Source organism: Phyllobates terribilis, unplaced genomic scaffold, assembly GCF_046119375.1.
Source record: "Phyllobates terribilis strain yellow unplaced genomic scaffold, ASM4611937v1 Scaffold_5__5_contigs__length_657084704, whole genome shotgun sequence".
Taxonomy (NCBI): domain Eukaryota; kingdom Metazoa; phylum Chordata; class Amphibia; order Anura; family Dendrobatidae; genus Phyllobates; species Phyllobates terribilis.
The window spans coordinates 32877284-32949372 of record NW_027362765.1 but is presented as its reverse complement, the minus strand read 5'-3'; the positions used below and the strand labels follow the sequence as shown (position 1 = coordinate 32949372).

Below are 72089 nucleotides of genomic sequence, written 5' to 3'. Positions count from 1 at the left end.
CTTTTGCTGGCTCCTCTTCCTCTCCTCGTCCCCTTACTATCGGGGTTCCTCATGGTTCAGTCCTAGGTCCCCACCTCTTCTTACAATACATCAACCCTATTGGACAAACCATCATCAGATGTTTTTCAGTACCATCTCAATGCTGCAATTGTCTCTTTGCTGTCTCTAACATCATGTTCTCCCTCTATCTAAAAGTTAATCTGTCAAAAATTGAACTCCTTGTGTTTCCCCCTTCTACTAACCTTCCTAAACCAAATATTACCATTTCGGGGTCTGGTTCTACCATAACTCCCAAGCAGCACGTCCGCTGTCTTGGGGTTATATTTGATGCAGATATTTCCTTCACTCCCTACATTCGATCACTCGCTCGCTCATGTCAGCTCCACCTCAAAAACATCTCCAGAATCCGACCTTTTCTCACCATTGACTCTGCAAAATCTCTAACTGTTGCTCTTACTCATTCTCGTCTGGACAAATGCAACTCTCTATCGATCTCCCTCTTATTCTCCCCTCTCCAATCCATCCTGAATGTAGCATCCAGGATCATATTGCTGTCCATCCACTACACCGATGCCTCCACCCTGTGCCAGTCATTGCACTTGTTGCCCATCTGCTATAGAATACAATATAAACTTCTCTGCGGGTGGCGGCGCATATTCGGGAAGCTCACTTTATAGTGAGGCATGGTGGACGCGTCACTTGTGATGTAGTGGGAGGATGATCTATTGGATACAGCTGTGTATATCTAGGCAACGGCCCCTCACCCCAACACCCTCCCGGGAGAAGCGAGACGAAACTTGTGTCAGGGTGAGAGGGCTCTGTGGTCATTATCACGTACGATGTATTAACAGGTATCATCTATTTTACATCTTTTTCAAGCGGACATATCCGAGTAGTTAGACATTAGTCTCCCAATAATGCGGATAGCGACTTGGAACTTGTTTACATAGGGCTATGTGTAATACTATTGGTAGTGGTTGAATCATGTTTACATCAGGTTATGTGCAATATTATTAGAACTCTGTCACCACTGACACCAATTGACTATACATCTAGTTTGAAATTTATTACACAACAGTAGTTTTTGACAGTGGATGGCAGTGTTCTATTATAACAAATAAATATAAAAACAACACTCCCTTGGATCTTTATATGGGAATATTCTTGCCTGTATATAGTGTTGTTTGAATCAGAGATCTGTAACAATGTGATACCTTTTATATGCTTCCCAGCATTTCTAGTTGAGATTAATATCACTATATTATATGTGTCCGCAGTGCCCTCTAGAGCCATTTTCTGTTTTCTGGCTTTATCCTGACATAGGCGTATTATAATGAGGGCAATCCGGCTACTGCCCGAGGCCCGAGGCCCCAGGGGGCCCATGAATTGCTCCCATTATAATGCGCATTTTTTTCGGTCACAGGCACAGCCGCGCTAGCCGAAGGTTAGATGAACACGGTCACCGCTGTGGGCCCGCAGCTGTAGGCGGTTTGAATCATGCTGTGTCGCCCCGCCCTGCCAATGTCACATGATGCTCTCACCTGGCCGCCGCAGCTGTCTATTCACTAGCACGGGCATGCAGTTTAAATGCTGTTGGGACCGCCCTGCCTGATGTCATGTGGCAGGGCAGTCCCAACATCATTTAAATTGTCCTCCCGTGATAGTGAATATACAGCCCCGGCGGCCAGATGGGAGCGGCTGCGTGATGCTGGCGGCCAGCGTGTCTGTGAGTGGCTGGCTGCTGTTGGGACCGCCTTGCCTGACCTCATGTGGCAGGGCGGTCCCAACATCATTTAAATTTCCCGCCGGTGCGACTGCAATTACAGAGCTGCCTGATGCAGCCAGCGTGTCTGTGAGTGGCTGGCTGCTGTTGGGACCGCCCTGCCTGACGTAATGTGGCAGGGCGGTCCCAACATCATTTAAATTTCCCGCCGGCGCTAGTGCGCATACAGGGCTGCGCGATGCAGCCAGCGTGTCTGTGAGTGGCTGCTTTGAATTTTGGGACCGCTCTGCCACATGACATCAAGCAGGGCGGTACCAAAGTTCAAAGCAGCCACTCACAGACACGCTGCATCACGCAGCCGCTCCCATCAGGCCAGCTGCAGATCCACCGGGGCGGGCAGTTTGAATGATGCTGGGACCGCCCTGCCACATGACGTCAGGCAGGGCCCAGCATACACAGGGGCGCGGGTCTATTTAAAAGTTCATGAAATGGCTGACATGAGCCAGTGTCATTCTGCCCTGCAGCATCTGCTGAAGAGGAGCCGCCACCCACGCACAGTGACCCACAGTTTGTCTGCAGCCTGCCTGGTCTCCTGCTGAGCCCTGCTGCTTCAGTCTCAAAGTGTGTATTCTGTCTTAAAAGTGTGTTTTTTGTATATCAATGAATAATGGATGGTCCCCTGCAGTTTTATACAGAGTGCTTGCTGACTGCCACTTGCCACAGACAAACATTAGCTTATATCATCGTCTGTCTCAGACAGTGTCTGTGGACTGTGGCAGTGGAACGGGGTGGGCAGCCAGCAGCACTTTGTATGAAAGAGCAGAGGATCATTGTCATTTTTTAAATTTGTACATAATGTTGGGGATGGGAGAGGAGTGGACTGAACTTCATAAAGAAAAATGCCCCTGCACACTGTCTACTCCCTCCCCCATCATCTTAGAAATTTTGCTTGTGACTCGCCCCCTGGGCCGTGGAGCACCCGGAACCGGGCTTCAGTGCAATGTTGGGGGTAGTAGTGGCAACCCGATCCCGTGGCTCAGGGTGGTCAGACCAAATGCTGTGGCAGTCTATTTGTAGGGTTTTGAATGTCCGACTACGCCACCCGTGGATTGCGGTCAGGGATGACCGCCGCTGCAAAGCAGACCGCTGAGGCTGATGTTGGTATGCAGCACAGGGATAGGATAACTCCCCACGGGAAGAGTGTAGCCTCAGGGCAGTGTAATAGGATGCTGGGGGTGATGGTGCAGGCTGCAATAATAAGGGTTCAGAGTCTGCTTCAAACAGTCCAGGGTCTTTATTGTAGTTAGTACTAATGACCCAACAGGAGTACAGGGTAGGAATGGGCCTGGGGGTCTGAGAGCATTCGGGCGAGCCCCACTGGTCAGGGTGAGTGGGTAGGCCTACCGTTCTCTCTCTGCCCTTGCTGACTATCCCCCTTTTCGTGGTGTGATAGCCCACGTCCCTGAGCTGGCCGTGTACTACGCCTGTATGGCTTGCGACTCGGGCCTTAGGTACCTGTAGCTTCTCCGTGCTGTACCGGTCCTTCTGTGTGGCGGAGCCTCCAGGCAACTCAGGTCAAGGGACCTAAAATCCCTCGCAGGTCGGTTATCTGCTGCCGGGCTTGCAACCCTGACAGCCTCAGACCCCAGTGTCCGGTTGTGTAGTTCTCTCTCAGCCAGGACCAGCTCTCGTCACCTCTGTCCCTGGCTTGCTGTTCCTCCTCTGCCTCCCGGACTCCTCAGCTGCTGCTGACCTGTCCCTTTCCGCTGGGAACCCTTCTGGATGCTTCAGAAGTGGGTCCTGGTCTCCCTAACCCTGATCTCAGTTCCAGCTTTTATAGGGGCAGCCTGCTCCCCCTACTGGCCTGGGACAGGAGGTGCTGCATGCTAATGGTCCCTGACCAGGGAACCTCCCTCCTGCTCTCAGACACAGCCTTTAATATTTGTGGCATCCAGGCCTGGGGTGACACACTTGCATCATGTATTTCATTATTTGTATAAATATACAAGCAAAATTTCCAAGGTGGAGGGGTACATAGTGTGCAGGGGCATTTGCCCCATGTAGTTTCAGTCCACTCCCATCCCCCACATTTTTTACACAATGAAAGGATCCTTGGCAAAAGGATACTTGGTTAAAGTATTTTTTTTAACTGAAGGTAAATTTTAGATTAATGGCTGTTTTTTAGGTTAGTTTCACTCGGCAGCTATTTTTTTCAATAATAATGTTTCAGGTATATGCTGACCCCCGATCCGTCATGAGGTGGGGGGCCACGCAGTCTCAACTGCCCGGGGCCCTGGCCATCCTTAACCCACCCCTGATCATGTATTTGATCATTGTTAATAAATGAGTAGAATTTGAATAAAGGTTGAATATTCTTTTAGTTTACTATGTATGGAACTCTTCTTTTTTTCTGGGGTTTTATAATACCCCGAACAAGGTTAATCTATTGAATTGAGAAGTACCATTTTTTGCTAACTGCTGATGGACATCCAGATTTATAATGGTTAGTAACTAGTAGCACCCCCTTGTAAACACTTTTTGTAGCCAGACAAGAGTCTTTCAATTCTTGTTTGAGGGATTTTCATCCATTCTTCCTTGGAAAATTCTTTCAGTTCTGTGAGATTCCTGGGTCATCTTGCATGCACTGCTATTTTGAGGTCTAGCTACAGATTTTCAGTGATGTTCAGATTCGGGGATTGTGTGGGCCATTGTAAAACTTTTAGCTCGTGTCTTTTGAGGTAGTCTATTGTGGATTTTGATGAGTGTTTAGGATCATTATCAATTTGTAGAAGACATTCTCTTTTCAACTTCAGCTTTTTACAGATGGTGTTATGTTTGTATCAAGAATTTGCTGAAATTTCATTGAATCCATTCTTTCCTCTACCCGTGAAATGTTCTCCATGCCATTGGCGGAAACATAACCCCAAAGCCAGATTGATGTACCCCCATGCTTAATGGTTGGTGAGATGTTAATTTCCTGAAATTCTGTGCCCTTTCTTCTCCATACATACCTTTGATCATTGTGGCCAAAGAGTTCCATTTTATCTCATCAGTCCACAGGACTTGTTTCCGAAATGCATCAATCTTGTTTATATGTTCTTTTGCATACTTCTGACTCTGAATTGTATGGTGAGGACGCAGGAGAGGATTTGTTCTGATGACTCTTCCACGAAGGCCATATATGTGCAGGTGTCTCTGAACAGTAGAACAATGTACCAGAACTCCAGAGTCTGCTAAATCTTTCTTAAGATCTTTTGCAGTCAAGCGGGGGTTCTGATTTGTCTCTCTAGCAGTCCTATGAGCAGCTGTCACTGAAATTTTGCTTTGTTCTTTCAAACCTTATCTTGACCTCCACTGTTCCTGTTAACTGCCATTTTTTTATTACATTTTGAACTGAGGAAAGGGCAACTTGAACACGCTTTGCTATCTTCTTATATCCTTCTCTTGCTTTGTGGACCTTCACCATTTTCACTTTCCGAGTGATAGGCAGGTGGTTACAAGAACCCATTTCTGCAGTTTTTTGGCACAAGGTAAGGGGCTGGGTTTTTATAAAGCTGGGTAAATTTGCATCACTTGACCTTTCCTAACGATAATAGTGAACAAGCCATAATCCTAACAGGCTAATTAAGGTCTGAAACCTTGGTCAAAATTATCCGAGCACACAAATCTCCAAGGGTGCCAAAAGTTTTGCATTGGACCATTTTCCTTTTTATAGGTTTTAAAATGTAAAAGATGAAAATATATTTATTTATTTTTTTGCCTAAAATACAAAGGAAATGGGTCATCTTTAACTTTAGGCCTTTTAGAGATCATTTCATCTTCAACTTGCTTAATTGTTCACAATAACAGTAATTTTGACCAAGGGTGCCCAGACTTTTACATGCCACTATATCTGCAGATTTAAAGGGAATCTGTCACCCCCCTGGGCGATATCAGACCTCTACCATGGCCATACAGGGTATAGAAAAGTAAATCTATACTTACCTGTATGGCCCATAGCAGAGGTCTGATTGCAGAGAAATCTGGTTTTATAAAGTCTGTTTTCCATAGGCTTGGTGTCCGGGGGACGCCAAGCAAACCCCTCCTATCTGCTTACTATTCCCCTAAATCGCCACCTCTGTGCTAAATTACCATATTCCCCCCTCCCCTGCACGTCACAGTGCCCTGTGACAGGCCCTGTGACGTGCCCTGCTCTGACTCCCCTCCCGCGCATTACAGTGCAGTGCTTTACAATCACTTTTTCACACAGGGCCCTGTAGGTTTATATTTCTTTTTCCCTTAATAATAAAGACCTTTATTTAAAAACTGCATTTTGTGCTTACTTGTGTTATCTTTGTCTAATATTTACATTTGTTTTTTGATCTGAAACATTTAAGTGTGACAAACATGTAAAAAAATACGAAACCAGGAAGGGCGCAAACACTTTTTCACACCACTGTAGATGACTAGATGTTCTTCTCCGTGCACCTCCTGCAACAGAACCGCTCCTAGGCCTACTTCAGAAGCATTCGTTTAAACAATCAAACTGTTGGGGCTGGTGAGGACGGGCTCAACTTCATGGACTGGAATACTTCCTCCGCCTAAGGTTTCCACCGAACCATGCTCAATTTTCTCCTGGCAAAATTAGGTATAAATCGTCGGTAATACCTGATAATGACGAAGAATGCTCTTGCCTGTTTTGTAGTAAGAGGCCTGTTTTGAATGGCCTAGATTTTGTTTATTTAGAGTTTAATCACTTACCCAAGTAACGGACTTTCTCAAGACCTATTGCACTTTTTTGTGGGTTCACCGTCAAGCCAGTGAATCCACTACCGCTTGTAACTTGGACAAGTGGGTAGACCAGTTGTTACTATAGATGACGCCTACTTCTGATGGGTCTCTAAAACGTGGCCGGGGCCCCATGTAACCCAAAAGGCAAGGCAACATAGTGATAGAGACCCTCCAATGTAACGAATGTAGTCTTTACTATTGCCGACTCTGTCAGAGGCACCCGCCAGTAACCCTTCGTCAGATCGAGTGTTGTGAACAACTGGGCCTTTCCCAGTCTCTCGATCAGCTCATCCACCTAAGGCATTGGATAAAGGTCAAATTTTGACACTTCATTCAATTTCCGGAAATTGTTACAAAGCTGTAAAGATCAGTCTGGCTTTGGAATCAGTCCCATGGGACTACCCCACTCACTTCTGGACTCCTTAATGACTCCTAATTGGAGCATTTTTTTTACCTCCTCCGCGATGGCTTGCATCCAGCACATGGTATGGTCTCATTCGTACCCTTTAGTGATGAGCTAGCGCACTTGTTTAACCCTCTCACCGAGCACACTCGGGTGCTTCCTGAATATCTTCGGCGTGCTTGTATATTATGTTTGAGTCCCTGCGCCAGCATGATTTATGGCTGATACACAGCCTCAACACATTCCGGGATTGTCTGTTTGTTAGGGAATCCTCACATGTGTCAAGGCTGTGTAACAGCCATAAATTATGCAGATGCAGGGACTCAAACATAGTATACAGTACAGACCAAAGGTTTTTACACACCTTCTCATTTAAAGCTTTTTCTGTATTTTCATGATTTTCATTCTCTTGATGAGCTTCAAGAGGTAGTCACCGGAAATGGTTTTCACTTCACAGGTGCGCCCTGTCAGATTTAATAAGTGGGATTTCTTGCCTTATAAATGGGGTTGGGACCATCAGTTGTGTTGTGCAGAAGTCTGGTGGATACACAGCTGATAGTCCTACTGAATAGACTGTTAGAATTTGTATTATGGCAAGAAAAAAGCAGCTAAGTAAAGAAAAACGAGTGGCCATCATTACTTTAAGAAATGAAGTTCAGTCAGTCTGAAAAATTGGGCAAACTTTGAATGTGTCCCCAAGTGCAGTTGCAAAAACCATCAAGCGCTACAAAGAAACTGGCTCACATGAGAACCGCCCCAGGAAAGGAAGAACAAGAGTCACCTCTGCTTCTGAGGATAAGTTTATCTGAGTCACCAGCCTCAGAAATCGCAGGTTAACAGCAGCTCAGATTAGAGACCAGGTCAATGCCACACAGAGTTCAAGCAGCAGACACATCTCTACAACAACTGTTAAGAGGAGACTTTGTGCAGCAGGCCTTCATGGTAAAATAGCTGCTAGGAAACCACTGCTAAGGACAGGCAACAAGCAGAAGAGACTTGTTTGGGCTAAAGAAACCAAGCAATGGACATTAGACCAGTGAAAATCTGTGCTTTGGTCTGATGAGTCGAAATTTGAGATCTTTGGTTCCAACCACCGTGTCTTTGTGCGACGCAGAAAAGGTGAACGGATGGACTCTACATGCCTGGTTCCCACCATGAAGCATGGAGGAGGAGGTGTGATGGTATGGGGGTGCTTTGCTGGTGACACTGTTGGGGATTTATTCAAAATTGAAGGCATACTGAACCAGCATGGCTACCACAGCATCTTGCAGCGGCATGCTATTCCATCCGGTTTGCGTTTAGTTGGACCATCATTTATTTTTCAACAGGACAATGACCCCAAACACACCTCCAGGCTGTGTAAGGGCTATTTGACCAAGAAGGAGAGTGATGGGGTGCTACGCCAGATGACCTTGCCTCCATAGTCACCAGACCTGAACCTAATCGAGATGGTTTGGGGTGAGCTGGACCGCAGAGTGAAGGCAAAAGCGCCAACAAGTGCTAAGCATCTCTGGGAACTCCTTCAAGATTGTTGGAAGACCATTTCCGGTGACTACCTCTTGAAGCTCATCAAGAGAATGCCAAGAGTGTGCAAAGCAGTCATCAAAGCAAAAGGTGGCTACTTTGAAGAACCTAGAATATAAGACATATTTTCAGTTGTTTCACACTTTTTTTGTTAAGTATATAATTCCACATGTGTTAATTCATAGTTTTGATGCCTTCAGTGTGAATGTACAATTTTCAAAGTCATGAAAATACCGAAAATCTTTAAATGAGAAGGTGTGTCCAAACTTTTGGTCTGTACTGTACAAGCACGCCGAAGATACTTCGGAAGCACCCGAGCGTGCTCAGTGAAAGGGTTAAGCGAGCACGTTCACTCATCACTAGTAAACTTACACGAGACTCGGTGACAGTGACATGTCGGATTACAGATGTATGACCAGGCAGTTCAGCTAATACGTCCGTATTCTGCTGCACTAATTCCCAAGTCTCGCGTCTCTGCTGTTTCGAGAGAGTGTTGCTTATCTTTATCTCAGTCCCAGCCTCTTCTTGGGCTCGTGTGGAAGGGTTCAAAGTAGACACGACTGGTGTTGCATCTGTAACGATACATTCCCGGTCTTTCCACTACAAGATCACCTAATCTGTCTTAAAACATTACAGCCCCCCATGTACATCTCACACTTATATTTAACTAGACAAAACTGCCATCACTAAGGTTTGATTCAACAGCTAGCATTTTACTCCATCCTCCTCCATTTTATCGGTGTTTCTCTGATTCTCTGAAAGAGAGATATAGTCGCATCTATTTTATCAAAGGTATGTACACTTAGAGACAGAGAAACGCCGTTATTTTAACTGTACTTAGTACTGTGGGAACATTATACTGTGTGTGGAATGGACGGCAGTACTGTGGGGGCATTATACTGTGTGTGGAATGGACGGCAGTACTGTGGGGGCATTATATTGTGTGTGGAATGGACGGCAGTACTGTGGGGGCATTATACTGTGTGTGGAATGGACGGCAGTACTGTGGGGGCATTATACTGTGTGTGGAATGGACGGCAGTACTGTGGGGGCATTATACTGTGGGTGGAATGGACGGCAGTACTGTGGGAGCATTATACTGTGTATGGAATGGACGGCAGTACTGTGGGGGCATTATACTGTGTGTGGAATGGACGGCAGTACTGTGGGGGCATTATACTGTGTGTGGAATGGACGGCAGTACTGTGGGGGCATTATACTGTGTGTGGAATGGACGGCAGTACTGTGGGGGCATTATACTGTGTGTGGAATGGACGGCAGTACTGTGGGGGCATTATACTGTGGGTGGAATGGACGGCAGTACTGTGGGGGCATTATACTGTGGGTGGAATGGACGGCAGTACTGTGGGGGCATTATACTGTGTGTGGAATGGACGGCAGTACTGTGGGGGCATTATACTGTGTGTGGAATGGACGGCAGTACTGTGGGGGCATTATACTGTGGGTGGAATGGACGGCAGTACTGTGGGGGCATTATACTGTGTGTGGAATGGACGGCAGTACTGTGGGGGCATTATACTGTGGGTGGAATGGACGGCAGTACTGTGGGGGCATTATACTGTGGGTGGAATGGACGGCAGTACTGTGGGGGCATTATACTGTGGGTGGAATGGACGGCAGTACTGTGGGGGCATTATACTGTGTGTGGAATGGACGGCAGTACTGTGGGGGCATTATACTGTGGGTGGAATGGACGGCAGTACTGTGGGGGCATTATACTGTGTGTGGAATGGACGGCAGTACTGTGGGGGCATTATACTGTGGGTGGAATGGACGGCAGTACTGTGGGGGCATTATACTGTGTGTGGAATGGACGGCAGTACTGTGGGGGCATTATACTGTGGGTGGAATGGACGGCAGTACTGTGGGGGCATTATACTGTGTGTGGAATGGACGGCAGTACTGTGGGGGCATTATACTGTGGGTGGAATGGACGGCAGTACTGTTTAGTTACTTCCTGTTTTCATAGTTGGGTAGTATTTATCTATCAGAGGAAAAGGAGCAAAAATATTATGATTGTTCAAAAGAGGCAACACAAAAACACCAAAGAGTCTCAGCCCTGAAGTGGTCAATGTCGCCTGTTCCCTGTAACGGGGAATCTCCATATATGGTGGTCTACAGTTTTCACATACCCCCAGACCTGAGAGCAGACAACGTGGATGTGTTGGTCTGCGCCTTTCATCACAATGTGCTTTCCAGGTTATCCCTCTGGAACCCTCATTTATTTTTTCTTCACTTTGGCACATTGCTTTTACACTTCCTATCCTGTGATATACCCACTCTCACCATAGGGAACTTTAGCATCCCCATTGATAATCCACTGTGCCCATCTGCCTCTCATCTTCTTTCTCTAACCTCCTCTTTCCGCTGTCACAGGGCGGGGATACTGCAACAGACAGTGGTATCCTTAATTTAAGTTGTCAGAAGATCGCAGCGGTTGGCTAAACGCACGCCTACACTGGTCGGCTCTGCTTTGCTTTCCAGTTAGTTATGCAGTTTTACCTTGTTCGCTCATTGCAAGTGTTAACCCCTTAATGGCCCAAGGCGTATTAGTACGCCCCAGGCCATCACCCCCGGTTCAGTGAGGCTTCTGGTGCTGAGCCCGCACTGAACCGGGCACATGTCAGCTGATTATTACAGCTGACATGTGCCCGCAACAGCTGCGGTTGGAATCGCGATCCACCCGCGGCTGTTAACATGTTAAATGCCGCTGTCAATCTCTGACAGCGGCATTTAACATCGCCGCGCCGGAAGCGCGTTAATTACCCCGCCAACGGTGACCCCGTCACGTGATTGCGGGTCACCGATGGGTGGGCATGACAACCCTGGGTCTGCAGCAGACCCCAGTGGTTGTCATGTAAAGATCGCTATGAGCGCCACCTAGTGGTCGGCGCTCATAGCACAGGAGCATTTCTGCAACATAGAGGTAATCTGTTCATCACCTCTATGTAGCAGAGGCGATCAGACAGTTGCTGCTTTTAGTCTCCTATGGAGACTATGGAAGCATGCAAAAAGTTTTAAAAAAATGTTTTAAAAAAAAATGTAAAAAATATAAAAGTTTAAATCAACCCCCTTTTGCCCCATTCAAAATAAAATAATAAAATATAAACCCCACATACACATATTTGGTACCGCCGTATTCAGAATCGCCCGATCTATCAATATAAAAAAAGAATTAATCCAATCGGTAAATGGCGTAACAAGAAAAAAATTCCAAACGCCAGAATTATGTTTTTTTGGTCGCCACAACATTGCAATAAAATGCAATAACGGGTGATCATAACATCGTATCTACCCCAAAATGGTATCATTAAAAATGTCAGCCCGGTGTGCAAAAAATAAGCCTTCACCCGGCCCCAGATTCCGAAAAATGGAGACGCTACGGGTCTCGGAAATGGCACCATTTTTTTTTTTTTAGCAAACTTTGGATTTTTTTTTCATTACTTAAATAAAAAAGAACCTATACATGTTTGGTGTCTACGAACTCGTAATGCCCTGGAGAATAATAATGGCAGGTCAGTTTTAGCATCCAGTGAACGTGGAAAGAAAAAAAACAAAAAACAACTGTGGAATTGCATTTTTTTTGCAATTTCACCGCACTTGGAATTTTTTTCCCGTTTTCCAGTACATGATATGGTAAAACTATTAATGGCTTTTAAAAGTACAACTCGTCCCGCAAAAAATAAGCCCTCACATGGCCATATTGCCGAAAAAATAAAAATGCTATGGCTCTGGGAACAAGGGGAGCAAAAAACGGAAATGCAAAAATGGAAAATCCCAAGGCCGCGAAGGGGTTAAACACTCTTGCTTGTCTCCTAAAGCTTTCCGTCTTGAGTTATCTCGGCTGTATCATTTTCTCCACTCCACTCTGGTATAAGTACTCACCTCTTAGCTTGGGTAAGTGCCAGTGATAGCTTGCTATATCTTGGAATTGGTTTGGAGCTATGAGCCGTGGAAAGAGTAGTCGTTTAGGATTCGTCTCCGGAGATTGCTGTTTGGAAGTTTGTCTGGTGTCATCTTTCTTATCCCACTTTGGGTTTGTCTCTCCCTTTCTTTCTCTTTTATATACCATTCCATTGTCTGGGTGCACATGGAGTGTTTTCTGTTTTGTGTCACCCTTGTCTGTTTCCCTCTTTGTCTTTATTATAGAGCAGAGCTAGCACTCATGCTGCCCCTTGCACTAGCCAGGGCCGTGTTTAGGGCAAGACAGGGATAGGAACGCAATCACTGTACTGGGTGAAAGAACCAGTCTAGGGACATCGGGGAGCTTAGGTTGCGCACGGCAAGATTCAGGGGTTACCCGTCTAATCTTTCCATACTGGCAGTGCTTCCCTTCCCATCCGTCTCACCGTGCGCCGTCTGGCTCCTTGGTGGAGCATGACATTGGCCTTGTACTAACTCTCCTACACATGAGGGTGGGAATACTCTGGATCTGGACTTCTCCCAGCTCAGCTCATTGTATGACTTTACTAACTCCCCTCTCCCACTCTTTGACCAAATCATTCTTTCCTTCTCTGTCAAGAACTGTCTACCCGTTCTGGACACCCCCACAATCTGATTTCTTCTCTTTACATTCTACTGAAACTACCATTACTAAAGTCACTAACAATCAATTAACAGCAAAATAAAATAGCTACTACTCCCTAATGATTATTCTGAATGTCTCTTCTGCATTTGACATTGTGGATGCCAGCTCCTTGTCACTATGCTCCGCTCTATTGACCTCAAGGACACCGTTCTATCCTGTATCTCCTCCTACCTCTCTGAACAATCCTTCACTGTGCTTTTTGCCAGCTCTTAGTCCTCTAATCGTTCCCATACTATCAGTCCTAGGTCCACTCCTCTTCTCTTTATACACTGCTCCTATTGGACAAACCATCAGCAGATTTGGTTTAGGTATCATCTCTATGCTGATGACACCCAATTATACACCTCTTTTCCTGACATCACCCCACCTTAATACAAAATGCCAGAGATTTTCTGTCAGCTGTCTCTAACATCATGTCCTCCCTCCAACTGAATCTCTCCAAAACTACTCTACTAACCTACCTATACCTAAGACTGTGGGGACCGACAACCAAACCCAGACGCTCAGCCCCCCTACCGCCACCCTTCCTTAACAATACAATAATGTAACTCTTACAACTGGATGGATGAGGATCGGTCACAGCTTTATTAACTCTTTAACTCATTCCATTAGAAAGGCATTTTATTTCCAAAAATAATTCCGCTTGTTGCAGCGTGCCCTGTGTCTCCACATCGGCAAGTTGGCCAACAAGAGTAACTTTCCAACATGTCCTTTCTATTTCAGACCGCTGTGACTTGAAAAGTCTATGATTGTCCTTCTTGCAGTCTTCACATCAGAGAGGGTGGGTGGGACGTTCGACTCCGGGACCAGCAAAGAAAGGAAGTAACGTGGGCTGTCCCAGTGTTTATGTATCCATGGGATGGCTTGTAGCAGCCGTCCCTTTCACTTCATTGGACTCTTCCGGGGGCTTCAGGATCACTGGTCAGTAAGGGGCAGCAAAGGGGGGGTCACCAATCGCCACGGCCCGGGGAGGGGCCACCACAGTCAGTGACTCCTTCCTTATTTAGTATGGAGTCTACCAGACTGTGGGGACCCCCAACCAAACCCAGACGCTCAGCCCCCCTACTGCCACCCCTTCCTTAACAATACAATAATGTAACTCTTACAACTGGATGGGTGAGGATCGGTCACAGCTTTATTAACTCTTTAACTCATTCCATTAGAAAGGCATTTTATTTCCAAAAATAATTCCGCTTGTTGCAGCATGCCGTGTCTCCACACCGGCAAGTTGGCCAACAAGAGTAACTTTCCAACATGTCCTTTCTATTTCAGACCGCTGTGACTTGAAAAGTCTATGATTGTCCTTCTTGCAGTCTTCACATCAGGGAGGGTGGGTGGGACGTTCGACTCCGGGACCAGCAAAGAAAGGAAGTAACGTGGGCTGTGTGATGTTGTTACTACATCTGTGATTGGTTGGCTGTTATCCTTGTTTCAGTTTCTGCCTAGTAACGATGATGTAATGGGGAGGAGGGGACAAGGCGGAAGGAGGGTAGCGCGCGGGGTAACGGGGAGGGAAGGGAACGGAAGCAGGAGAATAAAAATATGGCTGTTTAAACCTACCATCCAGCATCTCTTTGTGGCCTTCTGGAGTTCCTTTCGTCTGCATAACACCACAACTGGCGACGAGGAAGCGTTCATCATCAACTAAAGGTATTTCAGCTCTACAACAATGGCCTGTTTACCTGCCTTCCCTGCTTTTGCGGTACATCAGTCCCCAGCTAACCTAGCAGCATGTTGGGAGAAATGGCTGAAGCGTTTTGATATATTCCTACAAGCCATGAACATATCAGATGATACCAGGAAGAAAGCCATGCTATTACATTATGCAGGGGAACAAGTCTATGATATCTTCACTACTCTGCCTAATACTGGAGAAAACAAAGACTATGAGCTCAGCAAGGCAGCATTAAGCAAATACTTCTCCCCACACAGAAATGCGGCATTTGAAATCTTCAAGTTTAGACAATTAAAGCAGTCAGCAACAGAAAATATTGATGAATATCATGTCCGACTACGGCACCTTGCAGCTTACTGTGAATTTGCAGATGTCGACAAAGAGATCCAAATGCAGATTTTACAAGGCTGCATCTCCTCTAAATTACGGAGACAAGCACTCAGAGATCCCACCATGACTTTAGCAAAATTGCTTGAAACAGCACGTGTAAATGATACCGCCGAAAAACAAGCTAAACTCATAGAGAACATTGAGTGCGAGGCGGAAGCATCATCTTGTATAGCAAAGCTAACACAGAGACCGCCTGTGCCTCGTACGCAGGGGGCAACTTACTACAACTGCGGAGGGTCGTATCCTCACCAGAATGTCTGTCCAGCAAAAGGGGGGACCTGCCATAATTGGGGAAAACAAAACCATTTTGCAAAAGTGTGTAGATCCAAACCACAATCCCCTCATCCCACAGTACAACCCAGGTCACAAAAAGTCCAAACGCTGCAGCTTACTGACGAGCCTCACAGTACTTATCTATTCTCAGTAACTGCAGAGGGATCTCAAACACTGCACGCACTTACCAGTCCAAGGCGACTTATCCTGATAAGTGGCAGTCCGGTGGAAGCCCTAGTAGACACGGGGGCGTCAGTAAACGTCATCAGCCGTGCAGTCTATAGCCGACTCCCGAACAGACCTGCTCTACAAAGCACTAGCCTAAAGATTTTTCCTTATGGTTCAGCATTGGCACTACCCCTGTGCGGCAAATTCCAGTCAGAACTTGCAGCTGACGGGAAGTCCATCACCGACACTGTATATGTAGTAGAGTGTTCCGCACACACGCTTCTCAGCTGCAGTACTTCTATATCTCTGGGTCTGGTCAACCTGGTCAATAGCGTCACGGGTCCTTCGGCCCAACACATCATGCAGAGGTACCCCAATCTCTTTAAAGGTCTCGGTAAGCTAAAAGACGTTCAGATAAAATTGCATATTGACCAGTCAATACAGCCGTCTGTTCAACCTCACAGGCGCATCCCATTTCATGTCCGCAAACTTGTGGAGCAAGAACTGCAAGATCTGGAAGCGTCTGATGTTGTTGAACGAGTTGAAGGCCCGACCCCTTGGGTATCGCCCATTGTTGTTGCACCAAAACCAAAGCAGCCTGGTAAAATCCGGCTATGTGTGGATATGCGGCATGCCAATCTGGCTATTCAAAGAGAAAGGCACATCACGCCCACTATTGATGACATTCTCGCAGACCTGAATGGTGCAAAAGTATTCTCTAAAATTGATTTAAAATCAGGTTATCATCAACTTGAGTTGCATCCAGATTCCAGATACATTACAACTTTTAGTACCCACGTGGGTTTACGACGATTCAAGAGGTTGAACTTTGGTATCTCATCTGCGGCAGAAATATTTCAGAACGTTATCAGTCAGGTTCTATCTGGAATAGCAGGAGTCCTAAATGCCAGTGATGACATTCTTATATATGGTACAACCCAAGAGGAGCATGACAGTCACTTAGAGCAAGTGTTTCAGAGACTGCAAGCCTGCAATCTAACTGTCAATCCGTCAAAATGTGAGTTTAACTAAAAGTCATTAAGCTTCTTTGGATATATCTTTTCTGAGCAAGGAGTTTCAGTAGATCCTCAGAAAATTTCTGCCATAAAGTCAGCTAGCCAACCTCAAAATGTGTCAGAGGTTCGCAGTTTTCTAGGACTAGTCCCGTACTGTGGACGATTTATACCTGATCTGGCCACGGTCTCCGAACCCCTGCGACTACTCACGGAAAAAGACACTCCTTGGACATGGACTACTGAACACCAAGCAGCATTCGGCTCCATGAAGTCCAGTCTAACTGGCGACACCGTCATGGCCTATTTTGACCCTCTAAAGTCCACCGACCTTATCGTGGACGCAAGTCTGGTGGGCCTGGGTGCAATACTCACACAAGTGTCCAAAGCAGGCAACGTGTCTACCATTTCGTATGCAAGCAAAGCCTTAACAGAGACAGAACAACGCTATTCACAAACTGAAAGGGAAGCTCTTGCGGTTGTATGGGGATGCCTTCATTTTCATCTGTACCTTATGGGACATAAATTCACAGTGATAAGTGACCACAAACCGCTCATTCCGCTTTTCAACAAACATTCTTCAAAGCCTCCCCCACTACTTGAACGCTGGTTGCTCCGCCTACAGAACTACCAGTTTCGGTTGAGATACGAGGCAGGAGCTGGTAATCCGGCAGACTACTTCTCGAGACACCCAACACCACAAACTACCAAGGACGACATCCCAGCAACTATCCTTGCAGAGGAACATATCAATTTTATCGTTGCACATTCTGTGCCAAAAGCCATGACTATGGAGGAAATACAACAAACGGTGGATTCCGATCACCAACTTCAGTTAGTTATAGAGACTGTTCGATCTAAAAATTGGAGCAATTTTCTTGCTGAAGCCCGCCTCCAAACACCAGATCAAACAACCTACTTGACAGCTTTCTTTAATGCACGACATGCTCTCTCCGTGTATGATTCAAATCTACTGTTGCGTAACAATCGGCTGGTGATACCCCAGAAGCTTCAAAGCAGAGTACTGGATCTGGCCCACGAGGCTCATCAAGGGGTGGTGAAAACAAAGCAATTACTGAGAGAGAAAGTCTGGTTTCCAGGACTAGACAAAAAAGTAGAGGCACTTATTGAAACTTGCATACCTTGCCAAGCAACTACAATTGACCATAGACGCGCACCCTTACAAATGACACCCCTGCCAGAGGGCCCGTGGACTGCTGTTAGTGTTGACTTCTGTGTTTTACCGGATCACTCCTATCTGCTGGTTGTCATGGATGACTATTCGAGGTTCCCAGTCATTGAACATGTTTCGACAACCTCTGCCAGGGCTGTTATACCAAAATTAGACAAGATCTTCTCGGCATATAGCATACCGGAAACAGTGAAATCCGACAATGGACCACCATTTAATAGCACAGACTTTCGATCATTCGCAACCTATCTGGGTTTCACTCACAGGAAAATAACTCCTTACTGGCCTCAGGCCAATGGTGAAGTGGAACGGTTCATGCAATCAATCAACAAAACTTTGAGGATCGCTACCATGGAGCACAAGGATTTACAGCAAGAGCTACACAGATTTCTTAGACAGTACAGAGCTACACCCCATTCTACTACCGGGGTACCACCCGCCACTGCGCAGTTCAACAGGCCTATGCGTGTCAAACTCCCGAGCGTTCCGCTGAGTCCTGTTCAAACACTAATTGCTACTAAGGATGCCATATCCAAACAGAAGATGAAGAGGTATGCAGATAAGAGCAGTCATCGTTGCAAGCCGCCGGAAGTTTTGGTGGGAGATTGGGTCCTTGTAAAAAGACTAAGACCTAGTGACAAGTTTGCATCACGATACTATCCTGAACCCTTTCAGGTCACACAAGTCAAAGGCACCATGGTCACTGCTCAAGATCACGGTCGCCAGGTCACAAGGAACGTGTCACATTTTAAAAAACTTTGTGACTATATCCCAGAAACAGACGAGGCAGATGGCGATGACGTCCTGCCTGGTCCCCAGAGCTCAGCAGTTCCAAGGGAGGATACCTCAGAGGACTCGGAAAGTTCATCTGGGACTGAGATGTCTCACCGCTATCCAGCGAGGGCAAATCGAAGACCGCCAGCCCACCTCTTGGACTATGCTCTGCAGTAAAAAGAAAAAAAAAGAAAAAAAAAAAAAAAAAAACCTTTTGTACTAATGTGAATTTTTGAACCGTTATCCAGTTCTATTGTTGTTTTGTTTTGTGAGAAGAGGAGAGATGTGATGTTGTTACTACATCTGTGATTGGTTGGCTGTTATCCTTGTTTCAGTTTCTGCCTAGTAACGATGATGTAATGGGGAGGAGGAGACAAGGCGGAAGGAGGGTAGCGCGCGGGGTAACGGGGAGGGAAGGGAACGGAAGCAGGAGAATAAAAGTATGGCTGTTTAAACCTACCATCCAGCATCTCTGTGTGGCCTTCTGGAGTTCCTTTCGTCTGCATAACAACACCACAGGCTGTCCCAGTGTTTATGTATCCATGGGACGGCTTGTAGCTGCCGTCCCTTTCGCTTCATTGGACTCTTCCGGGGGCTTCAGGATCACTGGTCAGTAAGGGGCAGCAAAGGGGGGGTCACCAATCGCCACAGCCCGGGGAGGGGCCACCACAGTCAGTGACTCCTTCCTTATTTAGTATGGAGTCTACCAGACTGTGGGGACCCCCAACCAAACCCAGACGCTCAGCCCCCCTACTGCCACCACTTCCTTAACAATACAATAATGTAACTCTTACAACTGGATGGGTAAGGATCGGTCACAGCTTTATTAACTCTTTAACTCATTGCATTAGAAAGGCATTTTATTTCCAAAAATAATTCCGCTTGTTGAAGCATGCCCTGTGTCTCCACACCGGCAAGTTGGCCAACAAGAGTAACTTTCCAACATGTCCTTTCTATTTCAGGCCACGGAGGATCCTGCATACTCGTAGGCAGGACTCCGACCCCCACCCATCATCATTAATGCTTGTTCCACTCCGTCCTGGAGTCCTGACAGGAATATGTCCAGTCCAATATCCGTTAAGTGAACCCCATCGGGCCGTATGAGGCCTGTTTTATCTCCTTCCAGTTCTCGGTGTCTTATCACTACACCACCTCTTTCCTTTACAAATTTTGCCATCCTAATATTTATTAGCCGCCTTCTCCATTCGATGGCCGCGCTGTCTTGCGCACCTCGCCATACTGCTCTCGGCACCATCTCCGACCATACTATAGTTAGTTTACTAAAAAATGCTCTGAAGCGCTCAGTGTCTAGCTTCATTATTGCCATTAGTTCTGCGCTTTTGTAATGACCGAGGTCGTTTTCCCGGCGTGTATCACTAATATGACCGGACCTGTTGCTTCTCTCCCTATCTCGATCACCTCCATTAGTACCTGTGGCCATCGCAGGCCTCTAATCCCTCTCCAGTTGAAATATGTGTTATGAAACCCGATATTCCTCCCGCCCGGGCGGACTGTCGCCCTTCTTTCTGCCCAGTATATGTACGAGTGACCTATCACCCATACTGTTGGCTTTGTGTCACCTGTAAAAGAAACAAACGACGTTAGAATAACAAGTCCGGTCTTATGTATCTCGCAAAACACGTGGATCGCCATCTCCCTATCCTCTGCACTTCAGTCTCTGACAGTCCTGCTCTTGCTGTTTCCGTGGCCGCGCCTATGCGGAATGAGTGTGTCCCATAATCTTTGGGGTGGTTCCCTGCTGATGTTAGGCATTTATTAAATATAGCTTGGAACTGGTATCTTGATAATGGCGTTCCATCAATGTGTGATAGGAAGAAATTACTTTGTGGCCTGATGGCTGTATATGTTTTTACTATTGTTACCGGACAGAGTGTACTGTTTGTGGGTTTTAGAAGCACCCAAGTGCCCTTGCCCGCTGGGTCTATTTTGGATTTGCGTATGCGTAGGCGTATTGCATTATTGGCTATGACTACGTGCTGGTGTAATAAGCCTCCACTGGTGGTGATTTTGGATCGAGGGACTAATTCGCTTATGCGTAGCGCCCCGAAAAAGGCGATCACAAATGCAGTAGACAGTAGTGTCGCTTCAATTTGTGAGTGGCATGTTACTGGTGTTAGGGATATGATTTTTGAGAGCAGATTTAGTGACAGGGGACGTCTGCACTCCTGACTTGGCTGACCTCTTTTCCACCCTTTTAAGGCTTGCCTGATGATGAATCTTTTTGTCAAATCTCCCCAATTCAGTAGTTGGAAATGAAATGCCACTCCGGTCAGCCACCGCTGCGCTGACGCCCCTGATATGCCCCTCATCATTAGCTGGTGGAGAAATTCTATGGTTACATCTAGTCTGGCTTGTTCACATTGGTCAACCCGTCTGCCTGCTACTAGTCGTGTCCACTCTTCCCATGCCTTACCGTATGCTTTCCACGTTGACGGGGCGACTGACACTCTGATTAATGGCATCAGCTGTTCGCCACTAGATCCCATATGGAGGGTGGGCAACTGGTGCCCGACGGGTGGGCGTTGGGGAGGAGCTGTCTGAAAACCTGCCAATTGAATTGTGATAAAGCGTTAGCAGCAGCGTTAGATCCCCCCTCCACATTGTGGCTAGCGCGGAGCCATATATTGTGTTTTAGGCACAGGAATGCTAGCCGGCATAGTAGGCCTAGCACTGGGAGAAACGATGATACCATCTTATTAATGCAGTGTGCTAGGCTGGTGTTATTTGTTATGAAGCGTATATTTTTGTTCGCTAGGTACGTGCCCCATAGTTCTATGGCTACCACTATTGGAAAGAGTTCCAGGAGTGTCTGTTTTTTTGTTAACCCTTGTTCAGACCAATACGGAGGCCATAAGCCTGTGCACCACTGGTTATCTAGTATCGCTGCATAACCGCCTGATTCTGCCGCCCCGGTGAATAATCTTAGTTCAATGCTGGACTGTTCTGCTGACATAAATAACGTGTGACCATTGAATGATTGTAAGAAGTTTTTCCACACCTCTAAGTCCGCCCGAAGCTGCCTTGTGATTCTGATTCTATGACTTGGTTTTAATGCACGTTTTGTTGCAAGGGATAAACGACGAGAAAAAACCCTTCCGACTGGCATCACGCGGCTCGCAAACACGAGTAGACCTAGTAACACTTGCATCTGTTGTAGTGTTACTTTCCGTACCGCGCAAAATCCCTCGATCAGGTGTAATCTTTTTTTTATTTTTTCCGTTGGAAGGTGGAATAACCTTGCTGTGGTGTCGATTTCGATGCCTAAGAATGATAGCTTTGTTGTGGGGCCTATGGTTTTTGTAGGGCATAATGGGACTCCGAACCGTCGAGAGATGTTTGTGAATTCGTTAAGTAATGATTGCCATTGATTTGAGTCTTTGGGTCCGACAAATAGGAAGTCATCTAGGTAATGTGTGACGGACCTACTGCCGGTTTCGTACCTCAACACCCATTCTAGGAAGGAACTGAATAGTTCGAAGTAATAACAAGATATTGAACAACCCATTGGGAGGCAAGTGTCGTAAAAGTATTCATTGTCCACTTGGCATCCCAGCAGGTGGTAGCAGTCTGGGTGCACCGGTAGTAGGCGAAAGGCGAATTCTATGTCGGATTTAGCGAGCAGCGCTCCGGGCCCCGCATCGCGTACTAACATTACTGTTCTGTCGAACGACGCGTAGGAGACCGAGGCGTCTTCAGACGAAATACCGTCATTTACAGACTCTCCTTTTGGGTAAAATAAATGATGGATAAGTCGGAATGAACTTGGCTCTTTTTTGTGGATTATTCCCAGAGGGGAAACTCTTAGGTTACTAAATGGTGGTGTTGGGAAAGGGCCCGCCACTCTGCCTAGAGCTACTTCTTTTTGTATTTTTTTCCTAAGTATTTCTGGGTGCTCTTTTGCAGATTTAAGGTTATTTGCAAAGGTGGGCGATTTTTTAAGTTTGAAAGGGATGAAAAAACCGTATGTGAAACCAAAACGAAACTGCCCCGCTGCGTCTTTCTTAGGATATTGGTCTAGCCAGGGGCCCATCGCGTTTACGCTCACCGGGGTCCTTGGATTCTGACTGTGGGAGTTTAATTGATAATTTGCTTGCGGAACGAGAACATCTTGCTGCGGGGTGGGCTCCCCCGCAGGCTGAACATTCATGTTTGTATCTGCATAAGGCGTAGAAACGACAGTGTCCCTCATTGTACTGCCAGCAGGCCCCTGGTCTACGTACGACCACTGAATTTTGGCCTGCTGTTGCCGGTTGTCCAGTAGCCGTTGTTGGAAAAGGATGGTGTTTCTGTGACAGCATTAATCGCAACCATACGTCTGTAGCTTTTACCCCCCAGCCTAGCTGTGGTTGCAGGGCCAACCGCCTCCGGAACTCTTCGTAGTAGCGCCACTATGCTGAACCGCCATGGGCTTTGTACGAGTTATACACCGTATCCTGGTATATGAATAGTTCCGAGCAGCGTTCCGGATGCTTTTGGCCCATGATGCAACCCAGCACAGAAAACGCCTGTAACCAGTAACTCATTGTCTTTGCGACCTTTTGTCTGTTTCTGTCGAATGGTCTGTCGGCTATCCTTCTCTCTTTGTCTATAGTATGTTGGTCAGCGGTTACTAGTGACCAAATGTCGATGTAGTCATTATTCCATATTTTAATTCTGGTTTCCTCGTCTATGTGTGAGCCCAATGGGCTTATCCCACAAAAGAATGCATCCTTGTGTACGCTGGCTAATGGTGGAGTTGTTTTCGTAGAATTATGTATAGCGCCTGGTGGCGCGGATAGTTGTTCAACCAGGGCCTTAAGGGCCGCTATTAAGTTGGTGTTACTATTTCCCATTTCAGTTATACTTATATTGCACTCACCCATTCCTGCGGCTGGAGGAGGGACTCCGATGTGTGGAGGGACTCCGACACCAGCCTCGCTCGGGGTGAGCGGTGTGCCTCTGCTCGTAGACCTGCGTCAAATCGATGCATCGTGCAGACTGTAAGCTCTGGAGGGTGCCATTGTATCATTTCTGTCCCCCGGAGGATGGGATCGGTGCAAGCTGCTGTTGGGGCTCGACGATGCGCTCGACATCTCTGATGCAGAGGATGGTGAGCGCCACCTTGAGGACCGCGACCTGTGACCCCTCCTGTGGGATGCCAATCTCCACTTTGCTTGTGACGACCGCTTCCTTCGCCGGTGACTCGTGTGCGATGATGTAGATCTGTTGTCGAAGGAACTACAGCGAGTTCGCCTGGAGCGAGAACGCCTGGAGTCTCTGTGTCCCTGAGGGTGTATGGGGGGTTCTGCGCAGTTTACATGTGTCCCGCCGGGACATGTCGGTGATATTTGGGGCCAGGGCGATGCTATAGCAGTGTCAGGCGCGTGCGTCGCTGCGCTATTATAGGGGTATATGGGGGAGGCGAGGATGGGCGCTGAAGTGTTTAAAATCCGCATCGTGTCCATCAGGGGGGTATTGATACTGTGAGTGGGCGCTGGATGGGCTGCAGTGATTACAGGGGCCGCAATGTCCCCTGGATGTGTAGTGTCACGTGTTCTGTTTTGGGAACTTTTTCTGTGGGGGATTGTTTGGGGGGGAGGCAGAGCACAGCCCACGGCAGAGGATTCCTGTAAGAAGCTCTGCTCTGCCAGAGGCCCTGCTGTGTGTTGAGGGGGCGGGGAATGGTTACTAAGTGGCCCGCAGCTTCTTCTGTGTGGCTGCGGGGTGCTGTGCCTAAAGCGCCTTGGAGGGCGGGAGTGCCTGCTGGACCTCCGCTCTCCAGGGCGCTCCTCGTCAGGATGCGTGACTGGAGTGTTAACGGGGGTGGGGAACAACAGGCTCTGTGCTGTCTTCAGCGCCGGCGGCAGGCAGGAGACCTGAATCCCCTCTGTGCCCGCCGCCGACACGGAAGACAGCCCGCACTCATTTACTTGTGCAGCGGAGGCTTGCGCCCGCTGTGAGTGAGGCGCAGGGTCCACCGCCGCACTAGCTTCAACTTCCTGCTCCGCCCCACAGCATTCTGGACTGGGGGGCGCGGCTTGTGGGGTCACGTGGGGCGGACACGTGCCCCGCACATGCACATCGAGCGCTTCCTGCCCTACAGCTCCGCCTCCCCCAACATGCCTCTCCGGCCTAGTGGAGTCGTGCGCCCGCTTCCCTGCTCCCACGCGCGACCGCAGAGAGGAATACCTCAACCCCATGCTGGCATGCGCCCGCCGCCCTGCTGTCGCTGCGCGCCCTTCCTTGCTGGCGTGCGGCCGCCGGCTTCCCCGAGTCAGCGCGCGCCCGCAGCACTACCGCAGCCGCCTGCCGCGCCGGGTTGAGTGGCCCGATGAGCACTGTAAAGTTGTGCGGATGCGGCGGTCGGGTGAGGACGGGGATCGGGACCAGGCTGCGGAAGTAATGCAGCCCCCCATTCCAGATGAGCCGACCGCAGTGTAGGGGACCGTTGAACCGTGGGCAATTGGAGTGGGTGAGTAGGCCCAAGTGGTGAGGAGACTGGGATTGGGGGATATGTTGTTCCCATAAGGGGTTGAGGGCCAGGGGCAGGGTGATCTGGGGATTTAGAGCTGGGGCCAGGGGGATGAGCGCTGAGCCCCGACATGAGGGCCTGTAACCAGCGCTCGCCCCCCTGTGCAAACCCATCCTGGAGGGCCTCAGCAATCTGACCTGATCCTGAATTCTCCATGACCTTCGACACCGGGACCAGCAAAGAAAGGAAGTAATGTGGACTGTCCCAGTGTTTATGTATCCATGGGACGGCTTGTAGCAGCCGTCCCTTTCGCTTCATTGGACTCTTCCCGGGGCTTCAGGATCACTGGTCAGTAAGGGGCAGCGAAGGGGGGTCACCAATCGCCACGGCCCGGGGAGGGGCCACCACAGTCAGTGACTCCTTCCTTATTTAGTATGGAGTCTACCATACTTGAATTGCCTTGGGGGGTTTATCCATAACTTCCAAGCAGCACACTCGCTGTCTTGGGGTCATATTTGACAAAGAACTTTCCTTTATTTCCTATATCCAATCGTTCACTTGCTCATGTTAACTGCATCAAAAAAATCTCCAAAATCCGACCATTTGTCACCTTGGAAACTGCAAAAACTCTTACTGTCGCTGGTATCCATTCTCGTCTGAACTATTACAACTCTCTACTGATCGGTCTTCCTCTTAACAAACTTTGTCCTGAATTCAGCAGCCAAGATCGTATTTCTGTCCAGCCACTACACTGATGCCTGCACCCTGTGCCAGTCATTGCACAGAATGCAATACAAGCTTATCTCTATCAACCACAAAGCTCTCAATAGTTATGCACCACCCTACATCACCCTCATCTCTGTCACCCTACCAGTGCTCTCAGTCCTGCAAATTATCTAAAACTAACATCCTCCATAATCCAAACCTCCTACCTCTTTCTCAAAGACTTCTCTCATGCTGCAACAGTTTTCTAGAATGCACTAGCCCAGGCAATCCGACTTATACCTAGCCTCCACATTTTTAACTGTGCTTAAAAAACATATCTCTTTATACAGGGTGTGAAGACCCAGGGTCTTCCATGGGCGTAATACCACTCAGACAACACAAGGTGAGAGTAAAACCGTGTGGCAATATTTTATTGAACCACTACACAGACAATAAACACATAGACCAGTCCCAGCAAATACCCAAGATGGTGCAAAATTACACAGTCTCACCCTTCCGCTGACCCGTCGGGAATATAACAGCTGCGACTTTGGGACTTCCAGGGCCAACTACCTCAACTAATGGCCCCCCCACTTTTGGCGGCCCCCCACAGAGAGGAGGTAGAGGCAAGATTAGGAAGCTGACAGTCCATTGAGGTTCAAGGCCAGGAAACCCTAGGGTCCCACACTGGCCTCTCTGAGAGTTTCCATGGAGCCAGATGACTGGCTGGTCCCACTCTGGCTTCTTCAAACATCTCCATGGGTTCCAGGCGATCGGAGGGTCCCACCTGGCAACCCCAAAGAACATATCCATGGGATCAGGTGACCTCATTGTCCCATCCTGGTTTCCCCAAATGTATCCATGAATTCTCTGATGGTCAATGGAGCAAATCTGTATCCTTCCAGTCAGGGCCATGTACCCATAGGCTGGAGTCCTTAAGAATCCAAATCTGTGTCTCAGTTAAATAAATACTTCTTTCTGTATTATTTTTCTCTATCGAGGACTTTGCAAAGTATCAATATCAAGATTTTCTTATAAAAAAATGTATCGATTATTCTTTGATTGTCCATTAAAAAGAATGAGATTGCAGCAGGTACATACAATAATTAGATAGTTACAGAGTGATTGTCCATTTGTCCATAATTAGCTTAATTGTTGAGATTCACCCATCTTTTCCTGGGATCCAGCACGTGTGTCCGGGTAAAGAACGTGTTTCCTGGGCCTACGTCAGGTGCTGGTTTACACACGGATCCTCATCCTGTATTCTGTGGAATGGCAAGCAACCCCCCCTTTCTCTAGCATGGGCTTTTATAGCACCTGTTATTTTATATATGGTAGTGAACTAAAAATACATACACAAATAGCACATGTCATCTAGACACCCTTAGCACGAGGCTGATGCAATCTTGTATAGAACTCAGAATGAAGAATAAAATGAATATCCATAATTAATATTTAACAATAATTAAGAATAAAATGAATATCTGTAATTAATATTTAACAGTCTCTCTACATGGAGCCATGCTACCAAACTACTGTCCTGAAGAGTCTTTCTGATTCTCTGATTCTCCTTGACTCATCTAGCAGCAGGATAAAAAACTCTTTTTATATTTACATATGTGGCTAAGGTCATCACTCACAGGTCAGAGGGAAAGATGCAGGGCTCAGGTCTCAACGTTTGAGCATTTAATCAATTTACATAGTTGATATCCCCCTATTCTTTAATTCAACAACTATCTGGCTTAGTATAATATGTAATTAGCATATTAACAAACAAACATTATTGTTTCCAGACCAAGTGAAATCAAAATTCAAGTTTATACAAATAGTAGTATGTCCTTCCTGACCAGCCAAAGAAAACACATAAGTTCAAAAGTCAACACAAACACAATAGTGTATTTTTACTGGCTTAACAAATCTAGACGTCTGGCTGATTAAGATTAGAAGCTGTGTCGTCACATTGCTCCCCCATCTTAATTAGCCAGACATGATAGGATCCCAATCATGTTTCTCCACATATTGGGGACAGTCCATCAGCATGTCTTTAAGCACAGACAAAAATGTAAGAGGTCTCACCTTCATTAGAACAAAATTTGTATCATCCAGTTTCCTCAGAGCATATCCCATGTCTTCCTTGCGAATAAACTCCACACGTAATTGACAAGAACGACTCACATCCATTGCGTCCACACATGCCGTACTCAGAATCCTGTGGTTCCTTAATTAAATCTGATGAGTGTCAGTGGCCTGGAATTCAATCCGTTGAAGCTGGCACAGCTCCTGTAGTTGTCATTTCTTGTTGCTGCTGCAAATCCTCTCCGGTCCTACTCCCAAGGCTGGGCTGGGGGGGCTGGACATGATATCGTCTGAAACCTGCTGTGTATGCCTCACCTGTGGTCTGCTGGGTCTGTCTATGCATCCCCCTGGTTGTGGAGCCCTTTGGACTGTGTGTACTAACACCAGTCCCCTTGCAGCTCCCCTGGATCCACTGGGCTGAGTAGCATCCCACTGCTGCCACCAATATGTGAAGACCCAGGGTCTTCCATGTGCGGAATACTACTCAGACAACACAGGGTGAGGGTAAAACAGTGTGGCAATATTTTATTGAACCACCAAACAGACAATAAACACATAAACCAGTCCCAGCAAATACCCAAGATGGTGCAAAATTACACAGTCTCACCCTTCCGCTGACCTGCCGGGAATAAAACAGCTGTGACTTTGGGACTTCCAGGGCCAACTGTTTCAACCAGTGGCCGCCTGCTTTTAGTGGGCCCCCACAGAGAGGAGGTAGCGTCAAGATTAGAAAGCTGACAGTTCATCGAGGTACAAGACCAGGAGACCCGGGGGTCCCATCCTGGCCTCTCTGAGAGTTTCCATGGAGCCAGATGACCGGCCGATCCCACTCTGGCTTCTCCGAACATCTCCATGGGTTCCAGGCAACTGGAGGGTCCCACCTGGCAACCTCAAACAACATATCCATGGGACCAGGTGACCTCATTGTCCCAACCTGGTTTCCCCAAATTTATCTATGAATTCTCTGATGGTCAATGGAGCAGATCTTTATCCTTCCAGTCAGGGCCGTGTACCCATAGGCTGGAATCCTGAAGAATCCAAATCTGTGTCTCTCTAGATGGAGCCATGCTACCAAACTACTGTCCTGAAGAGTCTTTCTGATTCTCTGACTGTCCTTGATTCTCCTTGCAGCCGGATTGAAAACCCTTTTTATCTAATATATATAATCGTCTTATCCCATCTGTCTGTCTGTCCTTCTGTCCAGGAAATCCCGCGTCGCTGATTGGTACGGCCGCGGCCAATCAGCGACGCGGGATTTCAGAAAAAGATGGGGGCCGTTAGCGGCTCATCTGCCGCACGGAGGTCAGCAGCAGAACTACCCCGACCGGCGGCTCCGCTGACCTCCATGCGGCTACCGTCGGGAGATCAGCGGCTAGGGCCACTGATCTCCCGATGGCAAGTGTGAAGGGAGGACCGGGGAGCGGCGCCGCCGGTCGGGATACTTCTGCTGCGAGCTGCCGCTTATCTCCTGGCTGCTCGCAGCGGAAGTACAAGCACAGGCAGCGCCGCTCCCCGGTCCTCACTAATACGACTCGCTGATTGGTCGCGGCCACGACCAATCAGCGATATTGGCGCCAAATTTAAACACGCTCTCCGGTCCTCACTAATACGGTTCGCTGATTGCTCGCGGCCGCGACCAATCAGTGATATTGGCGCCAAATTTAAACACTGCTTTGCTGATTGGTCGTGGTCGCCGGCCGCGACCAATCAGCGAATTTGGCGTCAAATTTAAACACGCTCTCCGGTCCTCACTAATACGGTTCGCTGATTGCTCGCGGCCACGACCAATCAGTGATATTGGAGCCAAATTTAAACACCCCTCTGCTGATTGGTCGCGGTCGCCGGCAGCGAACAATCAGCGATTTTGGCGGCAAATTTAAACACGCTCTCCGGTCCTCACTAATACGGTTCGCTAATTACTCGCGGCCGCTGGCCGCGACCAATCAGCGGTATGTTACGTCAAATTTAAACACGCTCTCCGATCCTCACTAATACTGTTCGCTGATTGTTCGCGGCCGCGACCAATCAGTGATATTGGCGCCAAATTTAAACACTGCTTTGCTGATTGCTCGAGGCCGCGACCAATCTGCGGTATTGGCGCAAAATTTAAACACCGCTTTGCTGATTGGACGCGGTCGCCGGCAGCGACCAATCAGCAATTTTGGTGCCAAATTTAAACACGCTATCCGGTCCTCACTAATACGGTTCGCTGATTGGTTGTGGCCGCCGGCCGCGACCAATCAACGATATTGGCACCAAATTTAAACACAGCTTTGCTGATTGGTCGCGGTCGCCGGCTGCGACCAATCAGCGATTTTGGTGTCAAATTTAAACACGCTCTCCGATCCTCACTAATACGGTTCGCTGATTGCTCGCGGCCGCAATCAATCAGTGATATTGGCGCCAAGTTTAAACACTGCTTTGCTGATTGGTCGCGGTCGCCGGCCGCGACCAATCAGTGATTTTGGCGCCAAATTTAAACACGCTATCCGGTCCTCACTAATACGGTTCGCTGATTGGTTGCGACCAATCAACGATATTGGCACCAAATTTAAACACCGCTTTGCTGATTGGTTGCGGTCGCCGGCCGCGACCAATCAGCGATTTTAGCGCCAAATTTAAACACGCTCTCTGTTCCTCACTAATACGGTTCACTGATTGGTCGCGGTCGCTGGCCGCGACCAATCAGCGATTTAGGCACCAAATTTAAACACCGCTCTGCTAATTCCGCCCGGTCGGCCGCATGCATATTCTAGAATACCCGATGCGTTAGAATCGGGCCAACATCTAGTATTTACATATGTGGCTAAAGTCATCACTCACAGGCCAGAGGGAAAGGTGCAGGGCTCAGGTCTCAATGTTTGAGCATTTAATCAATTTACATAGTTGATATCCCCCTACTCTTAGTTAATTCAATAACTATCTGATTTAGTACAATATGTCATTAGCATATTAACAAACATTATTGTTTCCAGACCCAGATAAGTCAAAATTCAGGTTTATACAAATACTAGAATGTCCTTCTTGACCAGCCAAAGAAAAACACATACATTCAAAAATCAACACAAACACAATAGTGTATTTCTCCTGGCTTAACAAGTCTAGACATCTGGCTGATTAAGATTAGAAGCTGTGTCGTCACACAGGCCTATCACCTCACTTCACTAATCTAATTCTTGCCTGTTCCCTCTTCCTAAATATTATTCAGAATCTGGTCCCTCCTTACAACCAGGGGGCGGAGGTCCAACTGGAGGAGGAGGTGGACATGGCAGTGTAGGTGGAATAGGCATAGGAGAAGTTAGCCAAAACATTTTTTGTTATTTTTTTATTTGGGGAGGAGGCACCCAAATGAAACGAATGGCAAAATAGAGTTGAATACTGGTTGGGTGTGGCTGGTAGAGTTGTCTAGTCATCCAAAGGTATGGACAAGTCCTGTGGGATCAACGCCTGGTTCATTTTTATGAATGTTAGTTTCCCCACACTGGCTGTGGATAGGTGGATGTGCCTGTCTGTGATCACACCCCCTGTCGTGCTAAACACATTCCAACAGTACACTTGCCACAGGGCAGGCCAAGACATAAAGGGCAAGTTCAAGCCAGGAGTCTAATTTGAAGATCCAGAAGTTAAATGGGGCAGACCCATCAGTTAGTATGTGGAGACATGTGGATTGGTACTCTTCCACCATGTTGTTGTAATGCTGCCTCCTGCTAATACGGACCATATCAGATGGTGATGCCGGATGTTGTGGCGTGCTCATAAAGTTTTGCCACACTTCCGCCATGCTAACCATGCATTCCAAGGTGCTGTCGGTGCTCCAGCTACGTTGCGACTTCCTCCTTCACCCCTGCCTTGTTCTTCCTCTGAGACCCCGCTGTTAGGTTGGAAAGTCATCAGTAGTTTCTCTACCATCGTGTACTTGTATTCCCGCATTTTGCGATCCCACTCCAGTGACAGAAGTAATGATGGTACATTGTCCTTGTAGCAGGGATCCAACAGTGTGACCACCAAGTAATCAGCACTGGTAACAATACGGGCAACTTGGTGGTCATTGCACAGGCACTACAGCATTTATTGGCTCATATGTGACAGGTTGCCCAGAAGCAATGACAAGCTGTCCTCGATGGGAGGTGTATTGTCTGCATCTTCTGTATCCCCCCAGCCACACTCCAGCTATGCCTGTGAGCTGCTCTGAGTGCTACCTGTCTCGCAAGGTGTGGGAAAGACTAAGTGCAACATGAAGGGAAGAGGGGGAGGAATCCCAAACACTAGGGAAAGGGGGAGTGGAGACCCCTAGGCAGATCAAATATCACCCTGCCTACCCTATCATCCCTATATAGATTCTACACCTATCGCTGAGCAGGAACCTAAGTCCTGAATTTCTCTAGAGCTTGGCCCTAGATAGGGAGGGCAAAGGGTGAGCACTAGTCAAGCCCCACTAGAAACTAAAGTCAACAAGGTAGACAAACAAAGGGGATTCACCTAGCTTGAGCTCACACCAGAGAGATAACGCCAACTGTCCTCCAAGGGCACCAGAGAAGAAACTAGCTGACTGCTAGTGCTCCAAGCCTGCACAGAGGTACATAGAACTATCACCGGCGACTCACTGGAAAAACTGGGACTATTTAACTACCCAGAAAGGTGTGTCAATCAGCAGCAGAAGGTGAAGGTTGCTGCTGGGTCCTAAAGGAAGAAGAATAAGACTATACTACAGAGATGAGGGAATCAAGGAGGCATCTGCAATGCCAAGTGCAGTGACCTTCTACAGCCGGCTCCAGAGCGACTGTCTGTCACACCTGACACTCTCATGACACCACCCTGCTGTGAACACAGTTGTACCTCCTGCTTATCATCCTCCCAAACTGTCCCATGGCTGTACAGATGGGTACCTGGCTGCTCTTGGGACAGTAGCCCACCCTCCGAGCCATGTGTGGATGACAATCCTGATAACTATGTGAATTGGCCCTTCTCCTTCCCCTTCAGCAGTGCAGTGGGCAGTAGCAGCCGACGTATTGGCTAGGAGCCACACGCTATGCCTCTGCGGCCCTGCTCCCTCTTTTGCTGTGCTCTGGGGCAGCGTGACTACCTCCTCTTCCTCCAAACTGAACACATTACTAGGATGGACTTCCCTCCATATGGGGTCTAGGACCTCATCATCCTCAGCATCATCTTCTAAACAGTCTTCATCCCTGCCCTCTTTGCTGGTATGCACACTGCAAAAAGACTCTGCAGTTGGCAACTGTCATAGAAAATATTAAGATTTCCAAAACCACTGTAGTGAAGGGGCATTCACCCCACTCCCTCCTCTCACACAGATTTCCAGTAAAGAAATCAAGTGCTGACAGTCTGAGTCTCCTAGAAATCCTAGACTGGTACAATGAATGTAAAGGAGTAGGAAATCTGTCATAGCTGGATAATGAACAGGTAATTCTTTTTAGGACAAAGGACCTCTGTCATGAAAAAGAGGATGTCTTTTGTGCGAAAGATTGAGATGTATAGATTGGACAGGTAATTGAGACATAAAAGGTATTTTCAGTGTGCTGGATAACAAAGGTACATGTGTTTACACATAGATAGCAAAGAGGAAGAGCCTATTGACTCTCCAGAAAATACATTCTGGGAAGCTTTGTTCCTTCAGAGGAAATGTTATATCTACAATAGTCAACCCAGACTTTAACCGCATGTTAAAGTCTCTCCCTTTGGTGCGGGCTCCAGCAATGAGCCCGCACCATTCTGGGGACATGACAGTTGATCTGATCAGCTATCATATGCCCTCAACAGCCGCGGATGGAATCGCGATCCACCGGAAGGACGTCATAAGTCCCACCGACCAGCACTCATGTCGCATAACCGCGTTTCGCCAATGTGTTGGCATGACGACTCAGGGTCTGCAGGAGACCCCTGCGGTTGTCATTGCCATGATGCTATGAGTGCCGCCCAGCGTTCGGCACTCAAAGCAAGTGAAGATTTTTGCTACACGATCAGATAATCTCAGTTTCTAGTCTCCCATGGACACTATTGAAGCAAGTGAAAAGTGAAAAAAAAAGTTTTTAAAAGTATAAAAAAAATAAAAGTTTAAATCACCCCCTTTGGCCCCATTCAAAATAAAACAATAAAAAAATCAATTATACACATATTTGGTATCGCTGTGTTGAGAATCACCTGCTCTACACCAATATATAAAAAGAATTAATTGAATCGGTAAACGGCATAACAAGAAAAAAAATCAAAATGCCAGAATTTTTTTTTTGGTCGCCGCAACATTGCAATAAAATGCAATAACGGGCGATCAAAACATCGTATTTACCTCAAAATGGTATCAATAAAAACATCAGCTTGGTGCACAAAAAATAAGACATCACCCGGCCCCCGATCCCGAAATATGGAGACGCTACGGGTCTCGGAAAATGGCAACTTTTTTTTTTAACAAACTTTGGATTTTTTTTCATTACTTAAATAAAAAAGAACATATACAGTACACGTTTGGTATCTACAAACTCGAAATTACCTGGAGAATCATAATGGCAGGTCAGTTTTACCATATAGTAAACGTGGTAAAACAAATAAAAAAATAACTGTGGATGTGTACTTTTTGCAATTTCACCGCACTTGGAATTTTTTCCCCACTTTCCAGTACACAGTATGGTAAAACCAATGGTGTCGTTCAAAAGTACAGCTTGTCCAGCAAAAAATAAGCTCTCACATGGCCATATTGACCTAAAATAAAAAAAGTTATGGCCCTGGGAAGAAGGGGAGCAAAAACGAAAGCACAAAAACGGAAAAAGGCCCGAGGGTGAAGGGGTTATCTAGGCAGTTAACTATTAACTGCCTATAAGCCACAAATTAATAGTGAAAGATAACTGACAAAAGCCATGTCATGTTTGGTCTCTGGGGAAAGGTAAAATCCCCCCTCAAAATATGGCGGCAATCTCGAACTTCTGAGGTTGTCCGGAGTGGAGATATTGTTAATGTTGGAAATTTCATAAAATCCTAAAGAACTAAGGACATCCCAAATCCTAGCCCACGTGAGATCATCACGGAGGTGTGTGTGTGGGTGTAACTCAAGTGCTGATAAAAGGTCAAGACAAATTATGATGTGTTCAATGCTGAGGAAAATACTGTACATACAAGTGTAGTCTTGATTCCGTTAACCAGACACTAGCTGACTCATCTCTGAGTAATCGGCGTAGTAAGGTCTTTTATTTTATCCTTTTATTTTATGTAACTGTATATGCTGTATTATTTTGTCCCCTTTGTAAAATGTTTTGTAGATTTTTTATAAACACTGTCCATCGTTCTGGAATTAATATAAAATGTAATAGTCTGTTTGCTTTGTTCTGTAAACCATGCCTCAAAGCCATACGCTATCTACCATGCCTCCGGTCGGCCTGTATAAAACACGACTGGTGGTGGCAGCATGTAGTACTTGGTCATCGTCGAGCTAGCCGTGACCGTACCGGGGGTATATGCACATATTCCATACATTGGAGGCAGAGGTGTATATACCATACGCTCACTGTCAGTTTCCCGATAACCGGCCTATTAGTGGAAACAGCCTGCGGCCTCCTCCATTGATCGTTGGCCAATCGTGTAATTGTCCAGACGATAGGGGGCAGCAGAGAGCTGTTCACTCCAAAGATAACAGCGGGCAGGTTAAGTGACAATCCCCCCTGGCTGCGATCTTTGACAAATTGGTGGCAGCGACGGGATACTCCGTGATCTCTTCGGTGTCATCCTTGACAGCAACTCTGAGATGTGCTGCGGTGGTCCACTGACCATGTGCACTAGCCCTCCCACGTACTCATCCTCCAAACTAACAAGTGGTTGGGCATTAGTGCACTTAGTCTCTTCAACTTCTGTGGCAGGGCCAGGTGGATGGGCCACAGAACCCCAGCCAGCGGAGTCATCAAAAAGCAGAAGAGACTGCTGCATGACTTGGGGCTCAGACTGCTTGGCTGATTTGCAAGGGGGTGAGGTGGAAGCCGGATGACGATGGTCCTCAGGTGCCAACTCTGAACTTTCTGAAGGAGGATAATGCGAAGGAACTGGAGGCACTCTCAGCCATCCAATCTAACACCTTTTCAACATCTTGTGGTCTCATCATTCACACAGCTGTACTCAGTCCTAGGAAATGATGCAGAACGTGCACCAGAGGAAGTTGTTTCATTTGGGTATGTAGCAGGCACAGACCGATCGTGTCCTCTCCCTGCAGAAGCTACATCACCACCTTCGCGTCTCCTATTTGATGCTCTCCTCATTATAATAATATAATTATTATTATATAGTAGAATTCTTTTTTTAGGCACACTACTGGTATAGACACAGTGGTAGAGTAAAATTATTTTTTTAACCCACAAATGGCAAAGACACAGCTGCAGAGTAGAATTATTTTTTAGGCACACTACTCGTACAGACACAACTGCGGAGTACATTTAGGCTTTTTGGAACAGTACTCCCACAGTCAGGGGTGCAGAGTACACAGGGTCGGACTGGCCCACCGGAGAATTCTCTGGTGGGCCACGGGGTCTTGGCGGGCCCCTGAGCAGGAAGCTAAGGGGGCCGGCTGGCTTCAACTGAATATGCGTTCTTGGACGCACATTCAGTTAAAATGCATTGCCCTGTTGCTGTCGCAATAAGCTGGAGTCCTAGCAGAGGCCGGCGGATGACTTGTGTGTACGCCAGTCGCAGGCGGCGCATAACAGTGACGACACCGGCGTCTGGGACGGGCACATTCAAGTCAGCCACCGGCCTCTGCTAGGTCAGAAGCCATTTTAAGATGAGTGCGTCAGATCTTTAAGAAGAGATACCGCGTGGCGCTGGGAGTGCAGGCAGGTAAGAGGGTTATTTTTTTTATTCTGTCACTGTGGATGCGGCATGATGCCGGGGCCAGGCCAAGGGACATAGCCATGGGACAAAGGGAGCACAGCCAGGGCCAAGGGACCTAGGCTCCTTGGCAGGACACCTGCCCCTGGCTAGGCCCCCAGACCCTGACTAGTCCCCTGGCCCTGTCTAGGCCACCTAGCCCTGTCTAGTCCTCATGCCCTGGCTAGGCCCCCTGGCTAGGTGCCCCGGCCGTGCCCACTAGGTCCCCTGGCCGTGCCCCCTAGGTGCCCTGGCCATACCCCGTAGGTGCCCCCTAGGTCTCTTTGTAAAAAGAGGAGAGAACAGGGCGCAATGGGTGACTCAGTAATGCAATTTGTAGAGGGGTGTGGGAATGGCTACTAACCTTATGGAGTTGTGCACCTCTGCACAACCCCAGTGTAAAGCTCCACAAGCTCCGCTCTGTTGGTGGATGTCATCTGCTTTTAGCGGCGTTCACAGATCCCGATCTCACGGTGGTGGGTCACGTGATCAGGTTAGTTGCGCATACCGCCGAGATGGACGCCCAGCTTCACCAACACTCCCGGCAGCGTTCCGGGAGGTTAGGGCAGCACAGCTTGGAAACCAGGGTAGTAACTCTTAGTTAACTTCATCCCACAGGTGGTTGAACAAGTAAATAAAGGCAGCTCTACCGCACCCCAGCAGGGGGAGAAAGACAATCAGTGAATGTGAATAGCGGTATCAGAGCGCCAATAACAGTGCAAAAATTAATTAAAATGACTGATTTATTATTACACACAACGCGTTTCGGTGGACAAGGCCACCTTCATCAGGTGTGACAAACAGCAAACAAATGATCCTTATATACAGTTAACCAGGTATACAATTACTTCAGAGGGGCGGGGCTAAATACAGAGTAATATCTCGATATTAACCCCTTGAGTTCATTTATGCCCAATAGAGTAAACAGGATTTTGCCTCGTACACACGCGGCTCCGCTCCGTACACCTGGTACACACGCGGCTCCGCTCCGTACGCCTCGTACACACGCGGCTCTGCTCCGTACGCCTCGTACACACGCGGCTCTGCTCCGTACGCCTCGTACACACGCGGCTCTGCTCCGTACGCCTCGTACACACGCGGCTCTGCTCCGTACGCCTCGTACACACGCGGCTCTGCTCCGTACGCCTCGTACACACGCGGCTCTGCTCCGTACGCCTCGTACACACGCGGCTCTGCTCCGTACGCCTCGTACACACGCGGCTCTGCTCCGTACGCCTCGTACACACGCGGCTCTGCTCCGTACGCCTCGTACACACGCGGCTCTGCTCCGTACGCCTCGTACACACGCGGCTCTGCTCCGTACGCCTCGTACACACGCGGCTCTGCTCCGTACGCCTCGTACACACGCGGCTCTGCTCCGTACGCCTCGTACACACGCGGCTCTGCTCCGTACGCCTCGTACACACGCGGCTCCGCTCCGTACGCCTCGTACACACGCGGCTCCGCTCCGTACGCCTCGTACACGCGGCTCCGCTCCGTACGCCTCGTACACACGCGGCTCCGCTCCGTACGCCTCGTACACGCACGGCTCCGCTCCGTACGCCTCGTACACGCGCGGCTCCGCTCCGTACACCTCGTACACACGCGGCTCCGCTCCGTACACCTCGTACACACACGGCTCCGCTCCGTACAACTCGTACACGCACGGCTCCGCTCCGTACACCTCGTACACACGGCTCTGCTCCGTACACCTCGTACACACGCGGCTCTGCTCCGTACACCTCGTACACACACGGCTCTGCTCCGTACACCTCGTACACACGCAGCTCTGCTACACCCACACTGTAAACCCCTCCTGACCCCACACATAAACTTCCCCTCATCCAGCACCATGACAACCAGCACAGCAGAGTCCTGCATCCACTGAGGCCCCTGATCATGTGACCCCTGACTCCTCCCCTCCTGTGACCTCATCACAGGTCCTGTGCGCACAGAACAGCCATATATGTGGTGGCGGCTCTGCAGGTGGAGGTATGTGGAGAGACCCCATTACTGGGCGCAGGGGGCATTAACCCCCTCAGTGCTGAGACTATTTCGGTGTTTTCCTGTTGCTACTTTCTATGACTCCTGACGTTTTGCTCCTCTTCCTCTGATAGATACGACCCAGCTATGGAGGACGGGACACATGGAAGCCCGTCTTCCTCCCATAGTACATTAACCCTTTCTTGCCCCCACACAGTATAATGTTCCCGCCTCAGACGGACACTTCAGGCTCCGCACTGTATCTTTTGGCCACGCCCCTGACCACACCCCTTTGCCCCCCATTTCCCATCTCTTTCTCAGAGGGTCGGATGCAGTGAGGGGCATTCAGCAGACGCTGGGGACAGCAGGGTGCAGGGAGAGATCAGGGCCGTCCCTCTGGATCCAAGACGGGTTATTTCTGATCATTCATAGTTGTCCCCACTGTATCTTTTGGCCACGCCCCTGACCACACCCCTTTGCCCCCCATTTTCCATCTCTTTCTCCCCGGCAGGAGGAGTTGTCAGGGGGGCGGATGCAGTGAGGGGCATTCAGCAGACGCCGGGGACAGCAGGGTGCAGGGAGAGATCAGGGCCGTCCCTCTGGATCCAGGACGGGTTATTTCTGATCATTCATAGTTGTCCCCACTGTATCTTTTGGCCACGCCCCTGACCACACCCCTTTGCCCCCCATTTTCCATCTCTTTCTCCCCGGCAGGAGGAGTTGTCAGAGGGTCGGATGCAGTGAGGGGCATTCAGCAGACGCCGGGGACAGCAGGGTGCAGGGAGAGGTCAGGGCCGTCCCTCTGGATCCAGGACGGGTTATTTCTGATCATTCATAGTTGTCCCCACTGTATCTTTTGGCCACGCCCCTGACCACACCCCTTTGCCCCCCATTTTCCATCTCTTTCTCCCCGGCAGGAGGAGTTGTCAGAGGGGCGGATGCAGTGAGGGGCATTCAGCAGACGCCGGGGTCAGCAGGGTGCAGGGAGAGGTCAGGGCCGTCCCTCTGGATCCAGGACGGGTTATTTCTGATCATTCATAGTTGTCCGCACTGTATCTTTTGGCCACGCCCCTGACCACACCCCTTTGCCCCCCATTTTCCATCTCTTTCTCCCTGGCAGGAGGAGTTGTCAGAGGGGCGGATGCAGTGAGGGACATTCAGTAGACGCTGGGGACAGCAGGGTGCAGGGAGAGATCAGGGCCGTCCCTCTGGATCCAGGACGGGTTATTTCTGATCATTCATAGTTGGAGCCACCAGAACCTTCTCCTTTATATGGAGCTTCACTCTACAGCTCCGGCTTCTCTGCAAGACAATTTGCCAATCACATCTGTAAGGCCGTGTTCACATGTGGTGTAAATGCTGCAGGTTTTCTGCAGGTGATCGCACCAAACTACACAATAACAATCTTCTCGGGTTATTGCATTTTTACTGCATTTATTTATGCCTTTTCCCTATTATTTGATGCGTTTTTTATAACACAGAAAAGCTTTGATTCCACAAAAAGTCCCAGTGTTATTTATCTACAGGCTCCTCATAGCAGTCTATAGTGATAAAAAAAGCACCGAAACCGCAGAACTCGGCCTCTTCAGTCACTAAGTGGTCAGAAGTTGTCATAACATAACATCCACTTTGATTGGACAGTTAAAGAGATTGTCCTCTACTTTTTTGAATTGCCCCAATGTATTCAGCATGTGGCCATAAGTTTTTTTATAAATATCTTTGTTGTATGTATTGCCTGTGAGCGGCGCTAACACTGGCTGCCCACAGGCATCACTTGACCCCCGTCAAGTGATGCCTGTGATGTCACATCAAGTTCCGGCTGCAGCCGGGCGTGACTCAGTGCTGCGTTCCACGGTGAGTGATGGACTGTGGGTGGGGTTACCCCAGCATCACACCCAGCATCCACCGCTCGCTTTCCCTCTCCTCATTCATTGGGAAAGTGTGCGGTGGATTCTGGGTGTGACGCGCGGGGTAACCCCGCCCACAGCCCAGCATCCACCCCGGGGACCGAGTCACTGATGTCATGCCTCACTTGACGTGACATCAGAGGATGCTGCCATTGGGGGTCATATGATGCCTGTGAGCGGCCATTGATAGCGCCACTCACAGGCAATACATACAACTAAAGGTATTTACAAAAAAACTTATGGCCACATGCTGAATACATTGGGGCAATTCAAAAAAGTAGTGGAAACTTCTGTAATAGCAGCAGCTTTTCTGTAGAAAATAGCAAATGTTGTTCCCACAGTACCGTCACCCCCCCCCCACACACAGTATAATGTTCCCACAGTATCTCCATCCCCCCACACACAATATAATGTTCCCACAGTACCGTCATCCCCCCACACACAGTATAATGTTCCCACAGTACCGCCATCCCCCCACACACAGTATAATGTTCCCACAGTACTGCCACACACAGTATAATGTTCCCACAGTACCGCCATCCCCCCACAAACAGTATAATCTTCTCACTGTACGCCATCCCCCAACACACAGTATATTGTTCCCATAATACCGCAATCCCCCCACACACAGTATAATGTTCCCACAGTACCGCCATCCCCCCACACACAGTATAATGTTCCCACAGTACCGCCATCCCCCCACACACAGTATAATGTTCCCACAGTACCGCCATCCCCCTACACACACAGTATAATGTTCCCACAGTACCGCCATCTCCCCACACACAGTATAATGTTCCCACAGTACCGCCATCCGCCCACATACAGTATAATCTTCTCACTGTATGCCATTCCCCAACACACAGTATATTGTTCCCATAATACCACAATCCCCCACACACAGTATAATGTTCCCACAGTACCTCCATCTCCACCACACAGTATAATGTACCCACAGTACCGCCATCCCCTCACACACAGTATAATGTTCCCACAGTACCGCCACCCCCACCACACAGTATATTGTTACCACAGTACCGCCATCCCCCCACACAGTATAATGTTCCCACAGTACCGCCATCCCCCCCACACAGTATAATGTTCCCACAGTACCGCCATCCCCCCACACAGTATATTGTTACGACAGTACCGCCACCCCCCCACACACAGTATAATGTTCCCACAGTACCGCCACCCCCCCACACAGTATAATCTTCCCACAGTACCTCCACCCCCACCACACAGTATAATGTTCCCAGAGTACCTACATCTCCACCACACAGTATAATGTACCACCATCCCCTCACACACAGTATATTGTTACCACAGTACCGCCACCCCCCACACAGTATATTGTTACCACAGTACCGCCATCCCCCCACACACAGTATAATGTTCGCACTGTACTGTCATGTGGGTGATTAACGAGTGGTTCAGACTGCCACGAAAGGTGCTTAGTTCTCGTTCAATGGAAGTCTTCAAGCAGAGGCTGGACAGACATCTGTCAGAGATGGTTTAGTGAATCCTGCATTGAGCAGGGAGTTGGACCAGATGACTCTGGAGGTCCCTTCCAACGCTACTTTTCTATGTTTCTATCTCCGCACGCAGTATAATGTTCCCACAGTATCGCTTTCTCCTCACACACAGTATAATCTTCTCAGAGTACTGCCATCCCCAACACACAGTATAATGTTCCCACAGTACCGCCATCCCCTCACACACAGTATAATGTTACCACAGTACCGCCATCCCCAACACACAGTATAATGTTCCCACAGTACCGCCATCCCCTCACACACAGTATAATATTCGCACAGTACTGCCACCTCCCACACAGTATAATGTTCCCACAGTATCGCTTTCTCCTCACACACAGTATAATCTCACAGTACCGCCATCCCCAACACACAGTATATTGTTCCCACAGTACTTACATCCCCCACACACAGTATAATGTTCCCACAGTACTGCCATCTCCCACACACAGTATAATGTTCCCACAGTACTGCCATCTCCCACACACAGTATAATGTTCCCACAGTACCGCCATCCCCCACACAGTATAATGTTCCCACAGTACAGCATCCCCCCACACACAGTATAATGTTCCTACAGTACCGCCATCCCCCACACACAGTATAATGTTCCCACAGTACCGCCACACCCCCCACACACAGTATAATGTTCCCACAGTACCGCCATCCCCCCACACACAGTATAATGTACTTGCAGTATCGCCACTACTACTGTAGTATACAACAAACCAGGGCTGGGCAGATGATATATGTTTAACCCCTTTCTGATGTATGTGGTAATAGTACGTCCTTGTGCCCTGGGCCTATTGGGCTAGGGACGTACTATTACTTTATACTGTGATCGCGCCCTCACAAAAGCTTTGCAGGGCGATCGGCACCGGCTGTCAGCTGATTCTCACACCTGACACCCGGTGCTATGTGCAAGGAGCGGTCCCGCACCTCTACCTGCACATTAACCCCTGAAATGCGATCAAAGTCGATCGCAGCATTCCGTTGGCAAGGGGAGGTAAGTGCTGATACTTACCTCCTCTCCGGCGTCACCAGATAGCAAGAAGTTAATTTGATCATGCACAGTGCGCGATCAAAGTAACTTCTCCCTGTGCAGCGCTGACAGTCTGTATAGCACAGGGCATCCCTATGGTATACAGCCAATCAGACTGAAAAGCGAAAGCCCCATAGTCGGACAAAGTGTAAAAGGTCAAAAACTGTCAGAAAGTGAAAAATTTTTAAAAATATTTAAAAAAAATGAAAAAATAATCCCCCCAAAAAATAAATAAATTGTACCCATGAATAAATATTATTCTGAAAAAAATAAAACTGTCCCACTAGTTAACCCCTTTAGTGAACCCGGTAAAAAAATAAATAAAAACAAAGCAAAAAACGATTCTTCATCATCATGCCAAACAAAAAATGCAATAAAACGCAACCAAAAAGACTAATGCAAATAAAAATGCTACCGCTGACAACGTCATCTTGTCCCACAAAAAAATAAGCCGCCATACAGCTCGATCAGCCAAAAAATCAAAAAGTTATAACTCTCAGAATAAAGCGATACAAAAAAAATATTTTTTCTATAAAAAAGTTTTTGTGTAAAAGCGCCAAAACATAAAAAACTATATAAATGTGGTATCACTGTAAACGTACTGACCCGAAGAATAAAGCTGCTTTATCAATTTTACAACACGTGGAACGGCATTTAAAAAAAATAAATAAAAAATAGACAATTGTTGGTTTTTGTTTATTCTGTCTCCCAAAAATCGGAATAGAAAGCGATCAAAAATGTCACGTGCCCGAAAATGGTGCCAATAAAAAAAAGCATCTTTTATTGTGTTACAGCTGTCAATCATAAAAAAAGGATATGACTCTGGTATCACTGTAATCGCACTGATCCGAAGAATAAAGTTGCCTAGTCACTTATACCGCACGAGGAACGGCATGAAAAATAAGCTGTAGGGTTAGGGTTGTGCTAGGGTTAGGGTTGTGCTAGGGTTAGGGTTGGGCTATGGGTTGGGTTGTGCTAGGGTTAGGGTTGTGCTAGGGTTAGGGTTGGGCTAGGGTGAGGGTTGAGTTAGGGTTGGGCTAGGGTTAGAGTAGGGTTGTGTTAGGGTTGGGCTAGTGTTATGGTTGGACTAGGGTTGGGGTTGTATTAGGGTTGGGGTTAGGGTTGTTTCGGGGTTGGGATTTTTTCAAAAGTAAAGAAAAAAATGACGACGATATGGCGACTAGTGTTGAGCGCAGTTGCTCGCTACTTGAGTTGCATCGGGTGCTCGGGTATGCACCGAGTGACATGCTCGAGTCTCCGTCCCATATGGTTTGCAGCTGTAATACAGCCCAAAAAAAACTTGCGAGGATTGCCTGCCATGCATGAGCGATGTTTTTTTTTGGGTGTCTAATAACCGTGAAACATGCGGGGCAGGGACTCGAGCATGTCACTTGAACACCCGCGATACTTGGTGCATACCCGAGTACCCAATGCAAACTCAAGTAGCGAGTACTTGATCTCAAGACTAATGACAACTTATTCAATATGATGACCTAATGTTATCAAATTCTGTGTCGTTCCTCTGGGTTCAAAATGTTCACTATACTCCTTGATAAAATCCTTGAGGGGTCTAGTTTCCAAAATGGAGCCACTTGTGGGGGGTTTCCACTGTTTAGGCACATCTGGGGGTCTCCAAAAGCAACATGGCATCCACTAATTATTCAAGCAAATTTTACATTCAAAAAGTCAAATGGCACTCCTTCCATCCTGAATCCTGCCTTGTGCCCAAAAAGTGATTTTCCCCCACATATGGGGTATCGGCTTACTCAGGCAAAATTGCACAACAAATCGCATCTTGCAATTTCTCCTGTTACCCTTATGAAAATGTAAAATTGGAGGCTGAAAAACATTTTTGTTGGAAAAATGTGAAAATTTTATTTTTACGGCTCAATGTTATAAACTTTTGTGAAGCACCTGGGGGTTCAAGGTGCTCACCACACATCTAAATAAGTTTCCTGAGGGGTCTAGTTTCCAAAATTGTTTCACTTGTGGGGGGTTTCCACTGTTTAGGCACATCAGGGGCACTCCAAACGCAAAATGGCGTCCACTAATTATTCAAGAAAATTTTACATTCATAAAGTCAAATGGCGCTCCTTCCCTTCCGAACCCTGCAGTGCGCCCAAACAGTGTTTTTACCCCACATATGGGGTATCGGCGTGCTCAGGAGGAATTGCACAATAAATTTTGAGGTCCATAAAAAAATTGGGGTCTAAAATAACATTTATTCGGTCGTCCATGACAGCACCACGTGAGAGAGAGGATCCGCCCATCAAGGACAGGAAACCTACAGGTTAAAAAGGGCGGCCCTCTCTTTCCGCCTCAGTTTAGGTTTCCTGTCCATGATGGGGGACCTTGCAGGCTTACCTGCAGAAGATGGACTCCTGTCCCAGAGAGGGCCACAGCAGGTGGTTGGAGCCGGTCCATCCCAGTCCTCTGGAGACGCCACGGCAGGGCTCATGGGGGCGCCTCCGTGAGCGTTGCGGCAGGCGCGACATCGCCTCACGGGAGGTAGATGTCCGCCGGGTGTGGGGCCGCTAGCGGGCTTCCTCCCCCCCCCCCTCGCTACCGCTTGCAGGAGATCCAGGTCGCGCCGGCGGCGCACGTGACGGGCGCGACCTTCTGACGCGACTTCCGCTGCGCCGGGCAGGAAGCCCTGTGACGTCACCGGAAGGGGCGGGGCTCGTTTGAATTTTTTGGCGCGAGCAGCTGAACGCCGGGGGATTGAGGACCTGGCGGCAAGTAGCCCACCTGGATCCCACCTGGACCTGTGGAGGAAGACCAAGGAGCAGGTAACGCCCTCCTGGGTTTAAAAAAAAAAAAAAAAAAAAAAAAAAAAAAAAGGGAACACACATCCACACATGGTACCGGTATGGCCAGTATATAAAGGGTCTGGTAACATACAGAGGTGCTTCCCAGCCCATTCTTTCATTGTAAGCTATGGAAGATTCACAGGAGCTGTCACCTAGGCAACAACATCTGCTGCAGGAGCAGCCCTCTGGGGAGCCCTCACAACTAGTGGCGCAGCGCCATTCCCGGCTAGGGTCTGGTCGTACAACTAGAAGAGCTACCACTAAGAGCAGAAAGGACGGTCCGGTGCGGCGTGATTCCTCGCCATGCATGCTGGATTCTTCTGCTTCTACGGTACCGAAGGTTCTGTGGGGTGAGTGGAATCTTCGTGAAAGTTCTACTAATGTTTCCTCCTTCTTTCTATCTATGACTTTCTTTTAGAGCAAGAAATGTTCCTCGAAGTCCAAGCACAGAGAGTGTGCCTTATGCAGCTGTCCACTCCCTGATTCTTATAGCAAAAGGTTGTGTCAGCTTTGTATCAGCAAAATGATATCGGAGGAGACCCAAGATTTTTCCCTAGGCCTAAGAACTTTAATAAGGGAAGAAATAGGCAAAGCATTGCAAGGTTCAGAGTCTGGGCATATTCCTCAAGAAACCCAGCCGTGTTCAGACTCTGAGCTATCGGTCGCTTCCTCCTCCACCTTCTCTTCCTCTGATAGTGAGCCAGACAGACAGTGCTTCCCCCTGAAGGAGGTCGATGCCCTAGTAAAAGCCGTCCGATCTACAATGGGGATAGTGGACTCGAGGATAGAGAAGTCAGCTGAGGATGTTATGTTTGGTGGTCTGGGGCTAAAGAAGAGAAGGGTCTTTCCAGTAAATTCAAGGGTGAAAGACCTCATTGATAAGGAGTGGAGAAAGCCTGACAAGAAGGGTAGTGTTCCTCCATCCTTTAAAAGGAAATATCCGTTTGAGGATGCTATGTGTTCCTCCTGGTTAAAAGCACCCAAGCTGGATGTTGCTGTTACTAAAGCAGCGAAAAGACCTTCCCTCCCGTTCGATGATATGGGTGCATTGAGAGACCCCCTAGACAGACGGGCTGATACTTTCCTGAAAGGGGCATGGGAGACAGCTGCGGGAGCACTGAGACCAACAGTAGCAGCTACCTGTACGTCCAGAGCCCTGATGGTGTGGCTTGAACAGCTAGACAGTCAGTTGAAGGATGGTACTTCTAGGAAAGACATTATTTCTTCCCTTCCACTGGTTCAGGGGGCGGCAGATTTTCTTGCTGATGCATCTGTGGACTCGGTGAGGTTGGCAGCAAAGTCAGCAGCACTGTCAAATGCGGCTCGGCGAGCCTTGTGGATTAAAAGCTGGCCAGGGGATTTACAGACTAAGTTCAGACTATGTACAATCCCGTGTGAAGGGGAATACCTCTTTGGTCAGACCATGGACGACTTATTGGAGAAAGCGGGGGACCCTAAGAAGGGGTTTCCATCAGTACCTCTACCCTCCTTTAAGAGATCGTTCCGGAAGAGGAAATTTTTCCGGAAGAGATATTTCAGGGAGCAAGACAAGTCTGATGAAAGAGGTCGAAAAGGTAGAGGTCTACTCTTTGGTCCGTCTCCAAAAAATGAGCAGAAGACAGGGGATACACAATCAGCCCAGGTGGGAGGGAGATTGTCATTTTTTGTCCCAGCTTGGGAACAGATTTCTCATAATAATTGGATTTTGAGCCTGATTAAGTATGGTCTTAAGTTTCAATTTAAAGCATTGCCTCACAAAAGGTTCATGGTTGTTCCCTCCAGTTCTTCCCCAGAACGCCAGGCTGCCCTCGTTTCGGAAGTACAAACCCTAATAAGAAAGCACGTCCTGATTGAGGTTCCGGAAGCTGAAAAGGGTCTTGGTTTCTACTCCCCGCTCTTCTTGATTCCGAAACCGGATGGAAGTTTCAGGACAATTATAAATCTGAAATCCCTGAATAATTTCCTTAAAATACACACCTTTAAAATGGAGTCTTTAAAATCCGTAATAAAGTTACTTTTTCCCCACTGCTATATGGTAGTGCTCGATCTCAAATATGCGTATTACCATATCCCAATTCATAGTGATTACCAGAAATACTTGAGGCTGGCCATTGAAATAGACGGGGTGGTTAAACACTTCCAATACACTGCACTCCCCCTCGGTTTAGCTATAGCCCCACGGGTTTTTACTAAAGTAATGGCGGAAGTTATGGCCCATATAAGAGAAAGGGACATTCTAATTATCCCTTACCTGGATGATCTCCTGATAGTGGGGAATTCGTTGGTTCAATGCGAGACCCACCTGCAGGAGACCATGTCGGTCTTAAAGAGTTTGGGGTGGTTTCTAAATTTAGAAAAATCTAGACTATCTCCACTCAAGGTACAACAATATCTGGGGGTCATATTAGATTCCAGGAAACAGCTATGTTGTCTTCCAGAAGAGAAAATTGATAGAATCCGGGAGTTGGTAAAACAATGTATACGTAAACCTTCTATGTCACTCCGTAAGGCCATGTCACTATTGGGAACCTTCACCTCCACTTTTCCTGCGGTTCGTTGGTCACAATTGCATTCAAGAGCCTTTCAGTGGGATGTGTTGTACAATAACACAGCTTTAGAGGGGCATCTAGACCGTAAGTTTACGCTAGGTCCTCGTGCCATATGGTCCCTTCGTTGGTGGTTACGACAAGACAATCTTGCTAAAGGGGTTCCTTGGGAATGTAGTCCAACTGCAGTCTTGTCCACTGATGCAAGTGCTACAGGTTGGGAAGCTCACTTTGAAGGGAAATTAGTGCAGGGAACCTGGTCAAGCAGTGAGCAACAGTTGTCATCAAATGTTAAGGAGCTTCTGGCGGTGCAGCATGCGTTCAACGAGTTCCTTATATATTTTCAGGACCAGCATGTCCGTGTACTCTCGGACAATCAAGTCACGGTAGCTTACATAAACCACCAAGGGGGAACCCGCTCAAGAAACTTGATGAGGGTAGCGAACGCACTTCTGCTGAAAGCCGAAGATCACTGTCTCTCTCTTTCGGCTACTCATCTAAAAGGCAAGGAAAACATCACAGCGGATTTCCTCAGCCGTACTTCTGTAAAAGAAGGAGAGTGGTCCCTAAATACACAAATATTCTCCAGAATCGTAGAAATGTGGGGCCTTCCGACTGTGGACTTATTCGCAACAAGAGCCAATCGGAAAGTGGAAAATTTTTGTTCCTTAGACCCCAGAGAAGGACCCCTGGCAGTGGACACTTTTATGGTTCCCTGAAGGTTTCCTCTGGCATATACCTTCCCTCCCATGATCCTGCTCCCAGCGGTGATAAAAAAGATCAGGGCAGACCGGGCCAGAGTTAAACTCGTATGTCCCTTTTGGCCCAAAAGACCGTGGTTCCCTTGTCTCCGGAAGATGTCCATATCAGATCCCTGGGTTCTTCCGGAGATTCCGGACCTCCTCACTCAAGGGCCACTTTCCCATCCTCCAACCCCGAGTCTACATTTGACGGCGTGGAATTTGAGAGGGTGTTATTGACCAACAAAGGATTCCCCGCAAATGTAGTGAATACTCTCCTGGCTAGCAGAAAACCTGTTACCACCCGTATTTATGCCAGGACCTGGAGGAAGTTTCTGTCCTTTGCAGAAGTTAAGGTGGAGGAGGGGCCCCCTATTGGGAAAATTCTGGAATTTCTGCAGCGAGGCTTAGAATTAGGTCTCACTACCAGTACCTTGAAAGTACAGGTGTCGGCGTTGGGAGCTTTATTTTCTTCCAATATTGCAGATAATTATTGGATAGGCCGTTTTATAAAAGCTTCCTTTAGGTGTAGACGCATTACCAAAGCAAAGATGTCTCCCTGGGATTTGAATTATGTCTTAGATGCCTTGACCAGTTCTCCTTTTGAGCCACTAGATTTAGTCTCCCCCAAAATTATTTTCCTAAAGACGGTCCTGTTAGTAGCCCTAACTTCAGCCAGGAGAGTCAGTGACCTACAGGCCCTTTCAATATGCCCTCTATTCACGCAAATTCTGGACGATAGGATTATATTAAAACCTGATCCAGCCTTTCTTCCTAAATTGGCCACTCGATTCCATAGAACCCAGGAAATAGTTCTCCCAACTTTTTGCTTTCCGCCCAAAAATCAAAAAGAGGAGAGACTTCACACTTTAGACGTTAGGAGGTGCGTACTAAGGTACTTAGAAGTATCACATGGCTTTAGAAAGGATAAGTCCCTATTTATTTGCTATCAGGGGGCTAGGAAGGGTTGTAAGGCCTCAAAGGCTACAATCGCTAGATGGATCAAGGAGGCCATTTCCCTCGCATACTCCTCAGGGGATAAAGAGATACTGGAGGGATTGAGGGCGCATTCTACCAGAGCGGTGTCAACCTCCTGGGCGGAGAAGACAGGGCTTTCCATTGAGGAGATTTGTAAGGCTGCCACTTGGTCTTCTCCCTCTACTTTCTATAGGCACTATAGATTGGATCTGGGTGGCTCTGCAGATCTCACTTTCGGGAGAAGGGTGCTTCAAGCTGTGGTCCCTCCCTAATTTCCTTCGTCTCTGTAATTCTCTCACGTGGTGCTGTCATGGACGACCGAATAAAGCCTTAGTTACTTACCGGTAACGGGATTTTTCGGAGCCCATGACAGCACCCGTATATTCCCTCCCTTCACTGGTGTTGTGCACTCCTGTAGATTTGATTTCTTTTTGTGCACCCTTGTGGGAAATTGATGAAAAGTAATGTACTTAATGTGATTATGTTTTGTTATAACTAACCTTGGCGGTACTCTCATGCTCTGTTAACTAAACTGAGGCGGAAAGAGAGGGCCGCCCTTTTTAACCTGTAGGTTTCCTGTCCTTGATGGGCAGATCCTCTCTCTCACCTGGTGCTGTCATGGGCTCCGAAAAATCCCGTTACCGGTAAGTAACTAAGGCTTTTTGTGAAAAAGTTAAATGTTCATTTTTTTCTTCCACATTCCAAAAATTCCTGTGAAGCACCTGAAGGGTTAATAAATTTCTTGAATGTGGTTTTGACCACCTTGTAAGGTGCAGTTTTTATAATGTTTTCACTTTTGGGTATTTTCTGTCATAAAAGCCCCACAAAGTCACTTCAAATGTGATGTGGTCCCTAAAAAAATGGTTTGGTAAATTTGGTTGGAAAAATGAGAAATCGCTGGTCAACTTTTAACCCTTATAGCTCCCTAATAAAAAAAAAATTTGGTTCCAAAATTGTGCTGATGTAAAGTAGACATGTGGGAAATGTTATTTATTAACTATTTTGTGTGACATATCTCTCGGATATTTTGAAATTGCAATATTTTCACCAAATTTCCTATTTTTTTTTACAAATAAACGCAAGTCGTATCAAAGAAATATTACCACTATCATGAAGTACAATATGTCACGAAAAAACAGTCTCAGAATCAGTGGGATCCATTGAAGCGTTCCAGAGTAATTACCTCATAAAGTGACAGTGGTCAGAATTGTAAAAATTGGCCTGGTCATTAACGTGCAAACCACCATCTTGGGTAAAGGAGTTAATAATCTAGGTAAAAAAATCAGATACACCAATTATTACTGTACAAACATATCTGCTGGACAAAATACTATAGACACCATTCGGAATAAACACAAACACCAATCAGAACAACCCGAACTATTTGGTCATAAATACATACGTAGGTATTAAACAATAAAAAACCTTTATTGATTACATAGTTGGAATTATAGCGGCGCTGCTAGAGAAAGGTGCACACACATCACAGATTATGTATACAAACAATATAAGCATAAAAAAGAGTAAAAGCACGTATAAAATTATATAGATGTAGCTGGACCGAAGAAGGATTGTAAACAGGTACAGAGGATATATGCGTTTCTCTGTCTCAACACAGTGTTATTGCATAAATAGTAATATTTTGTGCTTAGAACATATATTTAGGGTAATATGATAGAATGAAGTAGCTGAGCAAAAATTATATATTACGGCTGTATATAGAAACTATGTTCAAAGGTTAAAAATAGGATAGAAACTACGTATCATTGCATATAATAATGAACTGAATGCATATAAATACGTATCCCACATGGAAGAATCTAATGGAAATGGGCCCTAGTTCTAATAAAAAGACCAAGCAAGAGCCAAGTAATACACTCAGTGGTGGAAGCAAAGCACACATGGAGCATATGAATAAGGAAGCACAGTACCTGTGTGTTCCAGGCAGTGAGTGTGGCACCCACCCCGACGAGCGTTTCGGTATGAACCTTCTTCAGGTAACATACAAGCCTCTGATTGCTCCAGTGATGCACTGTACTACTGTAGTGTGTTGAATTATCCCTGCCTGTCCGTGTAATTCTAACTGCCCCATACACATGAGATGGGGGAAATAAGTATTTGATGCAATGCTCATTTTGCAGGTTTTCCCACCTACAAAGAATGGAGAGGTCTGTAATTTTTATCGTAGGTACACTTCACCTGTGAGATACAGAATCCTAAAAAAAATCCAGAAAATCGCTTTATATCATTTTTACATAATTAATTTGCATTTTATTGCATGAAATGAGTATTTGATACAATAGGAAAACAGAACTTAATATTTGGTACAGAACCCTTTGTTTGCAATTACAGAGGTCAGACGTTTCCTGTAGTTCTTGACCAAGTTGCACATACCATAACTCCCAACTGTTCCGTTTTTTTTCCCCCATTTTCCTTAATAAACCATATTTTTCCTTACCCCTTTTCAGCCTTAACCCTTTCCACCCTATTTTTGCCTATATCTTTCATCCATTTAAATTTCACTTTTTTACTTTTATTTTGTTCTTCTTTGCGTCTATATTACTGTGTATTTATCATGTCTCCAAGCGATTTAGCATCACTTGGAAAGTGCTTGACAACTTGGTCACACTATATACTGTAAATCCAAGCGACCAGCATGGATTTATATAGTGTGACCGAAAGAATGTTAAAAAATATATATATACTTACCTTCTGATGGCCCCCGGAGTCCTTGTCTTGCCTTGCCGGCAACTCGCGGTAGATTTAAGGACCTGCCGACGTCAGCGGTCGCGTGACCCTTCACGTGACTAAATGATGTCAGCGCAGATCCTGTAGTCTACCGCGAACTGCCGGCAAACAGAGACAAGGACTCCGGGGGCCATCAGAAGATGAGTATAATGTATATTTTTTATTTTATTCTTTTTTTTACAGGTTCTATGGTACCTGGGTCCGGAGGAGAGTCTCCTCTTCTCCAAACCCGGGTACCATCCGCACATTGAAACGCATGGATTCCGCATGTACAGATGCAGTGATGCGGATTCCATGCGGTCCAATGCAAGTCAATGGCGGCGAAAACGCAGCACTTCCGCAAAATAATTGGTAGTGCTGCGTATTTTTCCGCATTGATAATCCGCAGCGGAAATTTCCGCAGCATGTGCACAGCACATGCGGATTATCATTGGGGAACATGGCAGACCTTCTACCAAGCGTTTTTTAAGTGTTTCTGCAGCGGAATTGCCGCTGCAGAAATGCTTAAACAACGCATAGTGGGCATACAGCCTAAAAAGCACATTAAAAACGCGGCTTTACATCTGCACCAGAAATGCATCAAATAAGTGGGAGAATATTGTTATTGTGTAGATGTGTGCAGAAAACAAAAAACACAGTAATTCTGAACCGTATGAACACAGCCTTACAGACACAAAAAAATGCCAGATGTCGTATAGTGAACCCACATAAAGATGAGAACGTTCTGGTGCCTCTGACTGTGAATGAATGAACAAAAAATAATCCACAGGCCGTAAATATAGATGAGCAGGACACACAGATGACGTCGCACCAGCTTTGGCTAATCAAAAGCTGCCCAGGGGATGCTGGAAGATAAGAGATTCGGCCTCCTGAATAGCCGCCAGGTAACACTGACCTGCACGCTGAACCAGAGACCTGTGAATCCATCAGCTCATCTCTAGCCCCAACTGTCTGGGATACAGCAAACAGTCCCGGATTTGGGTTTAAACCCTGCAGTCTCGGGTGTCTGCTGAATTTTGATCACTACCAGCGCCCCTCTGACAACTCCTGTCGGGAGAAAAAAATGGTAAATGGGGATTGGGGTGTGGCCAGAGGCGTGGCCAAAATTTGCCACTGCGCACCACATGATCTGTCCCTCTTTCTGTTCTTCAAAAGTTGGGAGGTATGCACATACTGCAGCAGGGATTTTAGCCCACTCCTCCATACAGATCTTCTCCAGATCTTTCAGGTTTCGGGGCTGTCGCTGGGCAACTTTGAGTTTCAGCTCACTCCAAAGATTTTCTATTGGGTTCAGGACTGGAGACTGGCTAGGCCACTTCAAGACCTTGAAATGCTTCTTAAGGTGCCACTCCTTAGTTGCCCTTGTGGTGTATTTTGGGTCATTGCCATGCTGGAAGACCTATCCTCGACCCATCTTCAATGGGAAGGGAAGGAAGTTGTTGGCCTAAATCTTGTGATACATGACTCCATTCTCCCTTCAATACGGTGCGGTTGTCCTGTCCCCTTTGCACAAAACCACCCCCAAAGTATGATGTTTTCCCCACCATTCTTCATGGTTGACACTGTGTTCTTGAGGTTGTACTCGTCCTGCTTCTTCCTCCAGACACAGCGAGTGGAATTGATAACAAAAAGTTCTATATTGGTATCATCTGACCACATGACCTTCTCCCATGCCTCCTCTGGATCACCCAGATGGTCATTGGCAAACTTCAAATGGGCTTGGACATGTGCTGGCGTGAGCAGGGAGACCTTGCGTGCCCTGCAGAATTTTAATTCATGACATTGTAGTGTGTTACTAACGGTAATGTTTGAGACTGTGGTCCCAGCTCTCTTCATGTCATTGACCAGATCCTCCCGTTTAGTTCTGGGCTGATTCCTGACCTTTCTCAGAATCATCGTTTTTTTTTCAATCAGATCATTTTTTATTGTGAAAGATATTAAGATACATTCACATTTTAATATGTTTTGATTGTTTCTAAAAATGAAATAAAGGAAACACACAAATAAAAAAAACATAAGTTAACCAAATACAAATGGGTTCCAATTAACTGTCATTGTAGGTATTATCATTCATTTACTACAAATTACATATCTGAATACAAATATGGATGAAAACCATCTGACTGTTTGTGTATTGCATTAAAATACAGAGAATCACAGCATTTACATGTAATTAGTTTGGACACTTTTGTTTTCCAAGATCTAACACTTTGGGTGTGTAAGTTATGGACTTGAGATGAGTTAGGAGATTTTACATGTTCATGACAAGGAGATGTATAGTCTATCATAGTGTTTCCGAGAAGGCTTTCTGATGCAATCCCGGGAGTAGTTAACCATTGTTCCCAAAGCTTTATAATTTTTTTTAAGGGTGTTTCTTTTAATATATGTTCCCCTTTCCATACATAAGACATTATTTAGTTTGGATTTCAATTCTTCTATCGTTGGGGGGGATTTTTCTATCCAATGTAGTGCTAAAAGTTTTCTTGCTTGAAATAGTACTCGGGAGATAGCTATAGGGGAACCCGAATCCAGCCCCTCCTCCAACAGACCAAGTATGCAGATTTTGGGTTTTAATTGTATATTCCAAACACAGATTTTATTAACCCCTTAACGACCTTGGGGCTTTCTGTTTTTGTGTTTTCATTTTTTGCTCCCCTTCTTCCCAGAGCCAGAACTTTTTACATTTTCGTTCAATATGGCCCTGTGAGGGCTTATTTTTTGCGGGACGAGTTGTACTTTTAAACGCCATCACTGGTTTTACCATATCGTGTGCTGGAAAACGGGAAAAAAATTCCAAGTGCGGTGAATCTGCAAAAAAATGCAATTCCACAGTTGTTTTTTGGGTCCTTTTTTTACCACGTTCACTGATTGCTAAAACTGACCTGCCATCATTATTCTCCAGGTCATTACGAGTTCGTAGACATCAAACATGTATAGGTTCTTTTTATTTAAGTGGTGAAAAAAAAATCCAAAGTTTGCTAAAAAAAAAAAAAAAAAAATGACGCCATTTTCCGAGACCTGTAGCGTTTCCATTTTTCAAGATCTGGGGCTGGGTGAGGGCTTATTTTTTGCACGCCGGGCTGACGTTTTTATTATTGTGTATGTGGTTTTTTATTTATATATATATATATATATATATTTTGAATGGGGCGAAAGGGGGGTGATTTAAACTTTTATATTTTTTTTATTTTTTAAAAAAAAATTTTTTTTTACACTTTCTGCTTGCTTCTATAGTCTCCATAGGAGACTATAAGCAGCAGTTGTCTGATTGCTTCTACTGCATACAAGCGATGAGCAGATCGCTTGTATGCAGGAGAAATGCTCACTTGCTATGAGCACTGACCACTAGGTGGCGCTCATAGCAATTGAGACATGACAACCACAGGCGTCTGCTGCAGACCCTGGGTTGTCATGCCCACCCATTGGTGACCAGCGATCACGTGACGGGATCACCGATGGGCAGGGCTTAGGACGTGGCTGTTGCGGGCACATGTCAGCTGTAATAATCAGCTGACATGTGCTCGGTTCAGTGCGGGCTCACCGCCGGAGCCCCTGCTGAACCGGCCTTCCCGACCTGGTGCATACTATTGTTGACCAGGTCGGAAAGGGGTTAAGTCAACTGCCCCCTTCCAATAGTTCCCAATGTTTACACACTCCCACATCATGTGCATTAAATGAGCGTCGTTTTTCCTCCATCTTGGACACAGGTTGTCAACTCGTATACCAATTTTAAATAGGATACTCGGGGTCTTATATACTCTATGAATAAGAAAGATTTGGGACAGTCTTTGTGATTCATACAAGGATTAATTTAGGAATTAGAGCCAGCACCGCTTCCCATTGTTCCACACATAGGGGACCCAAATCTCTTTCCCACTTTACTTTGGCTGTGATGGGATACTTTTCTAAATGCACAACTATAAGTTGCTTATATACACTGTGTGCAGAATTATTAGGCAAGTTGTATTTTAGTGGATTAATTTTATTATTGATCAACAACTATGTTCTCAATCAACCCAAAAGACTCATAAATATCCAAGCTTAATATTTTTGAAAGTTGGAGTGGGTTTTTTTTAGATTTGGCTATCTTAGGAGGATATCTGTTTGTGCAGGTAACTATTACTGTGCAGAATTATTAGGCAACTTAATAAAAACCAAATATAATCCCATCTCACTTGTTTATTTTCACCAGGTAAACCAATATCAGTGCACAAAATTTAGAAATAAACATTTCTGACATGCAAAAAACAAAAACCAAAAAAATTAGTGATCAGTATAACCACCTTTCTTTATGATGACACTCAACAGCCTTCCATCCACAGATTCTGTTAGTTGCTTGATCTGTTTTCGATCAACATTGCGTACAGCAGCCACCACAGCCTCCCAGACACTGTTCCGAGAGGTGTACTGTTTTCCCTCCCTGTAGATCTCACATTTTATGATGGACCACAGGTTCTCTATGGGGTTCAGATCAGGTGAACAAGGGGACCATGTCATTATTTTTTCTTCTTTTAGACCTTTACTGGCCAGCCACGCTGTGGAGTAGTTGGATGCATGTGATGGAGCATTGTCCTGCATGAAAATCATGTTTTTCTTGAACTATACCGACTTCTTCCTGTACCACTGCTTGAAGAAGTTGTCTTCCAGAAACTGGCAGTAGATCTGGGAGTTGAGCTTCACTCCATCCTCAACCCAAAAAGGTCCCACAAGTTAATCTTTGATGATACCAGCCCATACCAGTACCCCACCTCCACCTTGCTGGCGTCTGAGTCGGAGTGGAGCTCTGTGCCCTTTACTGATCCAGCCTCTGGTCCATCCATCTGGCCCATCAAGAGTCACTCTCATTTCATCAGTCCATAAAACCTTTGAAAAATCAATCTTAAGATATTTCTTGGCCAATTCTTGACGTTTTATCTTATGTTTCTTGTTCAATGGTGGTCGTTTCTCTGCCTTCTTTACCTTGGCTATGTCCCTGAGTATCGCACACCTTGTGCTTTTTGATACTCCAGTAACGTTGCAGCTCTGAAATATGGCAAAACTGGTGGCGAATGGCATCTTGGCAGCTTCACGCTTGATTTTCCTCAATTCATGGGCAGTTATTTTGCGCCTTTTTTGGCCAACACGCTTCTTGCGACCCTGTTGGCTATTTGCCATGAAACGCTTGATTGTTCGGTGATCACGCTTCAAAAGTTTGGAAATTTCAAGACTGCTGCATCCCTCTGCAAGACATCTCACAATTTTGGACTTTTCAGAGCCCGTCAAATCTCTCTTCTGACCCATTTTGCCAAAGGAAAGGAAGTTGCCTAATAAGTAAGCACACCTAATATACTGTGTTGATGTCATTAGACAACACCCCTCCTCATTACAGAGATGCACATCACCAGATTTACTTAATTGGTAGTTGGCTCTCAAGCCTATGCAGCTTGGAGTAGGACAACATGTATAAATAATATCATGTGATCAAAATACTCATTTGCCTAATAATTCTGCACGCGGTGTATATGGGAAATTAAACTCTTTGTGTCTATCGCAGAAGCAATTATATCAATTATAGTGTTTATTTATAATAATGTCATTTGCTCTGAGTTGTGCATTATACGCATGACTTATTTGCAAAAATTGATAAAACATTTTGTGAGTAGGATTGTAGCCTGCTCTTATTTGTTCGAAGCTTTTAAATATTCCCTCATTTAGGAGTTGTGACAAAATAAAAATCCCTCTATCTTCCCAATTGTTGAAGCCTTTTAGCTTATATATCGCTGGCGTGTTGTAGTTATACCATAGAGGTATGTAGTTTATGAATTTCCCAATTCCTAGCATATTCTTGCCTCTTTCCCATACTTTATATATCAGGTTCAGCTTGGGACAGTTTGGGATATTCTCATGTCTAATACTGACATTGGCAGTTTCCATTTAGTTCTTTCTCTAACTAGTTGACCTCATATTCCACAGTGTTTGGTTGTTCCTCAACCGTGAAACTGTTGCATTTGTAAGGACAAGAAGTAGACCCAGACATTTGGGATAGCTAATGCACTGTTATATTTTCCTCTCTGCAGGGTCTCTAGTTTAATTCTGGCCTGTTTCTTTTTCCATAAAAGTTCTCGGAACAAGCTATGTATTTTATAATAGAAGGTTGTGGGGATCCATACTGAGGTATTATGTAGGAGATATAAAAGTTGAGGCATGAGAATCATTTTTATTAAATTGCCTCTCCCAACTACTGACATTGGAAGTCGACACCAAGTGTCTGTTTTTGTTCTGAATTTTAGCTATATGGGAGCCAGGTTAAGAGAATAGTATTCATGGGGCCTGGCGGTAACCACTACCCCAAGATTTTTTAAAGTATTTGCTACCTGTATCCGAGTATTCTCCAGGGATAAATCTGTTGGTAAGGGATCTATGAGCATGAGGACTGATTTATTCCAATTAATTGTTAATCCTGACCAAGTTTTAATAAGATTCATTGCTGGAGAAATGGAGGAGACCACATTTCCTAAAAACAAAAGCATGTCATCCGCATATAAAGAGATCCTCATCTCCAGTGACCCACAACAGAAGCCAGTTATTTCAGTAGAAGAGCGTATTAAACAAGCTAATGGCTCTATGGCAATCGCAAAGAGAAGGGGCGATGGGGCATCCTTGCCTGGTTCCCCTCCCCATCGCGAACGTCTCTGATACACGACCATTTACCCTAAGTTTTGCCCTAGGAGACACATATAACAGCTGGATATATGAAATAAATGTATCACCAAATCCCATGCCTCTCAAGACTGCCCACAGGAAATTCCACTCTATGCCGTCAAACGCTTTGGCAGCGTCAAGAGAAAAGACTGCTCTGGACCCGGTAGACTCCGAGCTTAGCTGTAAACCCAAAAAAAGACGTCTCAAATTAACTGATGTGGATTTGTTTGGCATAAAGCCTGTTTGGTCATCATTAATCACTTTGGTAATTACTTTTTTGACAGTCTATTGGCTTATGCTTTTGCCAGTAATTTGACATCGGTTGAGAGAAGGGATATTGGTCTGTAGGAATCAGACTGACAAGGGTCTTTCCAGGTTTTAATAATAGGATTATTACAGCTTCTTTCATAGACCCTGGAAGAGATCCAGTTTTAACTGATTCCTCAAAGACATTTAACAATTTAGGTAACAATATGTCGTGTTACATTTTAAAGAATTCCCCTGGTATCCCATCTAAACCTGGGGCCTTTGCATTTTGAACCTCTTGAAGTACCTCTTCTAATTCTTCTAAGGATAGAGGTTTTTCTAGTAAGTTTCTATTTTCAGATGTTAATTCCGTTAATGGGATGTTTTTTAGGAACTCTTCGATATCTTCATTTCTGGCACTGCTTTTAGATGAACATATGGAAGAGTAATAACTATGTAAAGTTTGAAGGATATCCTCATCCTCCGCGACCACTACGACATTTTCAGAGATTAGTCTAGATAAATATGATGTTCCACTTTGGACTTTGACAATAGTTGCCAATAACCGTTCAGCACTTTTTCCCTCCACAAAGAATCCCTGTTTCATAAAAAGTCTCTTTTGTGTCGTGAAGTCAAATATGTGATCTTTCAATATTATTTGAGCCTTCTCCATCTCTTTGGCTTTATAAATGGAGGGGTCCGCAATGAGCAGTAACTCAGAGTGGATAACCTCCTTTTGTAATTTTTGCATGAGTTCCCTTGATTTAGATTTTCTTTTACTAATCTCATTTATGTATAAACCGCTGACATATGCCTTCATTGCATCCCAAACTATTAGAATGGAGGCTAAATCTTTATTTACTGCAAAGTATTCAGCTATCCTCTCATACAGAGAACTTCCAATAGTTTGAATTCAGATCGGGTTTAATCGCCATATAACCCCAGTATGTATCCTGTTTATGACTAATGGAAGTCGTATCTGTAAAGCGGAGTGGTCCGAGATACTTCTAGGTAGATATTCAATAGATTTTACGTATGGCAGCTTGTGTGTGTTTCCAATTGCTAGGTCTATTCTGGATAGCAAGTGATACGATGCTGAATAACAAGAATATTGTTTGATATAAGGGTGTTTAATTCACCAGATATCTACCAATCTCATTTCTGAAATAACCCTTGATAGAGATGTTTGTGCTGTAGTTACTGGTATAATCCCCGTATGGAATTTGTCCCAGTGTGGGTGCAAATACATATTAAAATCACCTATTATTGTAGTTGGAATATCTGGGAAAGTGACCAAAAAGGAAAATATCCCTTTTAACATCTCTCAGGAGAACGGCGGTGGGATGTACAGCGCTACTATAATAACTGAAATATTATATATAAAACATTATATAGAAACAGCGGCAGTCTGGGTCCACAACCACATTATTGCATATAAAGGGTATATTCCTATGTACCATAAGGCTTACGCCCCTTGAATGGGTGGAATACACTGAGTGATATTCATGCGACATCCATGATCGATGTAGTAAATAAGTTCTGTCCCTTATCATATGTATCTCAGACTAGCATATTATTGCTGGTTGGAATTTGCTTAGCCATGAGAATATTGCGCACCTCTTGGAAGGGTCTCCCAAGCCCCTAATATTTCATGCTATACTATCCACACATTTAGACATATTGAGTAATGTGGGAATCATTTGCAATATATTTTACATATATCCCGATCTGTTGAGGGTCAATTTTGGCAGTCAGATTATTATGCTGAGAGAAGAACCTTAAACCAGAAAAAAAAAAAACAATAAAATAATAATTACTAAGCAACATACTTTTCTTAGTAAACGATCTACCTATGATGGGAAAATTGGGGCCACTTATTATCCTGAGCTCATGTGGCACAGTAGCACCTGTAAAAAATTGCATAAAGTAAACTTTAGTAGACCATCATTCTACCTGCTTCAAATGTATTAATGATCTAAAATATAAACCAGCAATTTAAAGGTGTAGCATCCTAATAATATTATAGGAGAACATAGATACTGTCCCAAGTGGTGGAGGTGTATTTGTCTTCAGGGATTTTTTTTATGTAAGCTTTTTTCATTAGCATCCAGCCATGATCAAGCATCAGTCGGGTTCTCAAAGATTTGCACTTCTCCTTTTGCCACCACACGCAGTTTGGCTGGATATAGCATGGAGTATAGCACTTGAAAGGTCCTCAATCTTCATTTGATATCGATGAATTTTGCACGGCGTTTTTGCATTTCAGCAGAAAAGTCAGGATAAATAGAGACTCTGTGACTATCAATGTAAAGATCTTTGAGGTCTCTGGCCTTCCACAGAATGGCGTCTCTGTCCCGAAAGTGTAATAAACGCATGAGGATTGGACGTGGTGGAGCACCTGCGGGTAAAGGTCTTGTGGGTGCCCTATGAGCTCTATTGTGAAAAATTAGGAAAATATTTATTTTCCAAATGTGCTCAACATCCACTTTTCGAAGAAGCTCACTGGATCTTTACCCTCAGCTTTTTCAGGGACCCCCACCAGCCTCAAGTTGTTTCTGCGCAGTCTATTTTCCAAGTCGTCTGTCTTAGCAATGAGAAGGGAGATGTTATGTATAAACTTGTTAAGATCTCTATTCATCTGTGGCATTTTGTCCTCAATATAGCAAATTCTCCCTTGCATCTACTTAGCATTTTCATTCACTCTCTGGAGGTCATGTTTAATAAGATGTATGTCTTCTTTTACACCTCCAATGTGCTCACTGAGACAAGCTAGCGTTTTATTAGACATAGTCACTGCAGTGTACACATCTCTCAGGGTATGTTCTGCAGACAAATTTACAGACATTGAGGCATCTGCACATACCTCTGTGGCAGGTTCTTCTACCTGTATTAATGAAGGACTAACTGCAGGCATTCTGTGAGCCAGCACCATGATGCCTGTGTCAATGGGGTCTTCTACCTCCTAATCTTTGTAACTTTGCTGCAGCATCTGCTGCCCTGTCCGGAGCAGGATTATCAGTCTCCAGGGCTATTTTAGGAATTCTGTCTTCCTGCGGCTGCTGTTCTTTCTCTGCTGTTTTTCTGCTATGGGTCATGTTTGGAGAGCAGCAGATCTTCCCCTCGTAAGACACAGAGGTTAAGCAATGCAGGTACACCCTTTAACTCTTCCAGATATAGGTCTATAGGCTGGTATATCGGGATTTCTAGGAGTTAGAAGCAGGAGCGAGGTGAAGTGCGTCTGCCTCACGTGCCTGCCAGGCCATGCCCCCCAGAATCATCCTTACCCCACGAGGAGAGATCTTGCATGGAACCCCAGACTGAGAAAGATTGACAGTCATCTTGTGTTTCTTCCATTTTCTAATAATTGTGGCAACAGTTGCTGCCTTCTCATAAAGCTGCTTGCCTATTGTCCTGTAGACCATCCCAGCCATGTGCAGTTCTACAATTTTGCTCCTAGTGTCCTTAGAAAGCTCTTTGGTCTTGGCCATGGTGGAGAGGTTGGAGTGTGAAGGATTGAGTGTGTGGACAGGTGTCTGTTGTACAGGTAATGAGTTCACACAGGTGCAATTAATACAGGTAATGAGTGCAGAGTAGAAGGGCTTCTTAAAGAAAAACAAGTAAAGCTATCAGGTCTGTGAGAATTCTTCCTGGTTGGTAGGTGATCAAACACTTATTTCATGTAATAAAATGCAATTTCATTATTTAAAAATCATACAATGTGATTTTCTTTTTTTTTATTTTTAGATTCTGTCTCTCACAGGTGAAGTGTACCTACGATAAAAATTACAGACCTCTCCATTCTTTGTAGGTGGGAAAACTTGCAAAATCGACAGGGTATCAAATTGTTATTTTACCCACTGTAACTGTTTGCCAAATGATCTTGCTGACAGCTGTCTCTCCCGACTCCCCATTCACACAAGCATTCTACTTGACTGGGCTTTCTTTGCTGTCTATGAGAGAGTCGTTGGCAGACTCCTCTAGCAGAGGCTTATCCACAGGGAGAGCAAACGGATCATCTTCTGAAATTAAAATGCCAGATCCTTCTATCACCTAACATAATCTGCATTTCCAATCGACTTTAGTCTAATGTGTATGGGAGCCTTAAGAGTATATTTAAGCAGAATGTTGTAAAATAATAAAAATACCACCATTGCTTGGGTCTCCCCCAAGTCTCTAATACCTGCACAGTCCCAAAGAAGTTATGATTCCTACAGCCAGTCAGTTGCCAAAGTCGTGGCCAAAATAGCCAGTGATTGGGAGCATAGAGGAGATGTCTTAGTCAGCAATTCAACTTATTTTCCATTGCATGGAATACAAAATTTACACATTCCATCTCCTGATATGTTTCCCCATATTATCTCTGGTGATTGTATTTTATTACTCGGGATTCTTTATGATGTTACATTGGCTCATCTCCCCATTCAGGTTCCTACAATATTGGATCCTCTTAGTGGAGATCTTCGATATAAGAGAATTTTCCTGATTGACCGTGAAGGATGGATATGAATAAGGACAAAATAGCGGAGAGGATATTACACCTCACCCTAGAGATCCTCTTCCGGCTTACTGGAGAGGTGAGGATTTTGTTGACGTAATGTGACATCATTCTTACCGATGGGAATAACAGATGGACAGAACTGGAGAGATGAGGACTCTGGAAATGTCTGTAGTGAGATTTATCAATGTCTCTCTCCATAATTAGGATTACATAGTAGTGAAGAAGACCTCTAGTGAACGCTGTCAGGATCCTGTGTCTGAGGGATGGGGAAGACCCCTGAGCCCAATCACCGGACCTCCACCTCACCCCCTGATACATGAGGACCTCAATGACCAGAAGATCCTAGAACTCACCTATAAGATGATTGAGCTGCTGACTGGAGAGGTGACACTGCTGGGAATGGTGGGACATTATACATTAATGATATCAAGGGATCGGGGGATAACGGTATCATTGTATGTGTCAGGTTCCTATAAGGTGTCAGGATGTTACTGTCTATTTCTCCATGGAGGAGTGGGAGTATTTAGAAGGACACAGAGATCTGTATAAGGACCTCATGATGGAGGTTCCCCAGCCCCTCACATCACCAGGTAATAAACAGGACTAAATATACACACCCTACAATTATATCTATGTAAAGAATGAATTTAGTTCTTGTATGTGTTTCCTCCAGTTCTATCCAGTAAAATGACAACACCAGAGAAATGTCTCAATCCTCTTCTTCCTGAGGACTGTAAACAAGAAATTCCCATTGTTTCTCAGGATCATCAGGTAGATGGAGAGAATGTGTCATGAGATCTGCTCTATGATGTGTAGACGGCTGTGAAAGTCTTGTGTTATCCATCAGTATTAGATGTTTTATACTAGTGTAATGAGAACCGTGGAGATGTCAGGAGTAGAACTGATCATAGATGTGACTTCTCCATCTATCTGTGACTTTTACAAAATTTGTTTCAGGGTAAAGATCTGACCCATATTAATACTACAGAGATATATGTGAGGGATGATGAGCGGTGTAAAGAGGAGATTCCTACATACGACTACCCAGGTGAGTAGTAACCACTAAATGCAGAAAGGTCACAGATTATTCTCAGTCACTGGCTGACACTGCTTTATTGACAGTCTTGTCCGGTCATACCACAATTAAAGGTCACCATTTTGCCGCTAGACCACTGCATGCTCCTCCACCCAAAACTGTCCCCATTAGTTTGAGCATTTATATAAGAACTTGTACTGGAGTCATCTATTGTTGAATCTATGAGGCCAGAAAATAAAATTTCCCCCTTATTAGCAGGGCTGTGGAGTTGGTAAGCCAAACCTCCGACTCCTCAATTTCCATGACACCGACTCCGACTCCCTCATACATGGCTCATGTTTAAGTGATAAATTTACTGTAGCACAGATTAATCTCAGCTAAAAGTCTAGACCCTTAGATCAGGAATAGGACATATCATAACTTTCCCAAATTCTTTTCCCCAAAATATTCCCCACAAACTGCATTGAACTACTGTACCCAATTTATTATATATTTTAAGAGTCGGAGTCGGTCCATCTTACACCGACTCCGACTCCACCAAAATGTACACAGACTCCGACTCCACAGTCCTGCTTATTAATAGAGCAAATTAAATGTAATAATTTTTAATGTTGGCCATATGTGAATTTCAGTATACAATTGAGTTTCCTTTTATCCTGACTTTTCAGTCTCTGTGATGGTTCTTTAACCATCTAACATCAAAGAAGTTCTTGATAAACTACATGAAAAACATTTACACCTATCTCACGATATGTCTCTAAGCTCTGCGTGGTTGATGGCTCTAATGACTCCATGTCATGAATTTCATGATATTTTCAATCCTAAGGAATAAAACTTACTGCACAATCTCTCCTGAAATGGGGAGCACTAAAACTTTTTGTACCTTTCTAGTCATGACTTATAGGACCTCTAATAGTCCATCATGAATGAGTGCACCATGTTGAAAAGTTCTCTGTAAATGTCTAATATTTCTTAAAGAAACTCATCTGACAAAAAGATATTAGCCTGTACAACAGTTTGGATTGCTGAGAGCTACCATGTCACATACTATAATTACTCAGAGATGTCACAGTTTTGGTCTACAGTAGTTATTGCAGAAGATCCTCTCATTGAATCGCTTTCTGCCGCAGCCAGTCTTTCCTAACCATGCCCCATATTTGACATCTGACTTGTGTCAGATTTAAAATGCTTAACCTGATCCAAATGATTCTGAGATTGTTGGGTTTTTTTCTGTGACACATTGTACTTTTCATTAGTGGTAATTTTAGGTTAATTTGTTTTGAGTTTATTTATGGGAAAATCAGAAATTGCCAAATATTTTGAAGAAAAAGAAAGCTCAAACATTGATTTTGTATTCCATTAAAACAAATAGTAATACCACACAAAATATTTAAAAATAGCATTTATTGTATTTTTACTTTACAACGCCAACATTTTTCAAATATCCTTTTAATTTTTTAGGACTGTAAACGGCTTAAACAACCAATTATCATTTGTTCAAGGAAATTTACAAAACCTATTTTTTGGGGACCAAATCACTTTTGCAGTTACCTATATTTTAATAAATTGCACTCCTTATAGTATCAAAAACCACATTCAAGAGATTTAAACTTTTAGGTATATCACAATAAATGTTGATGTAGCCCCACTTTTTTCAATTTTACAAGGGAAATAGAAAAAAATGGACCCCACAATATATTTGGCAGCTTCTCCTAAATAGGACAATTTCATACTTTTTTGGCACTTGACTGGGCTCAGAATGCCATTTGGCTTTGGGAATGTAAATTTTGCTATAATAGTTGTAGACATCATTTGCAGATCATCTAAGGTGCCAAAACGGCAGAAACTCAGTAGAAAACCGCATAAAATTGACTCAATTTCCCTCAGTAAATTCATCTTTAGTAGTGATTATTTTGACTTTACAGGTATTCTCTGGAAACTAGCACGCAGTGGATGTTGGAGAATGAAATTTGCAAATAGTCAATTTAAGTACCCAATAAGTTGTGCCAGCTTCTGCTCCTGGAGACACGCACTCTGTAAATGTTTAAGTGGGTTCTTCCCATTACTGCAATGCTAAACATGTGGACGCTAACAGTTTTTGGGCACACTGTGAGGCTCAGGAGCGAGGGGGACACAAATTTTGCTGAATTGGTTTATGGAAGCCATGTTGCTTTTCAAGGTCTCCTGGTAGATTTTTAACTGTTTTTGTCTTAGTAAATAATTGAATTTTGCTACATAAGTTGCAATTTCTTTAGGTATTTTATAAATGTTATACAAATTTAATTCATCATAATTAAAAATAATCTTTATTCCTGCAGATGATTGTACCAGGAGATCAGACGGACAATTGGCATCTTCAATTTTTAAATCAGATGACCTTGATATCAATCAAGATATAACTGACGTCTACGCCACTATTCCAGATATACCGTCATCATTTTGCAGCAAAGATCTATCTTTTGATTCATTACAGACCAGTAAGAAAAATGAAATTCACAAAAGAGGTGTTAAATATGAAAATGCCCTGACAGGAAACAATCAATTTTCAAGTTTAGAATATGAAAAAAGTTTTTCCCTCAAAACATCTTTTGTTACACATCCAAAAATTCACGTAGAGGAGAAAAGATTTTCTTCAGAGTGTGGGAAATATTTTAACCAGAAATTAGAGCATAGACAAAATAGAATTCACGCAGGGGAGAAACTATATTCATGTTCAGAATGTGGAAAATGTTTTGCAAAGAAATTTAGTTTTGTTATACATCAGAGAACTCACACAGGGGAGAAGCCATATTCATGTTCACAATGTGGTAACTGTTTTGCAACTAAGTCAAATCTTGTTGCACATCACAAAACTCACACAGGGGAGAAGCCATTTTCATGTTCAGAATGTGGGAAATGTTTTGCACACAAAACACAAGTTGTTACACATAAGAGAACACACACAGGGGAGAAGCCTTTTTCCTGTTCAGAATGTGAGAAATGTTTTTCAGATAGATCAACTCTTGTTAGACATCAGAGAAGTCACAGAGGGGAGAAGCCATTTGAATGTTTAGAATATGAGAAATATTTTGCAGATAAATCATATTTTGTTTCACATCAGAGAACCATCACAGGGGAGAAGCCATTTTCATGTTCAGAATGTGGGAAATGTTTTGCAGAAAAAACAAACCTTGTTAGACATCAGAAAACTCACACAGGGGAGAAGCCATTTGCATGTTTAGAATGTGGGAAATGTTTTGCAAAGAAATTACATTTTGTAATACATCAGAGAACTCACACAGGGGAGAAGCCATATTCATGTTCAGAATGTGGTAATTGTTTTGCAAGTAAGTCAAATCTTATTACACATCAGAGAACTCACACAGGGGAGAAGCCATTTTCATGTTCAGAATGTGGGAAATGTTTTGCAGATAAATCAAATCTTGGTAGACATCAGAGAAGTCACACAGGGGAAAAGCCATTTGAATGTTCAGAATGTGGGAAATGTTTTGCAGATAAATCATATCTTGTTTCACATCAGAAAAGTCACACAGGGAATAAGCCATATTCATGTTCAGAATGTGAGAAATGTTTTGCATTTAAATCACATTTAGTTACACATCAGAGAATTCACACAGGGGTGAATCCATTTTCATGTTAAGAATGTGGGAAATGTTTTGCAGAAAAAAACAAATCTTGTTAGACATCAAAGAACTCACACAGGATAGAAACCATTTTCAAGTTCAGAATGTGTGAAATATTTTACCTACAAAAGGAGTCTTGCTAAACCTCAAATATTTCACAAAGGGAGAAGTCATTGTCATACCTAGAAGATGGGAAATTCTTTACTCAAAAATCATATTATGTTGACCACAAAGGAAAACTCACACAGGAAAAACAACATAGTTTTTATAAACTGTAGAAGAAAACCTATAAGAGAGTCAAAGTAATGACAATTACACGAGAAAGCAAGTTAGAACTTACATTTCAATTAACATATGCAGTTACTAATATACTGTACATCTGTTATCTAAAAAGCAAATTAAGTGCAATATTCTATTTGCATTGAATATTTCAGTTATACAGTGGGTATGGAAAGTATTCAGACCCCTTTAAATTTTTACTCTTTGTTTCATTGCAGCCATTTGGTAAATTCTAAAAAGTTCATTTTTTTTCTCATTAAAGTACACTCTGCACTCCATCTTGACTGGAAAAAAACAGAAATGTAGAAATTTTTGCAAATGTATTAAAAAAGGAAAATTGAAATATCACATGGTCATAAGTATTCAGACCCTTTGCTCAGTATTGAGTAGAAGCACCCTTTTGAGCTAGTACAGCCATGAGTCTTCTTGGGAATGATGCAACAAGTTTTTCACACCTGGATTTGGGGATCCTCTGCCATTCTTCCTTGCAGATCCTCTCCAGTTCCGTCAGGTTGTTGGTGGACAGCCATTTTCAGGTCTCTCCAGAGATGCTCAAATGGGTTTAGGTCAGGCCTCTGGCTGGGCCAGTCAAGAATGGTCACAGAGTTGTTCTGAAGCCACTCCTTTGTTATTTTAGCTGTGTGCTTAGGGTCATTGTCTTGTTGGAAGGTGAACCTTCAGCCAAATCTGATGTCCAGAGCACTCTGGAAGAGGTTTTCATCCAGGATATCTCTGTACTTGGCCGCATTCATGTTTCCTTCAGTTGCAACCAGTCGCCCTGTCCCTGCTGCTGAAAACATCCCCATAGCATGATGCTGCCACCACCATGTTTCACTGTTGGGATTGTATTGGGCAGGTAATGAGCAGTGCCTGTTTTTCTCCACACATGCCGCTTAGAATTATCACCAAAAAGTTCTGTTGTTGTCGCATCAGACCAGAGAATCTTATTTCTCATAGTCTGGGAGTCCTTCATTTGTTTTTGAGTAAACTCTATTCGGGCTTTCATATGTCTTGCACTGAGGAGAGGCTTCCGTCGGGCCATCTGCCATAAGCTGGTGGAGGGCTGCAGTGATGGTTGACTTTGTGGAACTTTCTCTCATCTCCCTACTGCTTCTCTGGAGCTCAGCCACAGTGATCTTGGGCTTGTTCTTTACCTCTCTCACCAAGGCTCTTCTCCCACGATTGCTTAGTTTGGCTCAACGGCCAGGTCTAGAAAGGCTTCTGGTGGTCCCAAACTTCTTCTATTTAAGGATTATGGAGGCCACTGTGCTCTTAGGAACCTTGAGTAATGCAGAAATCCTTTTGTAACCTTGGCCAGATCTGTGCCTTGCTACAATTCTGTCTCTGAGTTTCTTGGGCAGTTCTTTTTGGGCTCACAATTCTAATTTTGTCTGACATGCACTGTGAGCTGTGAGGTCTTATATAGACAGGCGTGTGCCTTTCCAAATCAAGTCCTATCAGTTTAACTAAACACAGCTGGACTCCAATGAAGGAGTAGAACCATCTCAAGGAGGATCACAAGGAAATGGACAGCATGTGACTTAAATATGAGTGTCTGAGCAAAGGGTCTGAATTATGCCCATGTGATATTTCAGTTTTTCTTTTTTAATAAATTTGCAAAAATTTCTACATTTGTTTTTTTCCAGTCAAGATGGGGTGCAGAGTGTACTTTAATGAGAAGAAAATGACCTTTTTAGAATTTACCAAATGGCTGCAATGAAACAAAGAGTGAAAAATTTAAAGGGGTCTGAGTATTTTCCGTACCCACTGTATATTTATATATATACTAATGGGACAAGAGTATTGCTACACTTCCCTTTAAACCTCCTAAAAAATACCCAACATTTCTTCCTCCCTCTTCTTCATAACTCCAATTCTCAGTGATCTGCCATTCATTAAACCCTTTCAATCTCAGTCTCATTCAATCCACAATCTCCGTGTGTGAACGAACGTCTTTAACTTTTCTATACTATAATAATAAAAATGTTCATATTGCAAATTACTATTCACATATATGATCCATTCCTTCTTTGTTGGAACGTCTGGTGGGACCCATTCCAGTTAAAATAAAATGTCTCCATCTCCCTTATCTAAATTTGTAATACTGGGGTAAGATTATCTATACAGAGACCCCCTACTCCAACATCACATATTATATACAGAGAATAGCGTTATATCCATAGTTCTTTATGCAAGTACATATAGATCAGACAAGGTCTTCATATATTTAGGCAGTTTCTATTTTACTCAAACAGTCTTTATATGAACAAGATCAGTGAATCTCCTAATACTGAGTAGAGAAGTTCCAGGGTCAAAGACCTCGTCTCATACTAACACACTGGAGGCCAGGACCGAAGTATCCAGCCACGGGGCCTGGAATCTCTCATTTCTGGCTCTAGTGTTTTTTTTAGAATTCCTTTCTCATATAGTCCTGTATTAATAAATTTGTTAATCACGTTTTGTAGGAGGGTTCATCTGAATCCATCTTAATGTTCTCAATTTATGTGACAAAGAATAAATGTCCTACCACAGCTTTACCATATTTGTCCAATGTCAGTTCTTTTACATACCCTAATAAAGAAAACATGGATTCTCCGACCAAACCTGCTGATTTATGATTTTACAATAATAATAACCTTACTCCACAAAATCCTGTTTCCAGGACGTCCCTCCTGACAGTGCCATCAGGAGAACGTCCTTCATATCTCTGATAGGGTCAGGAGCACAGAAGAGTTTAAAAGGCCCCGCCTCTATCCACACTTCAGTGTTTTTCCTGTCCCTGTCAGAGACAGGCCGCAGAATTCAGCACTT

At 45.3% G+C, this 72089-nt stretch overlaps 1 protein-coding gene across 1 annotated transcript; it reads left to right on the top strand.

The window, feature by feature from the left end:
* The first annotated feature begins 38532 nt into the window (after window positions 1-38532).
* On the top strand, window positions 38533-69500 carry LOC141271840 (uncharacterized). The gene is made up of 7 exons (XM_073682026.1): window positions 38533-38618; window positions 64268-64416; window positions 64545-64724; window positions 64807-64930; window positions 65014-65111; window positions 65298-65388; window positions 67695-69500. Exons 2-7 carry the CDS (start codon window positions 64339-64341, stop codon window positions 69014-69016), a joined length of 1893 nt encoding a protein of 630 aa, XP_073538127.1. The 5' UTR covers window positions 38533-38618; window positions 64268-64338; the 3' UTR covers window positions 69017-69500.
* The last annotated feature ends 2589 nt before the right edge of the window (window positions 69501-72089 follow it).

Bases quoted from the DNA above. Each gene is read 5' to 3' on its own strand.
- LOC141271840 (XM_073682026.1), top strand. From the start codon at position 64,339: ATGGATATGAATAAGGACAAAATAGCGGAGAGGATATTACACCTCACC. The intron at 64,725-64,806 runs GTGACACTGCTG...TGTATGTGTCAG, and splicing joins TTGAGCTGCTGACTGGAGAG to GTTCCTATAAGGTGTCAGGA. The intron at 64,931-65,013 runs GTAATAAACAGG...TGTTTCCTCCAG, and splicing joins CCAGCCCCTCACATCACCAG to TTCTATCCAGTAAAATGACA.